Source organism: Elgaria multicarinata, chromosome 8 (genome assembly GCF_023053635.1).
Source record: "Elgaria multicarinata webbii isolate HBS135686 ecotype San Diego chromosome 8, rElgMul1.1.pri, whole genome shotgun sequence".
NCBI classification, from domain to species: domain Eukaryota; kingdom Metazoa; phylum Chordata; class Lepidosauria; order Squamata; family Anguidae; genus Elgaria; species Elgaria multicarinata.
Window position 1 is genome coordinate 68874183 of NC_086178.1, and position 72089 is coordinate 68946271.

The 72089-nt window shown below is 39.9% G+C and overlaps 1 protein-coding gene across 2 annotated transcripts; it reads right to left on the reverse strand.

Moving 5' to 3' along the window:
• Positions 1–12544: 12544 nt before the first annotated feature.
• Positions 12545–51753, reverse strand: RAB11FIP2 (RAB11 family interacting protein 2). 2 transcript variants are annotated; one of them, XM_063132712.1, is made up of 6 exons: positions 50740–51753; positions 41278–41518; positions 41085–41175; positions 37149–37617; positions 24037–24082; positions 12545–16868 (listed from the first exon to the last, which is right to left on the reverse strand). In XM_063132712.1, the coding sequence occupies exons 1-6, from the start codon at positions 51087–51089 to the stop codon at positions 16641–16643; spliced, it is 1425 nt and encodes a 474-aa protein (XP_062988782.1). In that variant the 5' UTR covers positions 51090–51753; the 3' UTR covers positions 12545–16640. The 2 variants fall into 2 exon arrangements, with proteins under 2 accessions (XP_062988782.1, XP_062988781.1); XM_063132711.1 differs by having other exon boundaries at positions 41085–41518.
• Positions 51754–72089: the final 20336 nt, after the last annotated feature.

Genomic DNA, 72089 nt, shown 5'->3' on the forward strand with positions numbered 1-72089 from the left:
CATGCCTATGGTATCTAGCATAATGAGGTTATGACACTGTCAAAACACCATTAGGATATCATAAATGTAAATCAGTGTGAGCCCTGCACCTTTGCAACTGCTTAATGGGGAAGAAATGGAGAATTATGTGTGTGTCTATAAGGGGAGGCAAGTAGGAATATGTGAATCAACAAACTGTCCTCAAACTCATTGGGACTCTCCAAATTCCACATTGAAGCTGCATTAGATTGCAAGCTTTTGTTTTTCCATGAAAATTCTTGCATGTTCTTGTGCATATTTCTTAAAATATACACATCAATTGTATGCATTTTTGAAATGTATGCCTTTTTCGCCTAATGATTAAAGAGTATTTGTGCACTCCCCTCCCCCCAAAAGTACCCCTTTTTGTTTTAACACATTTTTTGTTCCATGAATCGCAAGCTCGGAAATGTCTGGACACAGATAGTGTTTGGATTTGCACTTGGTTCTAGGAAGAGCAAACTGGGTAAGTTTTAGTCAAAAATGATCTGAAATTAATTTCTCATACATCCCAAGGTGTGGTGAAGGAGGATTAAAGAAGTGTCCAGGTTCATTCAGGTCCTCCCCTCCCGAGGACAAAGTCCTGCTCTTCTGCCACCAAAATAGTAGTCATAACTAGGGCAAGCGAGATTCACAAAAGGTAGGCTTTGCCTTGTAGAGGCTGAATTTTTATCTTCCTGGGGTGGGAACAAGATAAAGCCCTAGGTTAAATAGCTCCCTTTGTGAGGAGTACCTTTCATGTGCCCACCCCCCGCAGTCAGTTTTGAAGGGCTGGCCAGAAGATATATGGAGCCAGGTGCAGGTGTGATGTCCATCAAGAATGACATTGCTCAAAACCTTGATCTCTCAGCCACTCTGCCACAGTTTGCACAAACGGAAGAACGAAAAGCCACTTTCTGTGCAGTAGCAGGGCACTGTGGAACACAGCAGAACTATCACTGGTTTTACTTATATTTTTGTTTTGTAGCAGTTCTTATTTTTTGGTAAGCATTTTTATTTTATAATATCCATTATCTTTATCATTAAAAACTATAAAGAAAAGTTATAAATTAAAACGGTATCCAGCTGAACTCTTACAGCTTTATTTTATTATTATTTATATACTGCTTATGGAGTTTACAGTATTCGAAGTGCTAAGTGCTCGGTAACATTGCCTCCAAGTAAATCCGTGTTCCACTGCTTTTTTACCTAGCGCAAAAGACATCAAAGTGGAAACTGGAAAACCATTCTTTAAAGCTAATTGAAGGAAGATAATCATCAGACAACCTGTAGAACCTGGGGGGGGGGGGGAGAAAAGGTTACAGGCACTTGCTTTTCGCCATCCTAGCTCACTGCAGACAATAAGGTCCGAAAACACAGCCACTGAGCTCAACCTGGTGCCCTCCTCAGCTCAACTTGCTGCCCCTGCAGTTTGGCTTCCTGGACGATCGCCCAGCTCACTCAACCTTAAGTCCAGCCTCGGGTGGGAATCAACTCCCCATTCTCCTTTTCCCTGCTGCAGCTCTTGGGTACCTTCTGTGAACTTGCTATTGTAGCTTCCATTTCCTCCTCTCCTTTCGGCACCCTCCCTTACTCCATATGCTATTCTCATATGGGGATTCTTTCCACAGCAAAACTTAAAACCCTTTTCCTGGAGAGACCGTGGCTTCTCCATCCATGCCTACTACCGAAAGAACAGATTGACTATTGTGATGTGAATAGCAGTTGTTTCTCTGTATGTCGTAGGTGTTTTCCCAGGAAAAAGGATGAGTGTATTTGTATTGCCAAAGGATTTGAACCCATTTGGTGGACCAGGGTTGCTTATAGATGCAGTTGCTGCTGTCCGAATTAGGGGTGAGCTCTGCTCCATTACGGATCCCCGGATCCGAAGCGGAGTGGGCCGATCCAGATCTCCGAAGCCCAGTTCCGAAGTGGTTCGGGTGGGTGGGTCTGGATTGGCCCGAAGCGGTTAGGACCAGTCTGAAGCGATTCAGACCCATCTGAAGCTTTGGAGCCAGGTAAGTGGGGAGGGGAGCTTACCTGGTTCCCCCATCTGCCGCCATGCAGTGACGACGGAGGAGCCAGGTAAGTGGGGAGGGGGGCTTACCTGGGTCCGTTGCAGCCCAGGCGGTGGCTTCAACTGACACCGCGGCCTGTAGCTTTCATCATTCTCCTGATGGGCAGGTTTAAAACCATGCTTTAGATTTTTGTTTAAATTTTAAAATTGCAAGAATTTGTATGCTCTAATCCAATAGCAGCTGAAATGGCACAAATCCCCTTTAATTGAATAAATTTGCTGAAAAGCATCATTGATGTAATGGTTTTATAAGTCATTTAACTAGAGAAGATTTTGCTCTTTAAGCCAGCTGTAACTTGCCCTGAGCATTGTATGAATTCTTTTACAGAACGGATGCTTTTTTTATGTGGTTGAAAGTGGTGTTCACTAGTTTTGTTTATCAATTGAGGAAAACATGTTACAACACAGTTCAAGACTGTACTTTTGCCTGCATAAAAATCATCCTTCATGTTTACCTTAAGAAAAAAATTCAGATATATTGAAAGTTGTAAAACTGTAGTACTCTGACCCACATGCAACTGAACTTGCAATAGTTTTTGACACTGGTTATGATGGCTATTTATTATCTCCAGTACAAGAGGCAGTATCAGAGGCAGATAGGCCTTGCCATTTCTTGTGTTCCTATTTCCTAAATATGGAAGTTGCCAGGTTGCAGTGCAAAATTTCATTTGTGTATGTGTATAAGTGAGAGTATATAGCATCAAAGTCGTTGACATTTTAACTAATCCTTGGGTTTGTGATAGCCCAAAGTTGGGATATGACAATCTTGGTTTTCTTTCAGCCCAGCTACATGTTTCTAGAGTTTAACCAAGGCTCCAGGCAGAACCAAATGCAAAGTGAAACACTGAGCTGCCCCCAAAATGGATAGCCATTTATGTCAGTTTCTCCTCTTCTGACATGCCATAAGTAGTAAGACTTAGCACCTCACCCAGAGGGATATTCAAACCTACAGTCCTTACCTGTTGTGGGTACACAAGGATTGCCCTTCAGCTGCACATTTGTCAAGTGTGAGAAGGGCTCCTATCTCCATTGTTATGTGCATAGATCTACTTGCAAGGGGGATAGTGGGCCAATCAGGACTCCCATCCTCTGCATGGAATACTTGTCCATGTATAAATGGAGGGACCCTTTTCACATATGCCAAGTCCATACACTTCTCATACATGCTTTTAATGCATAGGGGTGTTCAGTTTTTGTGTACCATGTTTTTCGCACAGAGAAGAGGAAAAACATTACAGAGGAAGTGGTGAAGGGGATAAGTATGCATATCGATTGTCACATTGTGAGTTTTCCCCACAACCACTGTCAGCGAGTTTGGTTGAGGGAAAACAAAGCCAGACACACTCTTGTTCAATTATAACCTTATTTGGGCCTTCTCTCCCCTCCCCCCTGCTCGTGAAGGAGAAGGCAGGACCCCATTCTGCATTTCAACCAGCCCCACTGTCAACACATTGGAAAGGTAATGTATGTGGAGAGGAGTCTGCTAAACACCCCTCCTCCTCTTCCTGACAATATTTATATACTGCTCCCTAACCGAGGATTTCAGAGCAGTGAACAAATGGGATAAAAGAATAAAAACACATAAAAAACATCATTAAAATTACATTTTAAAAGAACAGGTACAGTTTGAACCATGGTCAGTCATTCCAGGAAGGCTTCTTGGAATAATGATGTTTTCAGGAGGTGCCAAAAACAATTTGTTGGTGCCTGCCTGACCTCCAACAGCAGGGAGTCCAATAAGAAGGCTCTTCTCCTAGTGGACTCCAATTGGGTCATAGGTCCATATGGAACAAGCAGGAACATGCCCTCAGATAACCTCAGGGGCTGGAGACTGGTGAGGGAGAAGGCGTTCTCTCATTTATCCTGGTCCCCATATGCTTCCCCTATGATGTGGAACCCTGTGTGATCGGGAGCGCACACATGTATATCAGTCTCCCATCTACAGAGACTCTCATGTGATTAAGCATTGTATGAGGGGGAAGGCGGGGCTACACCTGGTGGCCCCACCCCACCATCTACCTGTTGGGAGATAGTGGCTGTAGAAGTGACCCTGCTGTACGCGCATGGGCTCCTTCCAAATACACACAGGGCTCAGTGTCAATTATGTGAGGGTAACACCTGAATAGAGTTTGGGTGTCTCCATTGGACAAGGGCAAGAAAATTCTACACCAGGCTGCCATATATAGAAGAAACCCAACGTTTCTTGTAGTATGTACTCCTGCCTTCCAAACTCTATGAATTCTCATACCTGCTCCCTCTCTGGAGTACACATCAGCTATTTTCCAGCAACCTTTCCCAATGGATGTTAATATATGTCAGGGTGGATTGGTTTAAATCAAGGCAATTTATATCAGCAAGAAAAAAAGGTAATTTTAAATCACTGATTTAAATCAAGTTTCCCATTGAAACTTTTCCACCTATTTCCTGATCAATGGTGCAAATCTGACCCCCAAGCCATGTTAATTTACAACTAAATAGAGTATTATTTATAGAGTTTCATACTTATAAGCAGACTTTGCATCTTTGTCTCACTTTATATAGTTTGCATACCCCCCTTTTATGTACAGAGGGAATATCTTTAAAATATTCTCAGATAGGATCCTTGTTATGACCAAAGCTCATGACTGTTTGTGTTACCAGTGTAATCTTATACATATCTACTCAGAAATAAGTTCCACTGAGTTCAATGGGGCTTACTCCCTGGCAAGTGGTTGTAAGATTACAGCCTAAGTATGGGAATACTGGCAAATGAATATTGGACCATTTGTCTTTTTTCTTTCCATCGTTGTTCCTTACTGCTTCACTATGTCTCGGCCCAGACAAAAACCATGTAGGAGACAAAAATGAAATGCACATGACTGATCATTCAAAGCAAGATTTGATAGTTACTGGGCAGGCTAGAACAGTTTATTTTCATCAGGTAAAAAGTGAATGCCTCCCTAGGGGTCAAGTGAAAACATTCATATTCACATTTGAAAAATGATCAAATTGCTTCTTCATTTGGCTAGAAAAGCCTCCTTTAACTCAATCTATCTGGCATTGATTCAGTTTAGATATTATCTGCAAGCTTATAACATGCTTATATCCAGATTATTTTATGTTAGCCTAGTTACTATTTAAGTGAAACATAATATTGACATTTAAAAGAGTCTAAATTCCATTTTTTCTGATTATTTTTTTTAAAAATCAACCATGGTATAGTGGCCTTTCATGGCAAGCTGGGCTAACCACGGGTTATTTAACCCAAGATAGGCCACAATGTGTGTCAGGCGCCATTTTAGATATGAACCGCAATGGTGTTGTGGTGTGTCATGCAAACACAGTCATCAGATTGTGTGTCATATGAACTGGGCCACTCTCTTTCTGTCCTAACTAACTCCTCTGCTTTGCTTGGTCCCGGTATACCACAGAACAGCAATCCTATCTAGCCATGTCTTTGTATCTGTGCCTTTAGTCAGAGAAACAGAAGCCAAAAGCCTAGAACTTTCATGAAGCAAGATCTGGCAGTGAGGATGGACAGAGCCATTTCATCAGATGAAAACTAAAATGAAAGCCATATGTCGGACTGAATTTCCTATCAATGTGTGTGAATATGATAGAACCATTAATTCATTTTTCTGGGATTGTAAGTCTAGGTTTAGAATGTTTATGAGGAGACATAATTGTAAGTGTTATATTTTTTTAATGAGAGAGCAATTTAGTATTTTATTATTACAATTTTTTTAGAAAAACACCACAAAAGTCTGATTTCAATTCCCAATTTAAAAAATCATTTCAATTGGTTTTTATCCACTGTAGTGCACGTTAGCATATTCCAAATCTTAAGCAAGCATTAAAATAGTGTGATATCATAAGGACTGATCAGGAACTGGCACATACATGCAAACATAGCTATATATTTGGCACTTAATCTGCAGTAGAGAAAACAGAAGGAGTAAATTGGGATGGTGTTGCAGAAGCACTGCCACGTCATCCTGCTCCATCAGAAAATATTTTTAAATAGTTAACAACTATTTTAAGTAGTTAAAACAAAACAAAACCATCACATTACTTTGTTGGTTGCAGCAAAACTTTGGTTCAGCCTCCAGGTAGAATACCAGAAAGAATCTGCAATAGCTCTACCAGCAAGAGGATGTGTCTGTAAATTATTTCTCAGGTTGGGAGTAACTTTTCTCTCTAGTTAAATATTCCCCAAAGTTGGATAAAAGTATATACCATAAACTAAAGTATTTTAAAGTATTAACAGTACATGGTACACAAGGTTAGAGACAGTAAATCCATAGTACAGCTATTTTTGTTGCTGTTGACAAAAGAAGTCTAAAAGCCAAACTACATGCGGCATAGGAGATTTGCGATCTCTGTGCTTAAAACAAAAAAGCTGCCATGGGACACATTGATTTTGGACTGGATTTTGGACTGATTTTGGACTGAAAGTGTTAATCCTTTCCACACATGCATTTATTAATTTAAATCCACCATTACCCTGAAACTGTTATTAGCTACCCAAAGGGGGGCACATACAACACGGAAAATTTAAATAGGTGATACAACCAAGCGAAGAAAAGGGCTAAATCCTTCCTCAACCCAGCACCTCGGGAGCAGCAGCAGCAGAGACCTGTTAGGGATGGGGAGAAATTCGTTTGGCATGCATTTTAAGGCAAACAGACCTACTTTCACACTTTTGAACCAATACGTGAACCAAAACTCAATTATCCTTCTAAATTCACACCTTTCTCAATTTTGCAACACAAAACTCCAATCAAAAATATAACTACATTAGCGGAAAGTGTATACAAATCTGCATGTATTAGTTAAAAATAACATTCAATTTACTTTACTAGGAAAATTACTTGCACACAGTCAAATCTGCACACAAAAATGCATGTATTAAAAGAAATGTGCCCAAAAGTATGTATGAATTTTCAAGTGAACTTAAAAAAACAAATCAACAAAAAGATCAGTGTTCAGGACAAATGCAATTTAATACTGGAAAAAATCCAGTTTGAGATGAACTGAATTTAAGATTGGAAAAATGAGATATAGAGAAAAACCAAAATTGACAGATGCATCCATCCTTAAGGGCTGTAGCTTTCATGCCGCTTGTTGTCTTCTCCGGACATCTAGTTGGCAATTCTGGGGAACAGGACGCTGGTCTTGTTGGACCATTGGTCTGACCCAGCAAGAAGTTCTTCTTACATTATCCTAGACTGGTTTCCAAACTGCATACAAATATATGCTTCCACTGGTGAGGTTTTTTGTTTAGTTTAAGATCCTCAAGGATGTTTCCTGTTTTTTTGCTATGCTGTTCTACTAAAGAAAACAGCATTTAGAAAATTATTAAATTCTTGTATATCACTTTATACACACACGTGTGTGTGTGTCTGTCTGTATACAGAGATATCCTTGTTTGAGCAAAAAATCTAAAATAAGATTTAAGAAACATTAAGAATGAAATTATGCAAGATCTTGTCTGCAAACCACTTTGGAAATTATTCAGATTCTCTCTCTCTCTCTCTCAATGCAATAGCAGGGTATGTTTTTTTAGTGAATTCTATCCATTATCTGTTTTATTTCTTGTGGTATTTTAGTGGTATAAAGTTTCTTCTACGGAATGGCAGAACTACCGATAAACAATGAAGTCTACATCTGGCTCAAGAAAATTTCTGTTTTGTATTTAATATCTTGCTATAGAGCTAATACATTGACTCGACCAGAGCACAGAGAACACAGGTTTTTCTAATGCTATTGTTGGGAGTTCTTGTATAAATGGCATGATATTCATTAATGAGACCCTTTGAAGTTACCTCTAAAGGTGTCCTGGGGAGTCAATTTTCAGGGAATTCCTAATGGAAACTGCAGATATCTGAGAATGAGGCCCACATCACCTTAACAAGGCCTGCATGAATCATTTAGAGGAGGAGGTGACATGACACATTGCAGTGTTTTTCCTTGTTAAAGCTATTGGCACCATGCGACAGGCACCTACGTGGGGCAACAATAGAAGCAATCTGGTCTGTCACAGTTAGCCTGCAACACCAGATTTCTTAAGACATTCCCTGCTGATATTGGTTAGTTTAATCCCTAAAGATTTAGGAAAAAAGGTGTCCTAGAGACCCAGAAAATGGAGGTGACAGCAGGCTGAAGTAATACATTTGCCTGTGACATATGTCTTACAGGCATCCCCTTAGTTACTAACCCATCTGCTAAACTTCCTACCATTTGCTGTTGTCTTGCACTGGAAAGCAGAGAAGTTCAATACACAGATCTCCCCTGCCCCTCCTAAATAAGCAGAGCTACACTAAAGAACACACAGGTAAGCAAATGGAGTTAGAAAACGGTTTCAAAACCTACTTCCACTATATATAGCAATTCTTGTCTTTGCACAGCAAGAGATTGACTAAATCAGCCTTCCCCGACTGTGTTGTACAAACTCTCAGCATCCCCAACCAGCCGGGACAATCTAGAGGTACCAGGTTGGGGAGGGCTGGACTAAATGCACTGAAGAGCAGCACACCCTGTTCTCAAATTATATTACAAAAGTGATCAAACTGCAACTCTCTAGATGCTTGTGGTTCCAAAGCAGTTCAAGAATTCAACAGAATTAGGAGCCCCTTTGTGAGCATTTTCTAGAGATACATATTTGTTCCTTCCATTCTTTCCAGCACAAGAGGAAGTCAAAGTGGCTAAACAGATACAAGTAAAAGAGAAGCTGAAGCATAGTCTGCACAACCTAGGTAGATGGTGTCTAAATATTCCGGGACAATCGAAGGGAGAAAGAATTACATAGGTTTGGCTGGAACCATGGAGATTAGAAGAGAGGATGTTCTAAATAGAATGTAGCCAATTAGTTTACAGCATAATGTTATAAAAGCCTTCAAATTACATACTTATGGCAGCATCTTATACCTCTGTGCACTCTCTCCATTTATTTTGCGCCAGTGGGCCACACCACTAGAACTAAAGAAAGCACTTCCTAAAGAAACCCTGGAAATGAGTGGAAATGCTTGTTTCTATAATGGGAGAGGTCAGTCGATCCCCCTTCTGACCTGCCCCGTTCCGTAAATGAGCATTTCAGCACAGTTCCATTTAATTAAAGATCCACTAGCTTCCTGTTGCATGGATACTGGCCATAGGTTTCTGTATAATTTTTTTTACAAAATGCTGAATAAAATCTGCAGCCAGACAAAATACTGCCATTTTTAGATTCTATAAATGTGAACCAAAATGATATCAGGATGAACTGTTTGGGTGTTACCATGTCATATATAAAGCAGATTGTCAAATGTATAAAGGAGTAAGCAAGTTAATACTGCAATCCTATGCATTGCTACTCAGGAGTAAGCCCCACTGAGTTCAATGGAACTGGCTCCCAGGTTAGTGTATACAGGATTGCAGCCGTAATCCACATAACCCTGCCTGATCTGCATGCTCTTCTCTGGGTGCCCCCATTGTCAGAAACTAGTAGCAACTTCTAACAGGACCTTTTCAGAGGTAGTACCCTAATTGTTGAGTGCACCAAGTCTGAGTAGTTTTAGGCAGCAGGCTAAGGTTTTTTTTCCTTTACCCAGGCTGCTGTTCTATGATAGTTTTAGTAGTTCCATTCTATTCCATTTGCATCTATTCAGTTTTTGTGTTTTTACTGCTTTTCTTGATTTTAGGCTAACAATGTTTAAGTAAAATTAACAAACAGATTAACAGAAAATACGACAAAGAGTTGGTTACAATCCTATTCAAGATTAACCACACGCAAATTCTATTTAAATCATTACAAAAGGATTGTAATTTGATGTACTGGGTTAACTGGAATCATGTTGTATTGGCAGACAGGAATAAATCCAGGGCTGGAGTAGGCAGGAGTGGATAGGAGGTATAGTTGTGTGAAAAAGAAAGTACACCCTCTTGGAAATGTATGATTTTACATATCAGGACATAATAACAATCATCTGTTCCTTAGCAGTTCTAAAAATTAGGTAAATACAACCTCAGATGAACAACAACACATGACATATTACACCGTGTCATGTTTTATTTAACACAAATAAAGCCAAAATGGAGAAGCCATGTGTGAAAAAGTAAGTACACCCTTACTGCTTCCATAGGAATTAAGATGCTAAGTAGCAGACAGGTGCTGCTAATCAAATGCCCGTGATTAATTGCTCATCAGCAAGTATGACCACCTCTATAAAAGCCAAAGTTTTTTCAGTTTGCTGGTCTAGAGCATCTAGGTGTGTGCTAACACAATGCCAAGGAGGAAAGACATCAGCAATGATCTTAGAGAAGCAATTGCTGCTGCCCATCAATCTGGGAAGGGTTAGAAGGCCATTTCCAAACAATTTAAAGTCCATCATTGTACAGTGAGAAAGATGATTCAAAAGTGGAAAACATTCAAGACTGTTGCCAATCTTCCCAGGAGAGGGCGTCCCAGCAAAATCACCCCAAGGTCAGACCGTGCAATGCTCAGAGAAATTGCAAAAAACCCAAGAGTTACATCTCAGACTCTACAGGCCTCAGTGAGCATGTTAAATGTTAAAGTTCATGACAGTACAATTAGAAAACGACTGAACAAGTATGGTTTGTTTGGAAGGGTTGCCAGGAGAAAGCCTCTTCTCTCTAAAAAGAACGTGTCAGCATGGCTTAGGTTTGCAAAGTTGCATCTGAACAAACCACAAGACTTCTGGAACAATGTCCTTTGGACAGACGAGACCAAAGTGGAGATGTTTGGCCAAAATGCACAGCGCCACGTTTGGTGAAAACCAAACACAGCATATCAGCACAAACACCTCATACCAACTTGTCAAGCATGGTGGTGGAGGGATGATGATTTGGGCTTGTTTTGCAGCCATAGGACCTGGGAACCTTGCAGCCATTGAGTCGACCATGAACTCCTCTGTATACCAAAGTATTCTAGAGTCAAATGTGAGGCCATCTGTCCGACAGCTAAAGCTTGGACGAAATTGGGTCATGCAACAGGACAATGATCCCAAGCACACCAGCAAATCTACAACAGAATGGCTGAAAAAGAAAAGAATCAAGGTGTTGCAATGGCCCAGTCAAAGTCCAGACCTCAACCCGATTGAAATGCTGTGGCGGGACCTTAAGAGAGCTGTGCATAAACAAATGCCCTCAAACCTCAATGAACTGAAGCAACGTTGTAAAGAAGAGTGGGCCAAAATTCCTCCACAACAATGTGAGAGACTGATAAAGTCATACAGAAAACGATTACTTGAAGTTATTGCTGCTAAAGGTGGTTCTACAAGCTATTGAATCATAAGGTGTACTTACTTTTTCACACATGGGTTCTCCATTTTGGCTTTATTTCTGTTAAATAAATCATGACACGGTGTAATATGTCATGTGTTGTTGTTCATCTGAGGTTGTATTTACCTAATTTTTAGACCTGCTAAGGAACAGATGATTGTTATTATGTCCTGATATGTAAAATCATACAATTCCAAGAGGGTGTACTTTCTTTTTCACACAACTATATATTGGGATTTACTGGTAGATCCAAGTGATTGGTTTAGATGGGCAAGGATTTTTGACTCCATTTCTGTTAATGGTTTAACAATAGTGATAAGAAAAAAGCCTCCCTCACTTTCTGAATTTGATGGCTGAAATCAAGAAATTTTGTGTGTATAGGTTGGGAGATTAGATTGTGTTTGAAAAGATGTGTGTGCAAGCTTCAGTTCTTGTATTTGAAATAAAATTCTAGGCTTAGAATTCTTTAGTTTTAAGTCTTTAAATCGGTTGCACCTGACTGGATGATGGATCTCAAGGTTCTACTAAAAAAAGGTCTCACAACTCTAGCCCGGTGTAGGCTAGAGTTGGACTTGCAACATTCAACACATTATTACTGTAATCAAAACACGTTCTGCATTTCAGCACAGAGGAGCTACTGTTAGAAATAAAGTTAAGCCTCTCATGGGTTTGCCAAAGCCTATGTACAACCATGCAGAGGTTGTTCGATTATAGCGATAAACTCCAGTTCAGCACAGCTATGCAAATGTGGGCACTTCAACACAGAGAATTATCAGGACACAAAGATTTCTTATTCACTTCAGGAGCATCTTGGCACTCACATTCTACTGCGAAAGTGAGCTGTTCCTGAAACTGAAGTGAATGCTTTGGAGAACGAGATTTAAAAAAAAAAAATCGTAGAAAAAAACCTCTCATCTTTCAGGGCACACATTACAATAGAGACATTTGAAAATACATTCTGAATTTCTCTTGTAAGGGATCGGCATACTCCATGACTATTCTTTTCCCCCCTTGTCTTCCAAAATTATGGCTTATGCCCATTTTTCAAGTTTACAGTAAATACAAGTCCAGATATTATTTCTAGAAGTCCTGGACAATTTATGCCACCATGGCTATTGCAGATGACCATATGTTGATTTTTTATAGCATGCCCATTATATATGATAAACCTTGATTTGGATTTTAAAACCTTGCTGTTCCAAATATATTAGAATGGCTAGACAAGAGGTTGTAGTGCACAGTGGCATTTTATTTGTGTTTGACATGCAACAATCACTGGGAGAAAATCTAAAATTAAGATTACAATTTTGATTAAATAAAAAGTGTTCAAGGGTACCAATGCAACCAAAATGATAGTTCATGCATTTCATCATTCTACATACACAGGTGCCACACAAATTGTGACTTTCCATTTTTGAAAAAAAAAAAGTACAAATGATTAGTCATTGCACAAAAACAAATGAACCCTCTTTCGTCCAAGCCATGCTCATATCTTTTGTAAACTTGCTATACAACTCTATAACATAATAGTATTTTATAGTATCAAGTAAATATAATCTGGAATCATCTATGCTGAATTAAGTGGTTGTACCATTTGTAACAGAATGAATTGTAAATACTGCAGATTCCCTGAACACAGAATCTGAAGGATCAAGAGAGGGCCAACAATACTTCAGGAGCAGGTACCTTACTTAACAGAAATCATTCTGAAAACCTTTTTAAAAAACAATTAAAGTGCTATAGCTGTTGCATACTAAATACTGCTAGGAACTGTATCTAGATTTAGAGCCAATTTGGTCACATAGAAATAGGGATTTAGGAATGCAACTCTTGCTTCTTCACAATTTGCTTCTTATACTCAGTGTTTAGAATACCTAGAAGAGAATTGTTTAACAGAACCTACCACAGATCTTTTTTTATCTATCAGTGTTGTGATCCTTTGTCAGCTGCTTTGAAAGAGCAAAGAATCTGACATACATCAAACATATTTTGAAATACATACATTTTCAATTCTACTGCTACTACAATTCTTAAGGGATACATGGAGCTCAGCTTGTGGGGAAGCCCTTAGTCTACATTTCATTTTTCAAATATATAGTTGTAAATAATATTGCAGTGCAGCAGTAAATATATTTTAAGACATATGCATCATTTCTTTTGAGGAACTAATTGAGCAAAGGACTTGGGATGGGGGGGGGAGGAATAACTTATTAAAATGGTTAGTTGGGAATATGACTCCGGTCATAAAACTTTCAAATACAAGGCAATATTTTCATACCTGGAACATCACAACTAGAGCTTGATTTACAGCCAACAATAAAAGATGTGGCTAAGTATAATCTATGAATAATTTTACATTCATTAGTAAATGGTAATCAATTTCAACATAAAAATACAGCAGTTAAAAGTAATATACTATTAAGCATTATTTTTTGTTGACAATAACCTTTCACAAAAATGACCTTCATATATTTTATAAAAAGTACTAGCCATTCTGCTGGAAGGCAGTACTGTTTCAAAATGAATAAAGTATGATTCATAGTAAGTCCTACATGCTTTTTTTTTAACAAGAAAGATACACAAGAATGTGTGGAGTATGTGTATTCTCAATATTGCCCATCCATACAGTATGTGGCATTGGAGAATGGATTTTGAAGTTCCTAAATTTTAGGAACTAAAACAAACTATTTTAAGCTGGTATGAATATTGTATATACTTCAAAGAGAATCACAGAATCTGAGGACACACTAATACTGGAGTGAGATATCACCAAGGTTGTACTCAGAGCAGAGTTGCACTGTACATTGCTGAGGAGGTACAGGCACAACAAACCTGCCAGCATAGGCAGTCTCTCCTCATTTCTACTATGGCTGGGAGTTGGGAATTGTACAAGGCAGTCCTGAACATGCTCTCCTGTAGGCTCAGACAGCATGTAGCTAGACTGTGCCTAATACTCAGAGAATATAGACCAGCTTTTAAAATAATATTTAGTCAATGTATTTCAAGTCATCTTTTTTATACATTGTGATTACTTTTTTGTTTTTTGTAAACATTACATTGTGTCTATTTTAGTTACCACACAGGTCTTTTCTTCAGATATTTTGCCATTAAATACTGGAAATAAAAAGGTGCATGAATTCAATTACTGATCAGATAGAAAAACTGGACTATAAAGCATATGAAAACCCCTCATAACATTTTCAGCTAAAGTTCTTAAGAGCTCTGTCACATAGATCAAAAGTTCTATAGTCAAGCATTTTGATCTTTCACATGACGATTCTAATAAGACATAATTTGAAAGGTGGTAGAGATTAAAAGTTCAGAACATTATGAGCTTAGAATTCGGTGGTTCATGCTCTTCTGTTGTACTTAAGGAATATTCACTGAAGAGGCATGATGAAGTCGCATAAAATGGAAGTTCAAATTAAACATCAATGGCCCAGTCGTTTCCATTATCATGGGTGGAAGTCATTAACTATGGTACTGTGAAACATCTGCAAGCTTTAAATGAGCAATGGATTTTAAAATCCATTCTGGTATAAACAACGAAGGTAAACATCTACTTAAAACTGAGACGCTAACCTTAAAACACAAAAAATAGCTTAGAATGTATCCTTTGGCACATGAGTATGATAGAATAAAGTGAAACCATGTAGACTTGAAATACAGGGGGGAAACCCTGGGTGTTCTGAGACATAGTACCAGTACTCAATATATTATGATTTACTGATTAATTAGGAGCCACCAAACCACTATAGAGGAAACCACTGAAACAAGATGTCCATGGCATAGTATTCTGTTTAATATGGCTGAGGATACTTAAGAATTCCTGCCCCTCCATCTTCTGATGATAGCTCCTATACTATTCCAGTTACGTGGGTGTTTTGATTAAGAAAAAATGTTGGCATGTTAATGTGGGAAAAGAAAATGAAAAGCAATTTGAATTTGTATCATTTATAATAATAAAAAAGGAAAATATATTTTAGTCTTCGGTTTCTCCTCCTCAGAAAAGTCCTGCTTATGTCCATGTTTGAAAATGCTCATTAAACCAGCAAGAAAACACACACATGAAAATCTGAAAATAAAATGCCCTCTTCTCAACACCTCATGTATCTAATGTCTAAGCCTACTTTATATTTGACACTAGTAAACACTCTGCTTAAAGTCTTGTATAAAGCAAATTAAAATAACAAATTTTTGATTACTGGTATAGTAAACAATATTCTCTTCATGGCAGTGTTTTTCATTAGAAATTGCATTTTGCCACTTTGAAATAAGACACACAACACTAAACACAAAAGTTACCTAGTTAGAGACATGCTTAATCAAATACCTCTATCCTTCTTAAGTGAAGAATGGTTTTGACGCAGAATATAGTCTTGAAAAACAAGTCTATAAAAACAACAACCCTCCAACCTATTTTAGAGAGCTATCACCTAGATCAGTAATGACAAATATATATCATTTCCATTTCCTGTTTCAAATTTGGAAAGGCGAAGGAAATATGTATAATTTTTCAGAATGTTATGTCCCTGTCAGCCTTATCTAGACGAATTCATATAGACTTTAAGCAAACGAGGCATTAATTCATCACTCTCTTCGGTTTTACTTACTTAGTCTTAATGTATACTTGTATGTTTAAACAAGTGGTATGCGGTTTCCTTATATATCCAGCTTCAGTTACATCCATACAGATTTAATAAGTTGCTATTTGCCATTTCAAAAGCCCAAATTCCTTAAAGAACTAGAAATTTAACCATTTCAAATATATTTCATTCCAGAATCAAAAGTGTCAACATTTTTATGCAAAAACATTATATGACACTTCCTAATTATGAAGTATGTATTGGTGATTCCAAGGCATAAATTGCTAACAATGAAGTCATATATTATCACATTTTCCTTCATGTTTAGAGCTGCAAAACACATCCTGCTTGTGCGCATTCACTTTGACAGCATGCTGTAACATCAAAAAGATTGACTGAAGTGCAAAATAAATATTCAAGTATGTATATGGGATCATAGCTGTACAACTGTGTAGGAAGCAGTAATATTTAAAAGAAAATGCACCTGCAAGAAAATGCTTAAGTTAAAAGGAATTTTTTTTCAACAAATGGAACTAAAATTTACTTTTGTAAAATGTTATATAACTCATGTACAGATTGCCAGTTTGGGAAATATCAGTCAATATTTGGAGTCAAATTTTCTCAGAATGAAAAGAGTGGATAATTGAAATTAAGATATAAAAAACACACTGCAATAAGCAGTCCATCATATTAAAGAAACACCATGAAGTGTTGGTATTGGCTTAGCTTTTGGAAAATTTGCCAGCTCGTCGAGAAGGTTCATATGGCACTCGAAGAATACTGGGAGTTTCTTCCATTACTCGTACAAGAAGATTGTCAATATAATCCTCAAGTTCACGAATATGGGTGTCCTTCTTCTTCAGTTGTTCTTTATGTTTCACTAACTCCTGTAAGACTTCTTCATATGTAAGGTTACGGTATCCTGCAGCAACATCAAAAGGATTTCCATCCTAGAATAAGGAGGTTTTATAAAAAAAAGTTACAGAACGAAGCATTACATTTAATACCAATACAGTACTAAGAAGAGAGGTGTGAATCAGAAATCTCAAATTTCCCCTGCTCCACCAGGTTCATTCATCATAACAACATATTTAAATAAAAAGAAACAAAGAGAAACACTTTCAGTACTGACCTTGGAGAAGCTGCTTATGTGGTTCAGATAATTTGCAGCTGGATGACTCACTGGGTTGAACATATTGTAAATGCATTTTTAGTGTTGAAGATTCATTGTTGTCTTAAAGGTATAATGTGCCAAATTCTTTAAAACTGGTAAAATTTAGCAAAAAGCTAGTCTAACCTAACTTCCTCATCCCATTCATAGAATACCAGACGGTAATACATCAAGCACAGCTCTTGTCCAACTCTCACATTAATAGAGCTTGAGGGCAACTGCCTTATATACCTTAAATGTAAATATTTGCAAAGTTGTTTATATTATGCGTAAAGTTCCAGAAAGTTAGTAGGCCTCAATGTACTTACAGTTTGTATTTACAGGTTGGGTAAGTATGGAATAGAAGAAGGGGGAGTGAATACCTGAGTACTGATTGGATGGTGGAGGGGGACTGCTTGGATTGGCTGGCAGTGTGAGAGTGTGAGGAGCTGGAGAAATGTGTTCAGTGTATATATAATCTGGGCCAACAGGAGTTGGGAATAGTAGTACATGAATATAGGGGGAGTAAAAGGATATATGACGGGGTAGGAGAACGGAGACAGAGTGTTGGATTGTAGAGTGTGAAGAGATTGAGAGGCAGATACTGGATAAGAAGGACTGGTGTGAGATGTTGTGTTGAGAATGGAAACTAATCAAAAATTTTGCCCAGTATAAACACGTACAGTTAGAATGGAATAGACCACGCTATGCAGGACAACAACTGATTAAACACTTTTCCCTGGGCCATTTAGCCGTTGCATATGAACTCCTGGATTGAACCATGGCTAATATTTCACCTTTTTACAACTGCAATTTTGCTATATAACAAATTCAACTTTCAACAAGATAGTTTATTTTTGAGCATTTATTTATACGCAGTCCAATTGGTCCATAGTCAAAGGGAGAGTTCCTCTTGGAATTTGAGAGCAAAAGGGAAGCACAGTCTGACTTCTGCAATCAGCCAGGGGAAGTAGGGCCACTGTAAAGCTGCCTCCCTGGAATAGTATCAAACCAAAGGAGAGTCGTATCTGGCCACATCTATTGACCAGGGAGGGAAGGAAGTTCTGCAGGGAACTTGTTTCACTCTCCCTGCCAGAAAGAATACTTGGCTGCAACTGCCTATAGCCCTGGGTATGCAGAAGTAAGGAGAAAGAGCACTCCAGCCCCATCCATTGGCAAAAGAAACAAGAGAAACCAACTGCTGTTCAAACAAGAACACCAACAAGGGAAGATCAGTCTAACTCAAAATGGATATAAACACCTGCTTATAGCTCAACACTTTGTTATGGCCTTGGAGAACTGTTCTCCCTCCTCTACCTTTTCTCTCCACTCTCCTTCCCTTATGTGTCTTGTCTTTTTAGTTTGTAAGACTGATAGCGGGCATGACTGTGTTTTTGTGCTGATGTGAGCCGCTTTGGAAGACAATTATTGTCTGAAAAGCATGATAAAAATACAGCAAATAAATGAAAGCAATCATGATCCCAGGAGAAAACTGCAACCAATAGAACAATTTTGCTGATTAATTCTGGCAGCACTTCAGTAAGAAAGGAAAGAGAAGTTGCAGCAAAATATAAATACTGAGGAATTTACTGTACACCAACTTTCCAAGCTCTCACTGTTGGTTTGTAGCAAAAGCAGGAGCAGATTGTAATTGAGATCTAAGGGAAACAGGCCTCCATCTGGGACCCACAGTGCAGTGTTATTAAGTGAACATTTCTCTGGAATACTTCCCACTTTCCTGGCAAAAGATGCTGCAAGGGAACCAGTCTACATTTGAAAAGAATCCAAAACGATTAAAATGGATAATAGATGTGGTTCAAAAACATTTCTTGGTTGCTTCCCAACAGTGAGATAATTCTTATGCACTCTTGCTTTTTAACGAATTCAAGCTCTATTTTAAGATTTGTCTGTATCTATCACATTCTATATTTAAATAGCAAGTTAGGGCTAATTCACATACACACATATCAGTGATTACTCCATAACCAGCAGCTGAATGAGGGAACTGCCTCTTTTGAAAAGTATTATATTTGAGGTGAAGTCTGATGAAGTGAAAGCTCTTCTTGCTGATTGATGTGTAATGACCATTTCACACATGCGGGTCATCAACTGATGAATATGTATGAATATACACTTCTGCCCTTTGCAATCAGTCATGCAAATAATAAGAATATATACAAAGTACGGCATTTTAAAAAAGAAATTGAAATATCTAGATTTATCAGGCAATGTCTAACAAACAGAAAAGGACAGTGGTCCCATAAACATTTGCTAGATTCCACAGTTACATGCCAAATACTTTGGCTGCTGAATGATCAATGAAGAATTGAGGACTGAAAAATCCCTGTGCAGTGTGAAAGCTTGCAGTCCTTTCTGAGCCACACCTTCCCCCCTCATCACAATATTCTTCTCTGTTTTATTTATCTTTCTAAATCTGACCCCCTCCCCTAATCCATAAATCGGGGGGGGGGGGGGAGAGAGAGAGGGAGAGGGAGAGAGGGAGAGGGAGAGGGAGAGAGATGGGAGAGAGAGAGAGAGAGAGAGAGAGAGAGAGAGAGAAATCTTCTTTGCACCATTTTTGGTGGTTCGTTGCTACCACTTTATATGCCAAGCTTTGTCTACCATGGGAATGTGGAGAACAGAATTGTGTAATCAAGGCATATCCAAAAACTACTGTTTGAACTGCCTCTCTTTTACAATTCAACCTTTAGGAAGGCAGCCAAGGATTTATGTAGCTTCTTAAGCCTTGTTTGTCTAATTACCCATTCTAGTCCTCCCGTGGCTGTGATACAAAAATCAGAGCACTTGGATTTAAGCAGATTTCAATGGGACTAAGTAGTCTATGGATCAGGATGTTTATGTTCTTTTTCCAGACTGCTTAATGTGCATTGCAACATCTACATTTTAAACACAGCAAGAAATAGTCTACAATTGTAACACAGCATTTAGCAGGAAATAAGGACTTATTAAAATTGACCTACAGAGCTGCTGATGTCACATACAGCATTTTAAGCTCGTTTAGAAAATTAGATTTAAACAAACAGTCCTTTCTAATGAGTCACTGAACACTGATGGGATAATTTAGTTGATTTACAGTCCAATCCTATATATGCCTATTTAGCACCACTGAGCTCAATAGGATTTACTCTCAGGTAAGTATGGCTCGGGTCCAGGTTATCTGAAAGACCGTATTCTCCCTTATGAGCCTGCCTGTGCTTTGAGATCTTCTGGAGAAGCCCTTCTTTCAGTCACACCATCTTCACAGGTGCACTTGGTGGGAACATGGGAGAGGGCCTTCTCGGTGGCTGCTCCGGTGCTTTCGAATTCTCTTCCTGGGGAATCTAGACTGGCTCCCTCCTTGATGGGCTTTTGGAAGCAGGCGAAAACTTGTTTGTTCCAGCAGGCCTTTGGAGAATAATCTGGTCCTCCATCTATGTTAAGGACTTGTACATTATTATTATTATTATTATTATTATTATTATTATTATTATTGTACATTTCTTTTCTTAGGTTTAAAATGTATATGTTTTAAATTTTGTAAGGCTGCCTTGAGGTCCAGTATTGGGCAAAAGGCGGGATACAAATAAATATAATAATAATAATAATAATAATAATAATAATAATGTATAGAATTTTAGTCTTAAAAAGAATCTTGCTGCTTAAGACACTGGATAAAAGCTTAGGATGGAAACAAAATGTTGTAAATAATATAAAATCAGGTGTGCAAAATGTAATTATTGTTGCTATGTGTGAATAATAATCAGTTTTATCTCACGTGGCAACTAAACACAAACAAGTGTCAAACAGGTCCACTGGCAGAAAGAAAGACTAAGATCTTGAAAGAGTTAAGACATGAAATATTTGACTAATTATAATTTCAGCCTTTAAGTCAAACTTTAAACTTGGGTAAGGTGACAAAATGGATGCTTTCTGTTTACATCTGAAGCCTATCATTAAGGAAGATAAACACTGATGATTTAGGAAGCATACCACATGCAATATGCAAGAATTCAGCTTCACTCCCTTTCACTTCAGCTATCTCTATCTATTCTTTGGCACCTATCACATCATTAAAATATGCAGGTGGCAAAGTTGGAATAAGGCTAATTAGAAAGGGTGAGCTAGCAACCCAGTATAAATGCTGCAAGTTACGTAGTCATTCGACTTTAATTTTTTGAGTTCTTCACACTAATTGAAAGCAGAAGTATTTTTGTCTGGTTTACATTTCAGTTAACCTGCTTTTATCAATCACTTCAACTAAAAAATGCCCATGTCTTCATAGATGTATCTGATTGGGAGAAATTTACAGTATGATAGCTTTCTGTCTATAAGAATAGAATTCAAAGCTAATTCTATCTTACGTCCATTCATATATACTTATTTCTTCCTAGCATTACAAAAGAAAGGATTTCAATAATCATAAATGCTTGATGTGTTCATATATACAAACACAAACTCTAAAAAAATCTGTTTGTATCTAAGGATAATTAAAAAAACAAAACACCACCTGGTTTCTAATCTATAAAAGAAGAGCTGGCACAAGCCATAGCATTTTTAATTATATACTATATCCCATATCACTGTGTGTGCTATATCTTTAAGATGTTCATTTATGATCAGACCTTATACAAAATTTCAAGTAAAACAGGTATGCATATGCAAATGCTGGTATTATTGAAAACAGTACAAATAAAATAAAATAGAAACATGTTCAATAATTTAGTCTAACTGTAAAAGAAATATTCTACAGCCATTTCCCAATAATATAGCTACTATGTCCAAAATTCAGGAAAGGGAAAGGAACAAGGTAAAGATTCAAATATGTAAACAAGTAGAGAAAGCCTTGATAACTTAATATTATTTGGGTACAAACTGATAGTCACAACTACTGGAAAAGGGAGAGATAAAATGACAACCTGGCATTCTTTGATCATCTGTTTACTGTTCTAATGAGGAACTTTGCTTTGGGAATTTCAACTAAACCACTTTCACATCTCTTGTCCTGCTTGCTTCATCTCCCTTTCAGTTCTTAATTAGGCTTTAAAGAGCTCTTGCTGCCCTTTCAACTGGCTACTGCTCCTGTTTAAACACTGTTCATTCAGAGACAGGTGTTGGCACTACCAGAACTCAACCCATATACACTTAATTACCAAACACTACTTCCAAGGGAAGAAAAGAAATAATTCATTGGAGGAGCATCATTTAAATTACTTCAAACTACTTATAATCTTGAAACATTTGAATTTTTACAGTACTTGTGTTGCAAAATTTCTACATAAAAAAGTGTCTTCCCTCTCTACTTGCATTTGGCATAAAACGGACTTCAAAACTCCAAGTAACATATAAGTTATTTATCCCAAGAGAAGAACAAAGTTAAATAATGTTTATTTTATTTAAGTAAAACTAATCTTTAAACAATTAATACATTATTATTATTATTATTATTATTATTATTATTATTATTATTTATATAGCACCATCAATGTACATGGTGCTGTACAGATAACACAGTAAATAAGCATAGAAGCCAATTAAAACGTTTCAGACAAATTGCTCAACCTAGTGAAAATCATAAGACACCAAGATCCTGCGTACTTTTACAATTATTTTGGCTGCAATCCTGCAGTAAAGCTACTTAAGGGTGCAATCTTATGCATGTTTACACAGAAAGAAGTCCTACAACTCCCAGCATCCTCCAGCTAGCCATGCTGGGAGTTGTAGGATATTTTTCTGTCAAGGCATGCATTCAATTGTGCTCTAAATCTCAAAGTCAATGGGATGTACTACATGATCTTATTTATGCATGTTTACACAAAGTTAGCCCTGTCAAGTCCAACAAGATTAACCTGTAAGTAAAAGCCCTATTTCGGAGTTAAGAACATAAGAAGTGCCTTGATGCTGGATCAGACCAAGGGTCCATCTAGTCCAGCACTCTGTTCACACAGTGGCCAACCAGCCATCGACCAGGGATGAACAAGCAGGACATGGCGCAACAACATCCTCCCACCCATGTTCCCCACCAACTGGTGCACACGGGCTTACTGCCTCGGATACTGGAGATAGCACCCAACTATCAGGGCTAGTAGCCATTGATAGCCTTCGCCTCCAGGAATTTATCTAACCCCCTTTTAAAGTCATCCAAATTGGTGGCCAGCACTACATCTTGTGGTAGTGAGTTCCATAATTTAATTATGCGCAGTATGAAGAAGTACTTCCTCTTATTTGTCCTGGATCTCCCACCAATCAATTTCATGGGATGACCCCCGGGTTCTAGTATTTTTAGAGAGGGAGAAAATGTCTCCCTCCCTATCCACATTCTCCATACCATGCATCATTTTGTACACCTCTATCGTGTCTCTCCTTAGCCTCCTTTTTTCCAAGCTAAACCATCCCAGTTGATGTAACTTCCTTCATAGGGCAGATGCTCCAGCCCCTTAACCATTTTAGTTGCCCTTTTCTGCATTTTTCCAGCTCCATAATATCCATAATTAGGTGTGGTGAACAGAACTGTACACAGTATTCTAAGTGTGGTTGCACCATAGCTTTTTATAAAGGCAGTATGATACTGGCCGTTTTATTCTCAATTCCTTTTCTTATAATGCCTAACATGGAGTTTGCCTTCTTTTCAGTGGCCACACACTAGGTGGACATTTTCATCGAGCCTATATATTCAGAGGCAGTGGTTCTCCAAACACCAGATGCTGGGGACAAACAACAAGGAAAAACTATTGCGCTTATGAGCTTCTCAGAGGTATCTAGCTAGCTACAGTTAGATACAAAATGGTGGACTATAGATGACCTTTGGTTTAATCCAGCAAAGTAATTATGTTCATGACTGTGTATAACCAAATAAATATTTCTAACACTCTTAAATAAGATTGTGTCAGTCATCTAAAAGCTACAAAGCTTTTAAAAAGGAAGAAACTGTCTCAGATAGCAAATGAAATATATATTAAGTAGTTACTTACCATTGTTTTCCGGAGGTCTTCAATGTTTCCAGTATTCACATTAAGACTACGGAAGCAACCAAAAATTATATTATACAATAAATATATGTCAGTATATAATATTTCAAAACACTGCATGCTCTCTTACTTTTGTTCATATATAGGTAGAACAGTGACAGACGACCATCCAGTTCAAAAATTGCAAACAGTAATAATTCTTATCCCAAACAGATGAATATTTGTAAATATGAACATATACCCAGGCAATAGTCTTCTGGATTTGTATATCTAGATAGGGGTGCATGGAAGAATGGATATGAAAACTAAAGATATTGTCAGACCATGTTCAAACAGCATTCCCCCCACCACAACCCCATAAAATAACCATGTATAATGTTACAGTAAGATTTTTCCCATCCTTGCTATGAGGAAATTACTCTTAAGTATTAAAAAAAAATTGGATGACAATTAGCATAGCATCAGGAAGGCAGAAGTATGTTAGATGGTAAATATACTGGTAAAAATCACAGCTATTCAGCAATAGCATTTTTAATTGCTATTAACTTGGTATGGATGTAAGGGGTATGGAGGAGCTAGGAAGGGGTTAGAAAGTTGTTGGCTTTCTTTCTGGTCCTCCCTCCAACTGGCCATGTTTATGAGCCATTCAGCCCTATAAGACCACAATAAAACATCAAATTGTGGCTTATAATACCAAGGTTTGAGTGGGAGTAGTGTATCTTTTGTAGTGGGGCCCAACTGCGTTCTTGGTGCAGCACCAACATAAGCTCAAAGGTAAGGTGGAGGAGCTACTCTGGTTTATAAAGTTTCTAACGTGCTGCAGCAAGGGGAGAAGGGAAGCTGGGCCATCATCAGCTCTGTTGAAAAAACAGCAACTTTCTGCTCTTCCTCTCCTTGAACTATTCCAGCTGATCATTGTAATAACTTTGTAACTAGTGCCTGTTTGTACTTGGTGTAGGCAGTCAAAATAGACTGATTGGTTGGTGTGCTGCACTACACAACTCTGCCTGAGCTGAGAGAGGTGGTCTGAGGTTTGGCGTCGAGGACCCCCAGTATGCTGGTTATGAAAGACTTCAACATCCTTGCTGAAGCATTGTCAGTGCAGTTCAGCACCTCATGGCTGTCATAACAACCATGGGCTTCCCAATGTGTCATATTCTTGAGCTGGTATTCCAATCTGGGTGAGAGAATGGTGATTCAGAAGTGGAGAGTTTTCTTTGATTCCACTATCATGGATGGATGACAAAGAATTGAAGGGTTAGGCTTGCCACAGCATTTCTCATAAGGGTCAACCTTATCACAGAATCTATCCCTAAAGAAGAGGGAGGCCCAATTAGAATGGGCCACCTCTAGAGACGATGGATCCAGAGAAATACACCAAGTTAACAGTGTTTTGTATGGTTAGGGCTCAAGTCTATGCCAGTGCTAGTCTGTGGAGGTGCCCAAGCCAGTGGCCACAACCTTAAGAAAAATTCACTGTGATTTTTTTTCTGCCACTGTTCATAGTATCCTCCAATGGAGTTCATTTCATTTATTTCATTTCTATACTGCCCAACAGTCAAAGTTCTCTGGGCGGTTTACAAAACTAGTTCTGGGTGGGCCTTCTCCCTCAGGATATGAGAGAACCCTTGGCTGCCCATTGAGTACTTTGAGGATAAAATCACCTGTATTAATGGAGTCTTGACTAGTTTTGCAAGCCTACTGGTATGTCCAGCTATTTGTGTGTCCTTTGCAGTGTGCCTTCTGGTCAAATTTTATTAGATGAGTTTCAGTTGCTGGAACCTAAGCATTTGGACTACTTAACCTATAAAGCACTAACATTAGAGTAGCAAAAGAACTACCTTCTCATGAATTTGAGCAGCAATTAAAATTAACTTTAGAGGCCCTGCTCCATGACCTCCCATCAAATCAAGTAAGGTGGGAGGTGAGCCATTTCAGTTGTAATACCCATTTATGGAAATCCCTCTTTATTTTCAACCCCGGGTGATTATAGTTTCATTTGCTTAAGTCTTTTAATGCTGCATTTTCTCTTATGTCAGATTTCAAAAACCTTTTAGATCTTGGCTTAAATGCTGGTTTCTATTATGATTAGGTGTTCTGCTTTTATTATTTTTATTGTTATTGTTTCATGTCAGTTTTATATAAGTCACAGTAGGAGCCCTCTCAGTTGAAGAGCAGAGTAAAAGTATCTATGATAATAAAATAAAAATAATTTTCCATCATTAGTTTCCATTATAGGCAAAAGAACTACCTTTGTCAAGAAACAAAAAACTCAAATTATTTGATCAAAGTAGACACAATTGTTTTGATCCCTTGTCTGCCTTGGTGCCCCCTCCTAAAATGCTAGGTGTTTAGGGACTGTGGATGGACCTATCTTCTTTATAGTCAGGAAAAAGCAGACAAAGCCCTGTAAAGAATTTCCACGGAGCTCAATGCTTTACTCTTCTCATCTGAGGAGTCTAAACACTGGGCATCCTGAAGTTCATTTTTTGACCCAGCCATTCTCTCCTCTCATAAGACCCCCTTCTGCCTGCATGTTACCTTGTTCCTGTATGGGGTGGGGAGTGCTGGGGAGTGCTGATTCCTCCTCTGTCCCTCTGTGCTGCCTGAAGGGAGGAGGATGAGTCACCTGTCAGATGAGTAGCCATTTGATAGTTTTGCCCAATTCTGTTTCTCCTCCCCAGCCCAAAGGAGAAGGCAGAATGGCCTTGAAAGAGAGAAAGAGGCCAAGCTGTAGCCACTCTTCTTCGTAGTTCTATGAAGTAGCTTCTGCCTCTGCATGGGTCTGTTTGACACCCAAAAGAGAGCAAGCTAATCCAACCCTGGTGGCCCAACCCTGGTGGCCCAATCCTGGTGAGAATGCTCAGCAGAAATTGAATGAGGTCCCTGGAGCAGTTTTTCTCTGATGGCATAGGCATCTGAACAGGTGGTGCTACTCTCAAAAATGGTCCCTTGTTCTCCAGCCCCTTATGGCCCACCTGATGCCAAAGGGGCAGTTATGGTGGGGATGACAGCCCCTAATTGTGCTGCCCTGACTTAGCCCATGAAAGGCCATTGCTAGGATATGTCCATTAGGGAGGTAGGATGACAAATTTTTTAGCAAGCCTTAAAGTGGAATGTAGAGTTCAAACATGAACCTGCTTCCCTGGCACAAGGCTAGTCTGGTCTATGCCTTTTGCCATTCGTCCTTCAAAGTACGCAATTAGCAAGGTTGCCCTTTGTGCTACTATGTAGGAGAGATAATCCTAAAGGACAAAAGAATGCCTGTCTGCCTCTACCAGGGGAGAAATCAGCAGCAGCAGCACAGAGTCCATAAAGGGTTGACATTTCTAATTTCCTTGAATTCAAGGCATCATCCATTCTAAATTGCAAGATACAATTTCTTAAGTTAGCAAAACTCCCTCTCTCAGAATGACTATGGGAAAATTCACAGGGACAACTCTAAATATAAAAGCCTTAAGATATGTTTTGGCACTTCAGATACACTCCTTGGTATAATTACCACTATCTCAGTACTGCAATTAATTGTGCAACTGCAATAATTACAAGATAGTTTAAATGCCTTTTTGAATCGCAAAAATGAAGATGTCCTTGTAGAAAATAATTTTCTATATCAGTTTATACATGAAGCAAAAAAAATTAAATACAAGGTTCCTAATTGTACAATTTTGTAGTAGTAGGTACTAGATCAAAATATAACTAAATTTTATCATCACAGACTATTGAAGATTACTACAGTTTGGATTGCATTAGGAAATCCATTTCAGCATTAGCCTTTCAAAGATCTATATAATTTGTGATCATGACATCTGTTTACTACATTACATTTGAATCTTCATTCTGAAAACGAAGACTGATTCTTTAAGGGTTCTTAAAACCAATCCATTTTAGTCCTTTTACAAGAAGGAATGGGGACCTTCTCAATACTTGTCTAATTTTATTAAGTGAAGTGTAGCCTCACCCTATGTCTACTAATTAATCATTTTCCACTAAAATTAATGTACACTGAATAGTAATTAACTTGAATGTATAACATTCCCTCCCCAATTTTATGCTGCATTTCCAGTCCACTTCCTACATATGCGACATTCAGCACAGGGAAAAAAAAAAGGAAAGGAAAAACAGTGAAAAAGAGTTTGCAGAAAGTTGGAAGAACCATGCTTTGCAAACGTGGAAAAACAAATAACGCCCAAGAGAGAAAACAATGCAAATATTAACGTTGTTTGAAACTTTACAAATACCTGCGTTGGTGTCAACAGGTATTCCCCAGTTAATGCCTGAGACCCTAAAAGAAGTCAGGCCTGAACATTAAATCTCATCAGTGTGCAGAAGCATGGAAATTCAGAGATGAGGCAAATAATGTTGCAGCTGAAACTGCCAGACAACAAGAAAGCAGAAAGATAAACAAAACAGATGGAGATTACTTAAATCATTATTTTTTTCCTTAAGCTGTGATTTCTAAAATGTTTGAAGCAGCAAACGAACATTTCAAAACATAAGCTGCCAATATAGATTACAAGATACAAGTCAAACCTGCTTTGCTTCTATTTGCCATGGTTCAGTATATTTTAAAATATTTCAATATACTAAAAATTACCTATTTTGATATTTTCATTGTTGGGAAAAACATCTGATATCTTCAGGATTAACACTAGTTTTGCCTCCATCTAGTTCCTTCTTAAGATTTAGCCGGTCTTTAGATTAATTACAGTCTTTCTTAGAATAAGGCAACTAATTATGAAACAAAAACTGAATACAACCGGTTTCTAATAAGGTATTGATCTTCCAAGATACGTTAAAAATAAAGAAAACTTACAATAGGGAGGATATATGCTCCATTAGTTCCTTTCAAATTAGCAGGTTTATCAAACACTACTATGTTATTCTAAGAACTATTTACACTACTGCAGCAAGAAGTTACACACAGCAATTTATGAAGGTTTTTTTCCGCCCATCAATGCATGTATAATTTTAGTTCAAAAGCCTTTCACTAAAGGCTATCTTTCTGACAAAGATATACATATGTTTATTTGTGACCTTACGACATAATTATCTCAGCTTTCTGCTCCATTGCTACCAATATGTAACACTCTCCAGATGTGTTCTGGGGCTATTCAATCCCATTTTACCTGATATATCCCAGCAGTACCATCTTTAATAATTTGTATCAATGCCCTGATAAGCAATTGCAAGTGGACTACTGCAATGTATTGTATACGGGGCTGCCTTTGACAATTTCCCAGAAAGAAACAAAATACAGCTGCCAGGTTACTAACTGGGACTGCCTACTGGGAACACATCTTGCCAGTGCTTAACTGGTTGTGTTTCCATACATAGTTCAACATGCTTTGTTGTAACATATAAAGCCCTAAACCAGGGGTGGAGAACCTCAGACCTAGATCTGTCCCTCCTGAATCCTTCGGATGACCCTGCCCTCTTCCCCATACTTGTCATTGATCATTTGATGATTCCCTGGCTTTTGTGCAGGTTTTTCCCCATTCAAAAATGTTGAAATGCCCTTCCAAAGGCTTAGTTGGAAACAAGAACTTTAACCTACAATTCGCTGGATGATTTTTTTTGCCCATACCCCATTTGCCTTTAACCCCACCTTCTACTGTAATGCAGCCCCAAGAACCTCCCTGAACAAATTCAGCCCTTGGGCTGAAAGAGCATCCCCCATCCTTACACTAAACAGCTTGAGACCTAACTACTTAGAGGACCATCTTCTTCCACATGAACCTGCCCAAATCTTTTATTCTTCATGAGGTCCTCCTCCATTTGAAGTTTGGCAGATATTGACTGGAGGGCCTTAACTGTTGTATGATGCCTTGGATATGGGAAGTCCTCTCCAGAGAAGCTTGCCTGACACCACCTTTGATTTCTTTTTGACAGCATACAAAAACTGTTATTTGTTCCAACATTCTGGTATGCTTTATAGCAGGTTCCAATGTTATTTGATAGCTTTGCTGGAATTTAGTAGATTTTGCTGTGGCTTTTGTGATTTTATTTATTATTCAATATTTTATTGTATTTGTTTTTAAATTGTATGCTGCCATAAGGGATTGTTTTACTGAAAGTTGGCTTCTAAATGCACTAAAACAAACAAAGAAGATAAACAGGAGCAGGAAGGAGCTGGTGAAGATGTATGCAACTGAAAGCACTGACTTTTCTGGAAGTGTACAGGAAGGTGGCATATGTAAAAGACAAAAGCTTACAACTGGTTGCTTCCAGTAGAGGCAGAGATTAGTGGAATGGAAGCCAAATACATGATAAATTACATGCTGACGTAACTAGTGGTACATTATGCCACTAGTTTTTAAGCATCAAGTTTAATACAGATTAATACAGATTTTAAACTAGATATCATGCTGAAAACTCAGTGCACAAATTACAGATGGACAGGTACTGGAGCTTTTGTGATAGGAGCCATCAAAATTGGTTTTGGGATGGGAAGGAAACAAAGGATTCATTCTCACCATCCCCAGTGATTGTATTGATAATCACTGGCATAGATCAGTTGTTTGACAGCATTGGAGGTGAAGCGACAAGAGGGGATGCTTCAGGCAGGACACTGCATACATGTTGAAAAGGAAAAATCCCAAATGGTAGTTTACCCTTAGAGTAAAAGCTATGTGAAGAGATAGTAGACCATTTTTCTAATGACATTTGTAAATGAACTTATGAAGGAACACTCCATAATTGTCTTGTGGTTGATTCTGCAAGTGAAGACATTTTTAGGCCATGGACAATTTTTTGTAGATTTTTTGGGAGATAGGCATCCATTTCTTCCTGGCTGTTTCAGATATAAGAAGTTCTGCAGCTCTGTCCTCTACAGCTGAGCCAACACTTTCTCCCTGGATGACCAATACAGGGAGGGCATCACTATCCTGCTGAAGGAGGTGTGGGGCAACAGCTAGTAGTATGAGACTATGAGCTCCATCAGGTGCTTGAATCCAACCAGGCTGAATGGTTGGTTGTCAAACACCAATAAGTCACCAGTGCAGTTGGTAGTCTGTGGTCATGTTGGAAACCACCATCTCGTAGTCCCACACTCTACTACCCCATGTTCTCCAAAATGACCTGACTAAACTGTTCCTTAGAAGGGGAGTTGGCTCCTCATGCTCTGTTTGGCCTGCTTTCCCCTCTCCCCTTAACACCTGACTTCTCTGACTCTAGCAGGACAGAATAGTGTTGCCTTCTCAAATGCAGGAGCAGACTAGTAGTGGTATAATGCCCAGTGTTCTTCCCTCTGCTTAGTTCTTTCCTGCAGTGAAAGGTATATCTTGCCATCTCAAAGGGATCCAATGCCACTCTTTTATGGCAACCCCGAATCACTGCCTAAATTTTGTGTCCACAGGAATAACTCTGGAGAAGACCCAGCACTCCCTAGCACTCACCACAGAAGCCCTGCTGCCTTTTCCAGGTAGTGCTGTAAAAATATCCTCCTTCTGTGCCATCAGGGAGCATATCAAGGATGTCAGTGTCTGGCAAGATTCCCTCACTTTCTTCTTCCACTGGAGTGGCCACCAGCAGTTCAGTGCTGCTGCTGGCTGCTCCCTCTACAAAAAAGAGCCTTCCTTGCAGTGGGAATGGGTTGGCTCATACTGGCAGCAGCCTTTGAGTTAGGGTAAAGCTTCTGTGTCAGCTCCAATTTGTTCCTGCCTACAGAGACTGGACATTAATGTGTCGGGGCTGGGGGTGGGTGGGAGAGACTCAGCTGAGCATGGGCTGTGACAACAGCATCTCTGTTGCTACCTCTGCCTAGGGGCACCATGTGCTGTACCACCACCAACTGCTTTCAAAGTGTACAAATGTGTTATAAACATTTTAATAAACATTTTATGTTTATTTATTAAACATTTTATGTTTAATAAAAGTGAGTGCTTGTCTGCATACAAGGTCACAGCAGCAACTTTTACACACAACACACACAAATTAAGAGACCAACACAAACACACACTACAAAGAATACACTGAGACAGGACAGTAAGGTACAATAATATATAATACTGACACTCTATAACAGTAAAAGAGAGAACACAAAACTTGATTCAAAACCTAACCTGAGGGTAGTATCCCATGTTAGTCCTATGTAGAGCAGACTGAAGTGAATTATGATGTCAGTGATGACTAACTTAAGTCTACATAGGACTAACATTGGATACTACCATACAGAACTAAGGCTAGTCTTGGGAGAGGGGAAGAAAAGATAGAAAGCAAGTAATAATGCCTCTACAACTAAGTTCTAACCAGACAGGCTAGGGCTCAAACTAAATGGTCGTTAAAGCATACATAGAAGAGCTATACTTTTAGCTTTTTCTACTCTCCTGTAAACATACATGGCCTGATTTAGATTGGAAACATGGCACTCTCGGAGAGGCGGATTTCAGCTTCTCCCACCCACAATTTTTGGGGGGCATGTGTGTGTGGAATTCCATACACAAACACCCGGAGGGGGGTATTAAAAAAGAAAGCTGTATTGGTAGCAATGGAGAGGGTTCCCCCCCCTCCATTTTATAACCCTCCCCCACAGGAAATTTCAGCCAAAAATGGTTGGGGAAGCATAAATCCTCTGCCAGATATTTTGAACTATAATTCCCAGCATTCTTAATTATTGGCTATGCTAACTGGGGGTTATGGGAGCTGAAGTAATTTTCCATCCTCTGTTAACAAATGATTGAAACTGCAGATAAAAACAGGACGGTGAATGTCTTCCTGCTTTCACTCTCTATTTCCTATCCTTTGATTTTCAGATGTGTCATCAGGTAAGGAGAAATCCCCACATATTGTAAGACATGCTACAGATCTATATTCTGGGGTGGGTGGGGTGTCAAGGATGTACAAGATTTCACACTGAATTTCCCTAGATTCTACATTGGGCAGTAAGAAAAAGTAAAAGAAAATACAAGATGTTTGTTTTACTTAAGAGCCTCGTGTGGCGCAGACCGGTAAAGCACCAGTTTCTGCAGCTGAAACTCTCCCCACGGCCTGTTCGATCCCAGCGGAAGCTGGTTTCAGGCAGCCAGCTCGGGTCGACTCAGCCTTCCATCCTCCCGAGGTTGGTAAAATGAGTACCCAGTTAGCTGGGGGAAAGGTAATAATGGCCGGGGAAGGCAACGGCAAACCACCCCGCTATAAGGCCTGCCAAGAAAACGTCAGCGAAAGCTGGCGTCCCTCCAAGACTCATTAATGACTCAGTGCTTGCATGAGAGGTTCCTTTCCTTTCTTTGTTTTACTTACAGCTAAACAGGAACTGATTGTATTCTCTCTACTAGACATTCAGCATATTATATTTTGAATATATCTCCAATTATTACCTATGGGAAAATGCCTAAATCCTACATTCATTTATATGCACATAAATCCCATTTATTTCAATGAAACTACATAATCCCAGCTGAACCCAGCTCCCACCTCCAATTAAGGACAACTTCCTTGAGCAGACGTGGGCAACATTTTTTACTCTAGAGGACTGCATGTAAAGGCAGGCAGTGGGTCAGAGACTGCATACTGGCTTTGGATGTGACCATAGACAGTGGTGGGCAGATCCAAACTGGCAGTGGGCCCTCCTTCCCCCCGCCCTCCTCTCTCTCTCTCACACACACACAGCCTTCCTTCCATTCACTATGTCTCTCTCTCATGCACACACTCACTATCTCTCCCTCTCTTATATACACATACATCTCCCCCGTCCTATATTAACAAAGAGACTACCACCCCCACTTCACTTTCCATTACCCTTTTACAGGTTAAGCCAACTGTATCTCCCTTCCCTAGAGAGAGACAACCTGCCTCTCTCTGAAAGAAGAGGAAGCTGCTCTAGCCTGCTTTTCTTTGTGGTTCCTTGAGTGAGAAGTTACAGAGCGTACTCACCCACTGTATTCCATGTTTTCACTATCACGTTGTGAAAGAAAGCATAGAGTGCAGTGTGTTAGAACACTAAAAGATGGTCTAGCCCTCTGTATTGCAGTTTCTCAAAGATTTGTTTTAGAGTGTCACCACACAGGGGAAAATCGCATTTTCTTACCGTTGCTTCTCCACCCGCACTTTTGTCCCCCATAAACAACGTGCACACGGCCCATTCATTGGGCTGTTTTGATCACACTGCTTCTCCTCCACACAGCAGAAGATAGCAGGAAGTTCCGTTTCAAAAATAATTCGGTTTTACTGGGTTTTTTTTGTAGTGAGGCTAGAAGGGGCAGGAGGTGCATGGGTCCAGACAACACTGTGAATAGGACCAGCGAAAATCCATGAGTGCCCAGTAACAAGTGTGCAATAAAACACTCATCTAATGATGCCCAGAGAAACTACAGAGTACCATGGGCTAGTTTGTTCTTTGTATTCTATTTTGGTCACTGAGCAGGAAAGGAGCAGGAAAAAAAGTCATTGTCATCAGCGGTGGCTGGGAAGGAAGAGAGGAGTTTGGGGAAGGCACTATGAGGCTGCAGGGCCTTGAGGGCCAGTCAAGGGATGCCCACATGAGACTTTCAGGGAAATTACGTCCTTGAGTCCTGCCCTCATTTCAGCTAATTCCAGTATCAAAGGGCCTTTAGTATTACTCAAGGCAGGAAAACAAATCAGGGAAGTAACCTTTTAGGTATCCCAAGAACAGCTCAGAATATGCTTTTACACATCCCCATCCTGCAGTGGAAGAGAAAGGCACCTAAGTTCTGGAGTGTGATCTTTTCACCTACATTAAAGTTACATCTACTCAAACGTTTGGCACACTTAGCTCATTATGTTATCCAAGAGTGAATTATGTATGCATCTCTCATCCAAACATAATTCGCCTCATTATAATGCTATTTTCCTTATATGTCATTTTCATATTTTTTCTCCCTAATAACCTTTGTAAAGGGCACTACACTTACTGCCAATTTTTTAAATGAAAATTCAATCTTAGAAGGTATCTCATGGGTGTGTATGTTGCTATTACTATGACTGTTATATCACAGAAACGTAATCTAAAGAATTTATATGTAATAAAAAAAATACTAATTAGACACCTCACTGAGACACCTATCTATTCACATTCTCAAATCTGGCATATGATCATGCTAGTAACAACCTGTCGCCTTTAACTACTGGACTATTTGTTACCCTGTGTCCAGTGCCTAAGAGCTTGTTAATTACCCAAACTCTCTTTCTGTAGGTCTTGTTAATTACCCGTCTCCTGTCTCAGAGGACCTTGTTAATAACTTGCACAATCCCTCTAAAGAGGGCCTAACAACACATTAAAATTAAAGATGCTTTTCTTTTAGCACCTGTCAAGTGCTGTAAATTGAGAAATTTTCACATCAGTGTATTAGCCTACTGTAGTGTAGCTTAAAAAACAAACATTTTTAATAGAAATGTTGCACACAGAACTAGTTATTTTATGGAGTACTTTTATATTTAAGTTGACATTTGTCCTTAGGTATATTCAGTATACAGGACTGCCATGCCAGATAGCTACATATTAGCCTCTCGAAAGCCACTATAATGAATGGGTGCAATTAAACTAATGAAGGCTATCAAATAGCTTGCAAGAGAAAACTTTCAAACATATGGATTAGGATTAAAAGACACAACATAACCCTATTATCACAAAAGGACAACTGCCTTGTCATTCACAGAGAGCTTGATCACAACTGGTAACTAAAAATTGCCCACAGTCCCAAGCAGCATATGAAAAAACTCCACTGAACATGAATTACCTTGGGGCAATTTTTAGTCATTGATGATGACCAGGTTCTGGATTAGCCTGTGTTAGACCATGGTAGCAGCACGACCTTTTGTAGTAATAGGGTAATTTTTCAAAGTCTATATTCGTGCAGTACCTTTATTAGGCAAACTGTCCCCAAAATGTGCAAGCTTTCAAGATCTCCAGATCTCTTCATCAGGCAAGATGTTACAAAAAAGTAGGGGTGGAGTGAGGTAGGAGGAACAAATGCTGATGATGTTGGAGTCATGATGTGTGCATAGTCAGTCATAAGATAATGTGGTGGTGGAGGGTTTGCAGGCATTCAAATTGGGATGTATCAAGTGATGTGAGGTCTCAGATTTCAGTGCCCCTGGGCCCATGGGGAATAACAAGGCAGCAGTAGAACCTCCATTTTTGAAAAAAATAAAATCCAGCTATTAATTAAGAATTGTCTTCATCTTGGGCAAACCAGACAACTTCCTTGGTTGGTAGAAAACTGAAGTAGAGATAAACTAGGCAGTCTTATTAGTGATAATTAGTTCATGCTATACTAAATAAAAAAAGTAAATAGAAGCCAAATTGCATACCTTTATCTACTACTTGAAAGAGATGAACTCCCAGCTTCAGGAAGTATATAATCCTCTCCCTCTAATGTAGGGTCCGACTGCTGAATGGCTAAATTCTGTCTTCTTCAAGTTATTAAAAAAAAAAAAGCAAAAGGCTTGGCCAAAATAAAATCTCCAAAGGTCATTTTATTCTGTACTGGGTTTTTTCTTTGGTTTAATACTTGTACTACACATTTCTAATGTATTGTATATCACACAGAGAACTCCAGTTATTTGGTGGTTTAAAAGTACAGCAAATAAATAAAGAAAGAAAGAAATTAAAATGGAGGTCCTAACTTTTAGATTTTCTTATGGCCATCATGGCTATGGTATTTTTTAGGGTTATGTTGTGTCTTTTAATCCTAATCTTCAAGAAAGGTGTGAACTGAATTCTAATGAGCTATTTGCATTTGTAGAGACTGTGGCTGCCAGAAGTTTGTTTTTGAAGTTTGATATCAAACTTCAAAAACATCAAACATCATAATGAAAAATGTCCTCTATCTCACAGACACTGTTCTAAACTTTTCATAATAGGGGCACACAAAACTCTCTTGCTGATTTTAAAACAGAAGGGGGTACACATGGGACATGTTCCTTTGTTGCTCACAGTATTCTGTAAGTTATAGGTGCAATTAGTTCTTGTATGGAAGGCATACAACTGAGCTTTATTTATCTACGTTTAAATGATACTTTTGAGAATATTAGAAACAATAAAAAAAACATAGTACTGGTGAAATAAAGCAAGAAAAAATGTTCAAATGCTCTTGATTTCATTTTTTATTAAAAAGAACAGATCCCAAAACATCATATATAAATACATAACTTACCTAGAAGATGGCAGCACACTTGTCGGCTTGAAGCTGGATGTAAAGGGATTACTTGAATCAAAATCAAAACTGTGCTGATGATTTTCTCCAAAAGCACTGGGTGATTTCAAGTCAGTGGAGCCATCTGATCCTCCATTGCTAAGTCTATCTGACCGTTTACTATCTTTTTTCCCAGTCACTCTCTCAAAAAGACTAACTTTTTCCTTTCTCTCTTTCTTAACATCTTTTTTTACTTCAACAGGTTTTGAAAACAGACCTATGTTTTGGTCCCATGATACAGGACTTTCTTCAAATGGATTCTTCTGCCTTGGCAATGTGGCAAACTTCTGAGGCAATGAAGCACTCACATTTGTAAAAGGGTCATTTTGTGCTCCAAAAGCTGAGTCACTATCATCAACTGTGCTGTCGAGTTGGTTCACTTTAGTTGTATCTGCACTTAATGTCCGTCTGTGTGGAGATTTTAGATTTCCTGCAAACAATTTTGTCATTAGTAGACAATCAGAGAGATGATATCACAATTGGTGATACACACAAACAGTTTGCATGAGTAACCTGCACTTATTACAATAGATACTAGTTCATTCAAATAGTTGTTAAATTGTTTTTAAAATATGGGACATGATCCAGTGAATGCTAGGTACTTTCAAGTTTTATTGATAGGAAGAATCTGAGCCCATGCTTAACTCTCCCAACCAAATACCATGCTTATGTTTTCTTGTACATCTATATGTGTTGCAAAGGGCTCTGGAATCTTGCCACAAGTAATTTAAGAAAGTGACACTAACTACTGCACTACATTCATCAGTGTTTATAGGATCTGCTTTGAAACTACAGAAAGATAAGGTCATAAAAGGATATATATATATATATATATATATATGATCAGAAGAGAGCCCAGACGACAATTAGTAGATAAAATTTCAATAGGCCCTCAGGTGTATGCCAACCATGCTCCAATAATAATGGAATGGACAGCTCAGGGATAAGGATCTGCCAACTACAGTATTTCTCAGACCTGGCTATTGCTTAGGAAAAAGTTAAGTACTGAACTTTCCCTAAGCAATTTATCACAATGAGGAGTTTGACCCAAAGGGATCAAGGATGGGGAGATAGGCAGTTTTGGAAGCAGCAGTATACAATTCAACTTCAGTGTGCTATTTATCAGGGAAGGATAAGACCTTATGGTGATTTGGTAAGAACAATGGGACAACTGTTTCATCTTCAGTATTTACAAATAAAAGGTCTGGGTTTTAAAAATAGTGTCATGAAATGTGTCTTTTAAATGGTATTTGACACATTAAAGTCTCAGCAGATGCCAGAGATGCCAGCAGATGCCAGAGATGTGGCTCTAATAGGTTAGACATCATTTGTATTTTGGGGGGTTGTCCCAAGATTGAGAAATCCTGATGATCAATCTTGGTGGAGAGAACATTATGGGTTATGAGCTAACTTGGAGCCAATTAATAGTTTTGTTTGGTTATGTAAAGGAGGTGGTAAATTCAAACGACTATGAAATGTTGATTCATTTATTAACCACAGCAAGTCTGCTTATAAATAAAAAGTGGACTAAGATACCTTCGCCCCACACGCATCAGTTATGAATAGTATTTGAAAGTTTGGGAAATTGTCTATATTATTATTATTATTTATTGCATTTTTATACCGCCCAATAGCCAAAGCTCCCTGGGCGGTTCACAAAAACTAAAACAATTCAAAGTGTAAAACAAACAGTATAAAAACATGATATAAAATACACATTAAAACGAATTAAAACATACCATACATGATTAAAACATCCTGAAAACATTCTAAAATTTCACTGGATAGGCCTGCCGGAAAAGATAAGTCTTTATTGCTTTTTTAAATTCGAAAAGACTGTCAAGTTGACAAATCTCCTCCGGCAGGCCATTCCAGTCTGGGAGCAGCAGAAGAGAAGGTCCTCTGGGTAACAGTTGTTAATCTAGTTTTTGCTAGCTGAAGTGGATTCTTCCCAGAGGACCTGAGTGTGCGGGGCGGATTGTACGGGAGAAGGCGATCCCACAGGTAGCCTGGACCCAAACCATGTAGGGCTTTAAAGGTAATAACCAACACTTTGTACTTCGCCCGGAAACTTAATCGGCAGTCAGTGAAGAGATTTTAAAACTGGTTTAATGTGGACACCCCTAGGTGTACCAGTGACCAGCCTGGCTGCGATATTTTCGACTAATTGAAGTTTCCAGACTAGGCACAGAGGTAGCCCCATGTAGAGCGCATTACAGAAGTCGAGCCTCGAAGTTACCAGCGCGTGCATGACTGTCTTTAGGTCTTCCAACTCTAGGAAGGGGCGCAGCTGGCGTATCAGCTGAAGCTGATAGTAGGCACTCCTAGCCGTCGCATCTATCTGGGCTGTCATTTGGAGCGACGGATCCAGAAGCACCCTCAAGCTGCGAACACAGTCTTTCAGGGGGAGTGTAACCCCATCCAGAACCAGTTGACACACCTCCGAACCTAGGTTATGGCCTTTGACAGCGAGCACCTCCGTCTTGTCTGGATTCAGCTTCAGTTTGTTTTTCCTCATCCAGCCCATTACCGCCTCCAAGCATTCATTCAGAGGAGACACACTATCCTTAGCTGACGCTGTTGTCGAAGGCGTAGAGAAATATATTTGGGTGTCATCAGCATACTGATAGTACCCCGCCCCATGCCTCCGGATGATCTCTCCCAGCGGTTTCATGTAAATATTAAATAGCATTGGGGAAAGGATGGCACCTTGCGGTACGCCGCACAGCAGCTCCGTTTTTGAGGAGCAGCTATCCCCAAGCATCACCATCTGGAACCTGCCCGAGAGGTAGGACTGGAACCACCGAAGGACAGTGCCCCCGATTCCCAATCCCCTCAGGCGATCCAAGAGGATACCATGGTCAATGGTATCGAAAGCCGCTGAGAGGTCCAAGAGTACCAGCAGGGACACACTCCCTCTGTCAATACAATATTATAAATACAATATTTATATGGTTAAACTCACTTATTAAGTGAGGGTTAGGGAGGGACAGCAACAAACAGATTAGTCAATTGAAATATACTGGAATGGTAAGGTTCAAGATGTGCTCTATATATTGTTAGGATTAAGGATGGGCAAATGTACCCCAAGCAAATTCATTACTTACTTGGAAATTTGGATGTCTACGTGAATTTGGATGAGAGATCCCCTTTAATATGAGATCTCTTTCTGTGTATATGAGCTTTTGCAGGAGCATACTATCAAAGTGCATCTGGGGAGCTGTAGTTTGGAAACATGTTGTGCAACATGACCTTATGTGGAACCACATTATATGCTCCCTTCCTAATTTGTTGTTTTTGTGTCCTGAATGGGGGGAAATGGCTAGCATACAGTTATAATCCACTGTGCTACACACAAACCCATATCGCATCAGCAGAATGGAACAAGTCATGATCACATCATTGGAAACAGCCAACATTAACAGATTAACAATTTAAAGACACACAGTTCTAAAACATTTTGGTTTTATAAGGCCTTTTAACAATAAAATTATTTTATCTCTGCTAGTTACTTTAAATCGTTTGATGCTGCCATTAATTATTTTATTATTGTTTTTATTGTATTTTATTGATGTGAACCACTTTGAAAAAATCTAATTGAAGGACAGTACATATATCTTTTAAAATTAAATAAATAAACGTGAAGCAAAGTTGGTCATAGACATCATATGGCATGAGAGTTAAACTAATTGAAATGGAATTGCTGCTGACATACAGTACTGAACTGCTCCATTTGGCTTGCATAGTAGCTATATCAGTGTACATTGCTCGGTGAGCTTTTGTAACCACACATTCCTTTAGAGTAAAGCGTGCAAAAATATCAGGTTGGGCACAACAAGCAGGTATTTGCTAAAGTTTCTCACATCAAACTCCAACAATTAAGAAAACTCTACTTACCACTTTCATCCATAGAACCAACAGACTCAAGCTGACGTCTGAAGAGGAATGTGTTGCCAACTGTGCCGGATTTAATTTTTTCTGAAGTCACCTGAGGCCCAATTAAATCAGACATTGAATGAGCTGAAGACAGTCGCTGAGGTCCCAAAAGAAAAGGCTTTTTTGGTTTCGATTTTTCAATGAAAGAACTTACAGTGTTCATTTCTGGCATATGAGTACTTGGTATGATTGCAGAGGATGTATCCAAAAATGTCCCATCAGTCTTGCGACCCTTCATTTTGTCCTTTAGTTTAGCAAAAGGAGATTTAGTTCTGTCCTTCATTGAGAGGTCAAACATACTTGCTGTCATGTTGTTTCTCATAAACTGAATATTGACTTTTATTTCTCCTCTGTCTTTAGTTCTTTTCCCTTGTTTGGACTCTAGACTAAACCACCTTAAAAAGAAAATATAGCACACTATAAATTATGAAGCATTTTATAAAAAATCCTAGCAATTTAATCTATATCTTAGTTTATCAGCATTTAATCCTACTAGAAAAAATGTAAAACTATTGAGAGTGTATCAGTCAAGGAAGATAATAATCTACATATCAATGATTTGGGATATTGTCTTCAATAGATGTATCATAACATAATATCACTGTTTTGGACAGGTGGATAGAGCAGAAATTTGGCGCTATCAGTTTTTTTTGGCTTTCATTTCTATTATAACTTCTCAATTTTCTTTTTTATTGGGACCCCCCACCCCCAGAACTCAGTTCCTGGACTGTGTATTTTCTACTTTTGGTCTCCATTATCATTGTTGTACTGATGAAATCTGGGTCTATCTTTCTGTTCCCTCCCCCTGCCCCTATGTTTTTATCATTGTTTCCAGTTGTCTTATAGCTATTATGTTTAAATACCATATTAACTAAAATTTAATATGGAGAAAACATAACTTGTTGTATTCACACTAAACCTTCAGTTACCTTCTCTCTCTTTCTTCCCCCTATTCTCTATAAGTAGCACCACTCATGGAGCATAGATCTATCGATGTTTATTAGCCATGATATCGAATAGAACTTCCAGGTTCAGAGGCAACAACTGGAAAATAAGTGGCAATGGCTATTGGTTTGATCTTACAGGAAGCATCTTGCTGACCATCTGTGGCAGACAGGAGGCTCAACAAAATGCATCTATGGGTTGATGCAGATCAGCAGGGTTTTTCTTAATCATTCATTCTTCAATTTTATCAAGTAAATAGTTTGGGCATTATCCTTGTTCATTCTCTCCTCTTGCCCCCAAGTTCTCATTATTTTTCTAGCTAAGGTTTGCTGGTTATCTCTCCACAATATTTCTGGTATTTGTTCTTAATCTAATACTGAAAGATTTCTACTAAAATCCTCATTATATTTTGTTTATTATGTTTTGATTATTTGTCTTCCTATTACAGCTTAAACCTGTTATCCCTGTTCTCAATTCTTTTGCTTGCTGCATTTTTCTTTCTCAATGCTCTAAACCAGTGGTTCCCAATTGGTGGTCTGCGTAACCCACCCAGGGTGTCCGTGGCACCATTCACATATTAGCTCTGCAAGGTCCGCATTTTAATAAAAGGCCTCATTTCACATAAATGTCCGGGGTGGGGGCAGCAAAAAAAAAAGTTGCCTAATGAGTGACAGACCCTCCAAAGTGCTGTTTGGGCCCCGGTGGAGAGGATGGCACTACGGCACGGGCAAAATCACTCAGCAAGAGCAGCAGAGGTTTCTGCCGCTCCTGCCAAGTGGTTCATTTGCTGATGCCTGCAACCCATGATGGGTTGGCAGTGCAAGATTCAGACAACAAACCAACCCAATGTGGGTATGACAATCCCTAAAACAAGACATGGTTTGTTAAGAGTGGTTTGTTGCCCACAAACAAACCACAAATTTGAGGGTATCAGTCTAGGTTTGCACGATACAACAATCCACCATGGTTTGTCACCCACAATGGATTGGTGTGTTGTGCGAACCCAGTCAATGTAATCCTTACTTTACAAGGGAATCTAGATTATTCTTATTTTATGTTTTAGTAAGTTACTTTGTAAAGAAATAGCTATTAACTATGGCAGCCCCAAATTATATATAGCCAGTACAAGATTATAGCAGCAACCTTGCAGGTAAGTGTTAACATATGCAGATGTAATGAATTTTCCACACACTATTGTAGGATGTGAAATAAAATCAATGCTTAGGAACTTTTTCAAAGTGGTATATAGATTTTTCTAATATGAGTAAGAACAAACATAAACTTCTTGAACTACTGAATATGAACAATGAGAATGGAGACAATGAATGTTTTTTTAGACAGAAATGTTCTTAGCGAACTGGCAAAGGGCAGGAAAACAACAATGCACATAGCTTTAGCCTTGAAGTATTACATACCATCAATCTTAGTTCCATGTTCTATATTACAATTTAATAGAACCACAGAAATAAACAAACAGCTTTGAACCTCTACGAAACGCATCAGAAAAGAGAAAAGCTGCTTTATACCAAGGGCTTGTCTATGTGGCTTCTTTACCCCGACCTAAATGCGCATATTCATGTTTTAGATTACATGACGCAGCCATCCATTCGGCTCAGCGCTGAGTTTTAACTGCAATAATGCATATTTCCATTCACGATTTACCGCGACTTTTAGATCAGGTCCAAGTTTGCACTGCATTATGGCTGTGTGTCTTTGGGGGAGTTATGTCGGATTTCGACATGTGGGCAGAGCTTTGAGGGTAGGATAACGTGATTAGCCCATTCCCCGATTTTGCACCAATCCACTGCCTCCTTCGTTCATGCCGATTTTAGTTTGAAGTCTCTATCCAGAGATCCAGAGAGAAAGCTTGTTAATACAAATTCATTTCCTTTCCCTCTGTAGCCTCATTCCCCCACCCTGCTCCAGGTTCATGGAGGCTGTTTCTTAGAATTTCCTTACAAGGAGCAATGGGAACAAAGTGGGAAACAGGCAGCCAGCCTCCTTCCTTTCCCTCTGTAGCCTCATCGTCATCCCCGCTCCCACTCGGTTTGTGTGTTATATTAGATAAGATTTAGAGCTTCGTTGGCTTCTACTCTTCATCACTGTATATGGGATAATGCGCTTGTGCACATTAAGAACTCACTATAAAAAATAATAATTCAGGAAATAAATCGCTGTTGCTGCTGAACTGTGATGTTCTTTACCTACATTCGAATCAATGAAAAAAATGGGTTTTTATTTAATGAGCTATCCCACTGTCATATAGACGGGGGCCAAGTCAGAGTATCTGTCTTAACTGAAGATGCCAGGGACTGAACCTGAAATCTTCTGTATGACAATTTAAAAAATGGCCACATCCACACAAAAACAATGAGACAGAATTCTGGAGAATCCTATCTTATCATTCATGAGCCTGAGTCAAAAGCTTACCATTGCATCCAAACAGGGACTCCTGGTTTGTTGCTCCCCTAACAAGCCATAGTTTGAAATAAGGGTTTGAAGTCACCTTACGACACCTTAGTCAGGAGTTGTGGTTGGATGCAAAACTAAGATTTTTCTTGCTGTTTGCCTGTTCCTGGTTATTGAAGCTGCTCCTGCTGGCAGGAGAAGATAGGTTGGAGTGAACTGACAGTGCGCAGCAGCATGCTTGTGAACGATTAGCCAGGATTCTGCAGACTTCTGGCTTATCATTTTGTGTGAACGAGGCATTGCCAGTGCACAGAAATACAGAAAAGATGTATTCACATGTCTACAATCTTCCATATAAAAAGTTACATACCAGTAATGTTAGACTCCTAAAACAAAAATCCTATAAAATTTAATGAAATCTTCATTTATGAATAAAAGCTTCAAATTCTTAAAAGTAGGTGTGCGCACACATATCTATACAGCAGTGGCTGAAGAAACCATATTTAGCAAAAACACTTAAGAAAATTTCATACTATATTTATAATAAGAAAAATAGGAGTGCTGAAATATTTCTATGATGGTTCCTTTATGCAGCGTGTGTGTGTGTGTGTGTGTGTGTGTGTGTGTGTGTGTATGAATGATAACATCCATGTTCTTGGTTGCTTATTGAAATTTGGGGATGTTCCAAATATGGACAATGTCAACCAGCCTGTACCGCTTTATTTGAATACAGTATCTCTCAGACCACTGTTAAAAAACCTCCATTATTTCTGAGAACAGTTCTAATGCGTTATCTCCTTGATCACCCAAATAAACATGTAATAATCTGGTTCATTTATAATTCTATCTGTGCTGAGAAAAAGAGTGAGAAGAATGAGTCCTTCAAAGGCTTATAGCAGATTAAGGGCTAAATCCAATGTTATGCAAGTGGACATCTGCCTTCATAAGAGTCATTTCCCTTCCCCTTTTCTTTGCTGCAGCCCCCTGCACAAACCCCAAATATGCTCTGGAGGATTTTCCCCAACCCTCTGGAACATTCCCCCAACTCTCTGGAACAGAACTGGGAAACTGCAGGGAGAGGGGAAATTTAATCTACCAGAAGTAACCATTCTGCTGGCGGAAGGACACCATTGTATTCTTTCCCCGGAAGAGACTAGTGAACCAGCCTTATGCCATCAAATGCTGATACCCTCAACAATATCTAATCAAGAAAAAGGCAGTATGAATGTTTGGGTGTTCCTAGTGCAACAACACAATGATGGTAAATGAAGCCTTGAAGACCATCACCTGCTCCAAATCTGAACTAGCAATTTCAATAACCCTTTCTTCTTTCTTTCAACAGCTAATGATTTTTCACACTCATGAAAGGGGAAAAGATTCTGGAATAAAAATATTTATGTGCCAAGCTATATTAGCCATTGTTTTCGTTTCTTAAATCTTGTGCCAAAATGAAGATATTAAAATATACGCTAAGAGAGGCCCTCTAATAATACCTCTGCTTCAAGAAACTTCACCACTCAGGTTATTTTTAAAGGCATGTGCTGTTTTAAGGTGCAACCAACATCAACTTTAAAAGTGTTAACGTTCAAGAGGCTATTAGCCTGTGGCCTAAATACATCATTAAAGCCACAATGGACTGGCAAACACATTTCTCCCAGATAAAAGCCCGCATGTTGCATGCTCTGAAGCCTTCCTAGGAATTCTAGATCAGCTGGTATCCTTCATTTTTCTTACAAGAAAAAACACACACACGGGAATTGCCGACAAGGTTCAGCATTGTGCAGAATATTAAATATCTTTTTTGCAATACTCTAGTGACTCTGAAGTCTGTCTCTTAGAGAACCATATGTACAGCTGTTTTGGAAGGAGGAAACTATTAAATATATTAAAAACTAGAAATATTACCAATAAAGACACTTCATCAAATATTTGGATCTCATTTATCCCTAAACTAAGCAAAGTTAAGGTTATATCAATGTTAGAAAGTCACTTTGGCTTTAATGCACTAGGTCTGCTAAATGCATCTAAAAGCAAGAAAACATATTTAATGAAATATATATATTTATTAGCAGCTTTGAAAGAAATCAAGATTATATTGTTAGGTATCAAATTTTGTTTTAGAACTATGGGCTCATAGCTCAAAATAGCTGTGTGTCCATAATTTCCATTTAAATAGTAGAATCTGGAAGGCGTATTTTCAAAAATGTTATGCTTGTTCACAAGCACCAGATATACAATGCAGCCAGATATCATTTATATCTGAAAAACCAATATGCTACCTGCCTCCACCTGTCCCGTCAAATTTCTAAATAGCACAGTTATTAAGTTTCTCTCATTCTTGCATCCCTAAAGGAAGTACAACTTCCATCTCTGCAATGCACTTGTGGTACTTAATATGACCACACAACTGTCATGTCTACAAAGGTCACAATTATAACAGCACAATCTAACATGCAAATAGCAGGTGATGTTGGACAAAGCCAACACAATCCAAATCCCTTTGTACATTCCAAATGTCTTCACAGGGATAATATCTTATCCCAATACAAGAAACAGGATAGGTAGCTTGGTGAAAAGGTGACAAAATTCTTCTTTTCCATTTCTCTTTCTTTTTGTCTCTTTTGATTTATGTTATGAATGCTCCAGCGCTAGAGAGAAGTGCAGAGCCAAGAATGAAATTGTTTTTTTTAAAAAATGCACAAAAAGGTTGGCATTGCATGTGAAGGGAATACATAGCCTTGATTATGATGATGATAATCATCATCATAATCAATATACCTCCCTTTTTAACAAGAGGTCACCAAGGTGGAGCGTTTTCCAACAAAAGATATTGCCTTAGGGGGTTGTTTGTTTCTTTTTTAGAAAATGCCATTTCTGATTGATAGATGTGCTACTTGGAGTAAAAGTGGTAGAGGTCTCTAAGTCTGTTATCAAAGAGGTTAACAAAAAAGACATGTATAAACAGTATGTTAGCTTTAAATACATGGTTCAAGCATAATGCTAATCTCTAGTAAATTATGTCAAAACATGAAAATATTGCACATCATAATGGTAACAAATTTCTGATGAAGAGAACACAATTGTAGCAATGGGGAATTCTTTCCACAAAGATTTCTTGTTGAGGAATTCCTGCACATCTGCCACAGAGCCCCATGTTGTACAGAGCAGACTCATGCAGGACACCAGGAAGACCTGATGAGTTTTGTCACTAGCCCATGTAAACCGCCAAGAGAGCCTCGGCTATGGAGCAGTATACAAATGTAATAAATATTAATATTAATAATAATGTCAATCCAATATTATTTTGTGGATGCACACTGCAGGGGAAGATTGGTAATGATGGGAAAGCTCTCTTTCTGAAAATTTTCTCCATTTTTATTATTAATACCTACTTTTTATATTAATATATCCTGCTTTTTTCCTCCAAAGAAACCAAGGTTTCTTTGGAGGTTTCTTACACGATTCTCTTCTCCATTTTATCTTCACAACAACCCTGTGAGATAGATTAGGCTAAGAGTCAGTTACTGCCCCAAAGTCACCCAGTGAGCGTTATGGCCATGTGGAGACTAGAAACCAGATCTCCAGGGTATCAGTCCAGCACTCTAAGCACTACACCACATTGGCTCTCAGTGAACACAAACCATGTTCCCAGGCAACTCTAGTAATCCCCAGAACACCATTTGAAACTCACAGATATGGCTGACTTATTGAGCTTATGAGCCAAGATAAACCTGTGCACACAGACCCATTGCAGGAGCCACAATTAAACCAGGAGATCTCTAACTGAACATAGTTTCCTGTTTCATACAAACCGGAAAACTATGGTTATCAGCTTCAGAACAAGTCTGAATCTAATCCACAGTCTGAAGTTGGTTGAGGATTCTGGGTTGTTCCAAAACTGCTAACAACAGTTTTCAGATTGGACAAAATGGAAACTATGGTTAACCAGAGACTTCTGCACTGTATTCAAGCACGTCGTGGAAGAAGAAAAGGATCCCTACATGCAGGCAAAAGGTTTGATCATATCTTTACTTATTAAACTAAGATATGTTTGCCCAAACAGGGTTGTTATCTCCCTTAAATATTGAGATATTTTCAGTGAAGGTCAGTACTTGTGTTCAAAATACAATTCTGTTTGAATTTCAAACACCGTTATGACCTCCTCAGCCATTATCAAGAGGACCAAAAACATGCAATATAATCCCTTTTGAGAATGAAGATGTCAAAATGAAGCTCAGTAGATGCAGGTATGGTGTAATTCTTGATTTGTCATTCCATGACTAGTTTGATCTCACTCCTAGTTTCAAGTAGTGTGTGTGTGTGTGTGTGTGTGTGTGTGTGTGTGTGTGTGAGAGAGAGAGAGAGAGAGAGAGAGAGAGAGAGAGAGAGAGAGAGAGTGAGGTCTCTGAAATATACTTTAACACGTTTATAAAGTTGGTCTGGAGATGTTTTAATCTCACTTTACAAAAAGTGAATCACTTCTTTCTAAAAAAAAAGTAGCTTGGTTTTCATCCTTATTCTACTTTTACATATTATATAATACATTTTACGCTTTCTTAAATATTTCATTTCATTATTGTTCCATAAACTATTTTGTGCAGTAGTCTCTGCATGAGAAACTCCATGACTGAACAGACTGAACAGTGTGATAGAGCACATGCTTTGCATGCAGGAGGTCCCAAGTTCAATCCCCAGCTTCCCAGGTAAGGCAAGGAAAAGAATCCCGCCTGAAACCCTGGAGAACTGCTGCCAGACAGCATCGGCAATACTAGCCTAAATGAACCAATGGCTTGACTTAGTTTAAGGCACCTTCCTATGTTCTTGCTTACCTTATAGCTGCTCTTCCCAAACTAATTACCTTATAGCAGCCTTTCCCAAACTGGTTCCCTCCTGATCTGTTGGACTACAATTCCCATCATCAGTCAGCGTGGTGGGCACCAGGTTGGGGAAGACTGCCTTACAGAATACCACCAGAGCAATCCAGGCTGACCTGCTTTGCACAACACACTATGACTCACCATGAGTTATTTAAGCCACGGTGAGCCATAATGTATGCCAGGCACAATTTGAATATGCAACCCACAATTAGGCCAGGTTCAGATGACAAAGCAAATCCCTGATTGGGGGTTGCCTACTCAAAATGGTGACTGGCATATACTGTGACTCATCGGGGTTAAATAACCCACAATCAGCTGTCATGTCATGCAAACAAGCCCACTGTCAGTTTAAGATGTACTCCACTTTAGAAGTTTGAGATTTCTGAGCACTGAATAATAAATAACATTTCTGTTTATGACAAAATTCCTGAAACCTCTATGCTTCTCTCCCAAAAAATTAGTTCACATTTTCAAGGCATATAACTTTATCTGGAAAAAGAAGTATTGTGGCTAACAGGGAAATTCTTTAGATTTGGAATGCTCTGATGTGGGAGTCTCTAAAGATCCCTATCCCTGCCAGTCTCGTGCCAGCAGGCCTGGGGCTAGGGGAGATGACCCATTTTCCTCCCACTAGAAGCTCTTTCTCCACCATTTGAAGGGGAGATTCAATATATCCTAAGGCCCTAGGTACCATACCTTATATTGTGCCTGCTACTGTGAATTACAATTCCAAGCTCTTGATGCATAAATGGTAATGAAATGGATGGATTTCCTAAGGGATCATATACTGATGAATGTAACTATTCAAACATTCATGTGTTATGGAATAACAAGATCAGAAAACTTGTGATTGGAAAAGCATAGGTATAGAGAGCCTGCACACCAGAAAAGTAGGTTTTAATTACTATATTTTAAGTTAGTTTCTTTAAAACTGCTATTTTCAGAAAGATGAACTTTATAGTACAGAGACACAATGGTGGAAATTTCTTTGTACTGCATTTAAGTCTTACATATTGGTTCCAAAACTCCTATACAGCTTGCTCTGTATTATCCAAATACCTTCCATTGACAGACTAGTAATTCCATCCCACAATTCACTGGTGGCCCCCTACCTACTATTTGCAAATAATTGCAATGCATGAACACACATCATCAATGAGTTGTGTCTGGATGTGCAAACTTTCAAAATCCTAAACAGCTACGAGCCCATGGAAAAGAACAAAATGAAATACACTCATACACCTGTGAATTTTGTCCAGCTTATAAATAAGGGATTGTAGGGAATTCATAAAGTTTATGAAGATGAAAGGGGTAAAACTTTTAAGGCAAAAAAGGTACTTTTTAACATTTCCAATATATATATATATATAAAAGAAAACACTTACTCCGTTTTCCTTCTGAGCTTGTCCTCAAAGATATCATTCAAATTTATTGCCACTTGTCCCAGAAACTTATCAAGCCCGACAAGGGACCTGTGCATGACTATCAGGTGGAGGATGTATTTCTCAGAATTCCCTTCCATCAGCAATCCAGGCAATTCAAATGAGGCCTCTTCTTTCCATATGGGATCCAGGGTCTTCTCCGCCACTGAGGTGGAGTATTTCTCCTTTCCCAATTGTATAATAGTGTATGTATCATTAGTGCCACTTTTGCCCTTTGGCTTCAGATCTTTGGCCTGAAGGACTGTGACCTGTACGTGAGTCGGGAACCACTTCTGGGCTTGCTCTGCCAACATAGTACCGGACAGGGGTGTTCAAACAGCAACAAAGGTAAGCCACTGCAGCAGTAGGCACACTTAAGAGTGGGGAGGCTCGCCAAAGCCCTACAGAGCTTTGATACATATATGGTCAAAAGCCTCAAACTATTCCTTGGCCAGCTGACTAACAACAGTTGGCCCAGATGTCTTAACCTGGCTTTATTCCTTCAAGATCACTGATTTTTCCTTCCCGTCACAGCCCTGTGGTCTTCTACACCTTTCATATTTATTTATTACATTTCTACACCGCCTATTAGCAGAAGCACTCTGGGCGGCTCACAAAACAAACTTGAATCCTTAACACGCAACGTAACATATAAACCTAGTTTAAAACAGGAGTGTTTTATTTCAACCCCACTCCTCTCTGTGCAGACGACTTCCATTCCCCCACTCAGCCTTTTTGAAAGCCGGGGTGAGGAGACTGGGAGGGCTACAACCTTTAAACAACCAGACAAACCACCTAGAGAGGGACGTCGCACTCTCCCTGACTAACAAATACCCGCTGGGCTTCCCCACATCCTCTGAGGTAACCACGCACTGAATACTTTATATTTCATTTCTACTGCGGGCAGGAGTAACAGCGAGTGGCGTAAAATATTTCCGGTTTACAGAAGGTAGGAAAGGGGAGTCCTTGCTGAGGTAAACCGGCTCCGCCCCACCCAAGCCCACCCCCACCTCTCCAGCGGTTCTCCGCCGGGCCTCCCCTCACTCTTACAGTTCTCTGGTCGCCTCACTACAGCGGCTGAGGGGAGAAAAGAGGGAGAGGCCCAGCCGCCGTTTCCAGCCCACTGCGGCGTTAGGAGAAACCCCAGCGCGGTCTCCTACCGCGGAGCCTGGCTGCAGAGCACTCCGCAAGCGGGGACTCAGCGCTGCCCAGCTGCCTGCCCTAGCCCTAAGCAGAGACTCCAGAGCCACCGGCCCGAAGGCGCCACTTCCGCCTTCCCCATGTTACCGAAGCCGGCGCTGCTGAGTGGGAGCGAACGAGTGGTGGCGCCGCCTCTTTCCTTGGCGGTCAAAGGGCGGAGGGCAGGGTTCAAGCGGGCGGGCCGGCGGGCCTCCTCTTCTCCTCCTCCTCCTCCTCCTTCTTGCCCAGCCGCTACCGGAGCCGCCGTGCTTTGCCTTGCCTCTCGAGGGACACCGACGAAGAAAGGCTGCCAGGAAAACCGAGCAGTCCTGGAAAGTCGTGGCCGCGCCAGCAATATTTGTGGCGAAGCAGCATCCGTGCCGCATGCAGACGTTACTGCATGGGTGGTGTAGTGCTCAACTGAAGGGAGGACCCTCTGTGTCTACTCGGGGGCAAAACAGGCATTACTTTCAATGTGTGTCTAGCAGCGATGTCGTCTTTTCATTTGCTATATAAATAAATAAATAAATAATAATAATAGGCGCAGGAGCCCGATCCAGATCTTAAAAGTTCCCTAACGCTACTCTAGGGTCCCAATCTGCGCCTAGTCTAGAGTAAAACCCGAAAAACCATCAAAAGAGGTAGCTGCTAGATAAACATTTAAAATAATATTTGTTTTGGCCCTCGAATGTTGCTTTTTTTAATTCACATCTTCGATGACTAAAAGGCAGTTTCTGGGTTGGGTCCTGCTCAGCTTTAACTAGAATTAAAATATCTCTGCTAATTATAGTCTATGGATTTGTTTTTAAGACTTCTGTTAGTTATTGATTGATTGATTCAGTACATATATATATATATATATTCCGCCTTTCTACCTCACTAGAGTTTAAGCACCAAAGGCGCTAGATCTCAATAGCCTACAAACAAAAAATATGGATGGGTCAAGAGAAACTACACTTTAGAGTGGAAGCTGCAGTGACTATAGTGAAACAGCTAAAATAACAGTGAAATAAAAGAATAAAGGTGCAAGCCTATGCATATTTAGCCAGAAAAGAAGTCCTACAATACCCAGCATTCTCCTAAAGTTTGCACACAGTGCAAACCGAAATGATGATACTCAGAATACAAAGAACATGATTTCTGGAACAAGTGTATGGTTCCCAAGCAGAATCAAAGTGGTACAATAATCCCGTAACTGGAGTAACAGTTTGAAAATTAAGTGGATTATAATTCTCTAAACTGAAATATGACCACAGTATGGAAGTCCATGGGTTTTATTGATAGCAGTATTTATACAATAACAATGCTAAAGTTACAATATGGAATCTTTTTTCTCATTCAGTTTCTGAAAAACTAGGAAACGAAAGTTGAGTTGCAAAGACTTTTAGCAATTGTTCTTGTCTTTTACAGGGATTATTTTGGAATAAATGTGCCACTAAGAGTGAGAGATTGGTGGTATAATATTAAAGATAGGCATAGAAGTAGAATTACATTTTCTGGAACAGTGACTGTTCATAATGCAAAATAAAGGATATAAAAGTGTGTCAATGTAGAGTAGCCTTCCTCAACCTGGTGCCCTCCAGATGTGTTGGACTTCAACTCCCATTATCTCCAACCACTGGCCATGTTGATGGAATGATGGGAGCTATCATCCAACACATCAGGAAGGTGCCAGGTTGGGGAAGGCTGGTGTAGAGGCATAACATGGTACAAAGAATGGGATTGTCACCTGATTATGTTGATTTGTAAGCAGCAGCATTCAGCTGGAAGGTAACAATTTTTCAGATTTTGTTTTTTTTGCCTGGAGCTCATTATGATTTTCAAAGGAGCTCCAGTTTGTATGAGAGGGTAATTCCTGGCACATAATCAGCAAGAGTTGATCCAGCTGTCATCAAAACCTATCCACTGGAGATATCCAATAACTTCAATGTGAATTGGTTCCTCCCTTCACCACGGGCGTAATCAAAAGTCAGAAATATATTCAAGCCATCTGTTAATCTCTTAAAGGCAGCAAGGGATCCATGTAGTTTACAATACATAAGAGCACTGCTGGATCAGCCCAAAGACCTATCTAGTCCAACGTTCTGTTCACACAGTAGCTATCCAGATATTTATAAGAAACCCACAAGTAGGACATCACTGCAACAGCACCCTCCACTCATGTCCCCCAGCAACTAGTACACAGACGCATACTGCCTCTCTGATACTGGAAGTACTATACAGCCATCATGACTAGTAGCCATTGATAGCCTTGTCATCCATTAATTTGTCTAATCTTTTATCTTTTCCAAGCTGGTAGCCATCAACTTTATATAGATTTTCTTAAATGCTACAACATCAATTTACAATTTTTATTTATGCATTTTAGTAAGATCAGCTTTCTGTTAAGGCTAATGTTTCTGCAATTCTCAAACCACAGTGAAAACTTTCATTGACTTCTATAAAACTAATCTTGAGTTTATGGCTTGAGAATTGCTGATTTATTCTTAAGAGTTAAAGAGGCAAAATGTGTGCAAGTACAACCACACATGCATCTTTCTAATAATTACTCTGTGCACAATGAGCAAAAGTGATGGGATTTAGCCATCCAAATTGTGTGCAGAACCATAGCCTTAGTTTGCAGAACTGGAAAGAAAGTTATTATCAGCATCAAACCCTTTTATGGAGCAATTCTATGCCCCCTAGATAGGGTTGGGGTGGGTGGGCATAGTATTGTTCACTTTACTAGCTCCATGATCAGAGCCAGTAAATCATTATTTATTTTATTTATTACATTTATATTCTGACTTTTTCCTCCAAGGAACACAAGGCAGCATACATAATCCTCCTCTCCATTTTATCCTCACAACAACAACAACCCTGCGAGGTAGGTGGGGCTGAGAGTCTTTGACTGGCCCAAAGTCGTCCAGTGGGTTTCCATGGCCCAGTGGGGACTAGAACCTGGATCTCTCGACTCCCAGTCCAACACGTTAGCCACTACAGCACACTGGCTCATGCTCCCCACTCCCTCCTTACTCCTGTACCTGGCAGGGAAAGAACACTGAAGGCTCCCTTTCCATGCTTGGAAACTTGAGTGCAGAAATGGGAAAGGGGGCAGTCCCGGAAATGGGGAGGGGAGGATATCAGGGAAGCTGCCTTCTGCAGCTTCTTATACTCTTCCCAGCCTCCTTTCCTCCTGTTCAGAACCTCCATGGCAATATAGGGGAAATTGCCTGTCTAGCAAAACTGCAGGGCAGTCACAGCACAGAGGTGAGGATCAGCTCTCTGCTCCGGCTGTCCTGCATTAGGATCCTTGGAAACCTCTGACTTCAGAGGCTGCTTACTATAAGGAATCCACCTTAAACTATACCTGACAAATGGCTGTTCAGCTGCATCTTGAAAGCCTCTAGTGTGGGAGAGCCCTCTACCTCCCTAGGTAATTGGTACGACAGTGGAATTCCCAGCCTGGTGGGAATGTGGGAGAGAGCCTTCTTCATGGCTGCTCCAGTGTTCTGGAACTCCCTTCCCAGGGAAGCAACACTGGCTCCCTCCTTGATGTGTTTTCGGAGGCAGGCAAAAATGTTTTTATTCCGGCACGCCTTTGGTGAATAATCTGGACCTCTGTCTATGCCTGGGACTTTTAAAATTTATGTATTTAAAATATTTTAAATGTTTTAATACTGAAACCTATTTAATTATATTTTAACTTTTGTATATTTCTATTTATAGCTTTTAAAAGTATATATTTTACTTTTGTAAAGCCACCTTGAGGCCCAGCACTGGGCAAAAGGCAGGATACAAATAAAGATGACGATAATAACAATAATAATAGCAAGAGTGTACTGCCTTTCCTTCCATCCCAGGACCCCACATTAGTGCCTATCCAGATAGCAAATGGTACTAAATATGCTTTTAGTTCTATAATAACTAGATCCACTGTGAGATTAAAAGTTCTGCTCATCATTCTTAATTTTTTTAAAAAATGAAATCAAACCTTTCGAGAGTCAAAACTCAGGTAAAAAAATTAAAATGAACAAGTCTAACTCTAAAATAGCCTGTTCTGCACTTGCTTTTGAAGTGTGCTGGAACTGTTAGTAAAACATTGCCTTCATAAACAAGTAAAAGAGAAACTTGCACAGAAGCAAACACAACATACAGCAGATGAAGGTCCTTCAACAGTGTGTAATAGTGTGCATGGGCAAGTGCATTATAACAGAAGTCTTGGCTTTGAGAACAGGGATGATGGTAAAAGTCCGGTTTTTCAGCTATGATGTAAGAACATAAGAAGTGCCATTCAGGGTCAGACCAAGGGTCCATCTAGTCCAGCACTCAGTTCACACAGTGGCCAACCAGCCATCGGCCAGGGATGAACAAGCAGGACATGGTGCAACAGCACCCTCCCACCCATGTTCCCCAGCAACTGGTGCACACAGGCTTACTGTCTCGAACACTGGAGAGAGCACACAACCATCAGGGCTAGTAGCCATTGATAGCCTTCGCCTCCAGGAATTTATCCAACCCCCTTTTAAAGCCATCCAAATTGATGTTCATCACTACATCTTGTGGTAGTGAGTTCCATAATTTAACTATGTGCTATGCGAAGAAGTACTTCCTTTTATTTGTCCTGGATCTCTCATCAATCAGCTTCATGGGATATCCCCTGGTTCTAGTATTTTGAGAGAGGGAGAAAAATGTCTCCCTATCCACATTCTCCATACCATGCATCATTTTGTACACCTCTATCATGTCTCCCCTTAGCCTCCTTTTTTCCAAGCTAAAGAATCCCAGTTAATGTAACCTTCCCTCATAGGAGAGATGCTCCAACCCCTTAATCATTTTAGTTGCCCTTTTCTGCACTTTTTCCAGCTTGCCTGATATGTAATAAAGGTGTGAAAATGTAGCATAATAATGAAACCAAAGACAGTGGCCCAGTTTGCACATAATGACAATCCAGAAGGTGTTTCCCCCCCTTTTTTAATGTGCTAGTTCAGACTACTCAATCACTCCTACTGCGAGTGGAAATTGAGTTCCTGGTTTACACACCATGGCAAACAACCCAGGGACAGAGCAGGACCACTCAGGTAGCAAGCACCACTATGCTCACTTGTTAACAATAACCCCTTTTTTAAAAAAAAAAAAAAATCTGGGTTATTGAGATGTGCAAACTATGCCAATGTCACAGATTCTTATTGAATTCAAGGGGAGGCAATTCAAACATTTATTTATTTACAATATTTATATACCACTCCCCATTCAAAATTTTGGAGCAGTGTACAAGATAAAATACAATAAAAACAGAATAAAACATTTTAAAATAGATTTTTAAAAGCAAAATGAAAGCTGAACTGTGAACCGTGGCTAGTCATTAAAGAAAGGCTTCCTGAAACAATGACGTTTTCAGGAGGCACTGAAAGGAATACAAAGTTGGCGCCTGCCTGACCTCCAGTGGCAGGGAATTCCATAGGAGGGGGGGGGCACCATACTGAAGACTTTTCCCCTGGTGGACTCCAATCGGAGGATGGGTCTATGTGGAACCACCAGGAGCAATCAAAGATGACCGTTTTGGACCTCAGTGTGATTTCAGTTCCACTCCATACACCTAACATTTGGAATAGGAAAATTCCACTGTAATAAGTGTAGAAGAAATGTTTCTGGAATTTGTAAATAAAAAGGCAAGCATCGTCCAGTTCCATCCAAGTAATATCCCGCTGTTTGTCTGGATAAGAATGATTCAGCACTTCACTCATTCCAGCTGGATTACTGATCATCTTTCTGACCCCTGATCAAAAAAGAGTGTAAGGGCCATGGGAATTGTCTGGATTGACTTTGGCACTCACAAATGTTACAAGAATATTGGAAACTAGTCTTGGATATGTTCTCATTGTATGAATATAAATTAACTCTAGGCAGATTAGTTGGAGATTGAATTGGGAAACTCTAATTGAGGACTTAGGCCAATGAATTGTTACATGAGGGCCAAATCCTCTTGTCATTCATGTTATCATAAATCTTGCAGCCTTCCATTGATTTGGGCCAGGGATTTGGGCCAGGGAGACGAAGAGAAAAATCTGGCCTTTCATTTGTCTGTGTAGTTTTAAAGAGCATAATTTAATATTAGACATCCATTAATCCTTATTAGCTTAGTTCAGGACATACTAATAAGACTAGGTCCAATTCATACATTATTGGCATGGTTCCCTGGTATGACTAAGATCAGACTAAATGAAATTGGTATTGCTTCACACAGATAGGAGAGGTTGCACTGGTTCAGGTTCGTAGTGGCAACCTGAATTTAGGGCCATTTAATATATTGGAACCAAAGAAGAAGTGGCCTCAGGACTGCAACCATAGCAACAGAGGCTGCAGAGCTACACATATGGATTTATTTATTTATAAAACATGTACAAATCACTTTTCAGTATAACATGGGCTCCAAGGTAATATACAACTTTTTTAAAAAACCAATCCCATAGAAAAGCAATCAAATTAAGAACAGCACAAATCATCTCTATTGAAACTGTTTTTAACTGTATAAATTGACAAAATTGTTTTAAATTTTGGATATGTAAATTTTTACACTGTATTTTTAATGCTGTATTTTATTGTCTTATGTAGGGTGACCATATGACCGGATCTACCCGGATTTTTGTTGGCAAATCCGGGAAGGGGGAGGGGAGATCCGGTTTTCCCCCAAAGAGCAGCTCTAATGGGAATTAACAAAAATGCTTATAACTCCGTCATTTTTTAAGATAAAGACATGAAACTTGGCACAATGGTAGCTCTTAGGAAGGGCTTTAGTCATACCAAATTTGAAACAGATCCGTCCATCCATTGATTTTTTAGGAATTTTTTTAAAAATTGAGGTTTTAAAATTATTATTTTTAAAATCGTCATTTTTAAAGATAAAGATATGAAACTTTGCACAATGAAAGGGTTTAGGTAGAGCTTTATCCACACCAAATTTGAAACAGATCCGTTCATCCATTGATTTTTTAGGATTTTTTTAAAAATTGAGGTTTTCAAATTATTATTTTTAAATTGTCATTTTTAAAGTTAAAGAGATGAAACTTTGTACCATGATAGGATTTAGGTAGAGCTTTAGCCACACCAAATTTGAAACAGATACGTTCATCCATTGATTTTTTAGGAATTTTTTTTAAAATGAGGTTTTAAAATTATTAATTTTTAAACTGTCATTTTTAAAGATAAAGAGCTGAAAGTTGGCACCATGATAGCTTTTAGGTAGAGCTTTAGCCATACCAAATTTGAAACAGATCTGGGGCCAGTAGCAAACCCTGTTAACAACAACAGCAGCTTGCAATGAGTGAAGATACAGTCAGAAAAGATATTTGAGGGAAGGGGAGAATGTAACACAGAGAGTATAGCAAAAGCTTCAAAGTACAGCAAAACCTACAAAAGTAGGAGTGAGTGAAGTTAATTTCAGATACATTGAATCTCTCACTTGTTCTTTATTTCAGTGATTTTAACATTAAGATGTTATGTAGAATAGATTTGTCTTAAATGTGTGCTGTAAAATCAGACATGTGACCAAGGCTATGTTTGGGTGGGCACGCCCCCTTGGTACTGGACATGCCCCCTTGGGGGCGACCATGTTGTCCTCCCCTTTGGTTTCCAAAATATGGTCACCCTAGTCATGAATTGTTGTAAACTGCCCAGAGAGTTTCACCTATCCTGTGACCCCACCAATCTAACCTCTCTTGATGATGGGGCTTATAACAATTTGAAAAAGATATAAGATTCCAGGGAGGAGGAGGCCTTTTGGATATTTTCACCTCAAACTATTAGAGATTTTATAGGTAGGAACCAGCACTTTGAACTGAGCTTGCAAACAAATTGGGAACCAGTGTAGTTGGTACAAGACTAGTGTTACAGAATATGGTCTACAAAATGCAAACCAGAAAGCAACCTAGCGGCCCTATTTTGCACTAGCATAATCTCACTGAGATCAAGCCCTGTTGAATCAGTAGGAGTTTCTTCTGACTAGATACATATAGGATCAGAATGAAGCACCTGTCCTCTGTCTACAGACAGCTTACCTGTGAATGGATATAAGTGATTCCCCTGTGTGTGGGAGACACTAATGTGTTGCAGGGGGAGTGTTAGAGCAGTACAGCTCAGACAAGACACAGTATATAGGACAAAGGAAATGTGGGGAGACATAGAGCCTTGCTAGATGACGGGTTAGCCCAGTGCGAGCCCTGGGCCTGCCCCTGTGCATCCAGATGACGCACAGGGGATCCTGGGCTCATGCAGGGGTAACCCTCCCTTGGCCCGGGTTAACCGGCACCGCTTGTGGCCCGATATTTCCCGTGGTCTCGGGCTGATCCCAAGACCACGGGAGTGTAGACAGGTCCGCAGCTTTTCCCGGCTACTGCAACTACTCGCGAGTAGCAGGGAAAAGCAGTGGATGGGGCACAGGGAGAGATTGGGGGTGGGGAGATTGCGGGGGGAAAGCGGAGTTCGTGGGGGGGGAAAGCAGAGGTCGCGGAGGGGGAAAGCGGAGGCAGGGGGAGCGGGGAACCCTTTTTTAAAAAAAAGCCAACACCTTACATTGGTCATTGGTGCACTTCTGCGAACCCAGCCATTTAAGCAGTAAAACAAAATGGCGGATGTGACGGGGCTTTCCTGCAGCCCGTCACGTTTGACGTGTGGATAGGAGCGATAGCCCACGCTACTTGTAGCACGGGCTGGCCCCTCCACACGCCTGGATTTTCAGGTAGGTCTAGCAAGGCCCATAGCAGCTATATTTTGTAGCAGGGTTGTACCGCCTCTTCTAATTACCAGTGTGAGTGCTCTGTCTTAGCTCCTCCCAGTTGGGAGGGGCCATAGCTCAGTGTGATAGAGCACATGCTTTGCATGCAGAAGGTCCCAGGTTCGATCCCCGGCTTCCCCAGGTAGGGCAAGGAAAAGAGTACCACCTGAAACCCTGAAGAGCCGCTGTCAGTCCATGTCGACAATACTAGCTAATGTACCAATGGTCTGACTCAGGCAGCTTCCTGTGATCCTATATTGGAGTGGGGTTTGTTGTTGGATGTTTGAAACTGAACTTGCAAAGTGAGGTACCTGTTCTTCTAGCAGCATTGTACTCAACTTCCTATGAGTGTTCTGATGACAAGCTGTTTGTGCAAAGTGCTCTGTCTCCTTTGTTCCTCCTTGTGGTTTTTCTGTGTGAGCTTGATATATTGTTGGTGGCATGCTATGAATGGGGGGTGTTATACCATATCCTATGTTATGTCCTGGAAATGTGCAAGTGGAGGCCGTTGTTGGCATGAAGAGGAGGCTTGCTTTTTGTTTTTGTATTCATTTTCGTTGCCAAATCCTGGGCTGGCATTTTCTTTGCACCAGGTCCAGGGCTGGTGTAAAGTTCAGCTGTCAACAAAGACGTGGCCGTGACCTGGGGGAGTATAGGATATGGCGAATGTGTGCTGCTTCCCCATGCTGCCCCCATCCCACCTAAACCCTCTTCTCTCATGTCAGCTGTTCCATTCATGTATCTGAGGTGTTCCGCTCGTGCTTCTTTCATGCTGGCAGTGTATCTTGGGTTCCACTGATGTAGCAGGGGCTTTACCAAATCCTGTAGCCCTCAGCTGGAGTGATTCAAGTATAGGATTGCTCTGATGGATTGGTAAGGACAGCAAAGAAGCAGAAGTGAAAGCAGTAATAATCTGGCTGCCACCAAAGACTGGCAAAGCAGAAGGGCAAAATGGTAGAAATAGAAGCAGTGGTTTTTGCATGTGAATTGTGGTGTGTGTGTGTGTATGTTTGTGGGTGTGAGAGAGAGATTGAGACTGAGACTGTGAACTGAGTTGTCCCAGGAACTTGAGAACTGCTATTCTAAATATTTCCCACAAACCCTGGTTACACTCCACCAGCAACTGCCTTCTTACAGAGACACCAATGTATCTGGTCTACTTCTGTAACACATTTTGTCAGATTCTTCCCTCTGACATCTAACTTGACTTTTGTGAATATGTGAGGTGTCTGCAAAATTAAGAGAAATAATAATTTTGTTATAACTATTACAATTAGAAGATGCAAACACTAGTCTGAATGAGGGATATAATCTAAATGTTCCGTGTGGCTGCCTGCCATTGATGACATTCCAGTTATTAAAGCATTCCTTAATTAAATAACTATACTTAGACTATCTTATAACTAGAAACTAATTTTGGTTGGGTGTAATGGTACATCTCAGACACTTTGTAAGTGTCTGAGATGTACCCTTACAGCCAACCAAATTTAATTTTGTGTTTATCCAAATGAAATAGTCCAGAGGAATTGTATGAAAAGTGTTAAGAAGAAAAACAAATGTCAGAAGAAATGAAGCATTTTTTTATTTTTTTTTGCTGGAAGTGCACACTGATGACCCTTTGTTCAGCACAGCCCATAAAATTCATTTGGAACATTAATTGCTTGTCTTGGGAAAACTTCTCCAAGGCTGCAATCCTGTACATATTTGTGAGTCAATCCCAAATGGGAAACCAGTGGGATTTGCTTGTGAATGAACATGGATAGTACTGGGCAGTAAACTATTTCAGCAAAGAGAAATAGCCAGAAACCGTCAGTGCCAATGCCATGATCACTTATATATGCATTAATCCTGTTCCGATGACACACTAAGCTACGGTGGTTAAGCATTTTGAGCTAAAGATCATGGCGTAGCGTGACATGTGAACCATTCCTAACCATGTTGGTTACATAACCACGGGTGAAACATGCTCACTAGTAGGGGTATGCACGGACCCCCCACTCCGCTTCACTTTAAGATCCGTCATTTTCGGATCGGCCCACTCCGCCCCGCCCCCACTCCGCCTGTGCCCACTCCGCTCCGCTCGGAGCTCCGGATCCGGATCGGAGCTCCGGTCCCCCCCATAGGGGGGGTTACCGGGCCCTGCCGCCATCGCCGCCCAGGCGGCGATGGCGGCAGAGCCCAGTAAGGAGGAGGGGGGCCTTACCTGCCTCCGTCCGTGGTCCGTCGCCGTCTTCAATTGAGCCCGTGGTTCCACCAGGAAGTCTGGGCCCATGCGGCAACGGCGGCAGAGCCCGGTAAGGGACCAAGGGGGAGGGGGGCCTTACCTGCCTCCGTCCGCGGTCCGTCACCGTCTTCAATTGAGCCCGTGGTTCCACCAGGACTTCCTGCTGGAACCACGGGCTCAATTGGAGACGCTGACAGACCGCGGACGGAGGCAGGTAAGGGAGAGGAGGGCGGGGGGCGTTACCGGGCCCTGCTGCCGTCGCCGCATGGGCGACAGCGACAGCGGCAGGGCCCGGTAAACCCCACTTACCTTTCCGGCGGAGCTCCGGATTGAGGCGAAGGATCCGCCTTCACCTCGATCCTCTTTGCCACGCTCCGCCGGCCCCCCAATCCTCTTCGCCTCCGCCTTAAGGGCAGGCGAAGCCCCCCGCTCCGCTACTGCTTCTCCGGTCCGATTAGAAGCGGAGCACATCCCTACTCACTAGCCATTTGCTTCAAAAGAGTTAGTGGCCTAACTATGGCTTAGCATGTTGTCTGAATAGGCTCATTGTCTTGTAACAGTATAGAACTATTTCATGACCCTCATAATGTATAAACTCGAAAGAAGCAGCAGAACAGATAGGGTGCAATCCTGTACATGTTAACATATGCTGGCTAGAGAATGTTGGGAGTTGCAGGACTTTCCCCCCTGTCTCAACATGCATGGGATTGCACCCTTAATGCATCATTCAGGATATACATTCCTCTGATAGGTTCATTATTCCTCGGCATATTTCCTGCCCACCTGCCACCACCCCTGTTGTCTAGCCATTCCAGAAATAGAATGTCATAAACTGTGAAACCAAATGTTTCTTAGAGTTACTTGTAGACATTTGCATACAACCACCTAGAAAAAACAATATGTTCTTCCTTCAGATTAAGCGTTAGCACTTCTAAAAGCGAACTCAGCTGGTGACTGCTGACAGAAATGAAGCCAAAAACAAGGCCACTGAGAAACAAGAGGGAGTATCAACACTCAAAGGAAAATCCCAAGGTATTACCAGCCCAGGATATTTTGCTGCCTGAAGCAAAATGGAACCCCCATTTCCCAAGCTAAAGTGCATAGTACCCAAGGCCAACCAAATTATTTTGGCACCTGAGGCAGAAAATCCCGCAAGTAGCTCTCCCCATTCCCTGGTGGTAAAAACACAGGAATAATAAATTAAATAACTAACCATTTCCTGTCATTTTAAGACATTCAAAGTGATTTTATTAAATGTATAATTTGCACCATTTGCTTACCAGGCACCCAGGGCAATCTACAATTGAAAAAAAAATCATTAAAATTGATCATAAAACCAAATAGTGCAACCATATAATAACGTTAGAGAATGGCATTAAAATTGAAGTTGAGAAGTAATGAAACGTTATACAGCTTGAAAAGTGTGATGTTACAAACCCGAATCTACTACCTGTCTAAAGCACAATAAAGGAGGCAAATTCACCACCCTCAGAAGTGAGTTCCACAACAGGGAACAAAAAAAAACTCTCTTGAAAACCACCAGCCTAGCTCCCTAGGGGTGTCACATTGCCTGAGCCATCTGCCTCACTGTCTAATGGTAGGGCTCATTCTTTGGGGGCAACCCCCCACTGAAACCAAAAAACAACAACCATTGAAGACTGGCAACATTCAGTAGCCACAGAATGTTGAGTACTTGGGCTCCATCACACCTACTTTTTAAATCCGATTTTTTTCATCCACAGTTTCCCCTTCCGTTTCCTTAGCAATTCATGTCTGCATTGTTGCACTCTTTCAGCTCATGTATCTTTTCACCTGGAGCGCTACTATGCTGGTGAAATCTCCCATCCCGCACCCTACAACCTCCTTTTCCCTACAGTTAATTTTTTATTTTTAAAAAATATTTTTTTTATTTCTGTGCCAATAAAATAGTATGGCAGCCTTAAACTGCGCAATTGTGGTAAAACAACACACTATACGTTCCCATAAGATCATATTAAACAAACTCCAGGGAGAGAAGGGAGGGAGGCCATTTTTAGAAAGCAGGAGGGAACACATGGGCTGAGACTGCTGCTGCTGCTTGGCTTGGGGAAGGTTTACAGGGGAGGAGGAGTGAATGGGCACTGCAGCTGGGGTACTGGGTGTGCCGGTGCCTCACTCCATTTCTAAAAAAAAATGTCTTAACTGTGAAGCTACACAGTTCTAGGGAGGCACGGGGGTGAACCACCACCACCCTTGCCCTGGTGCATTTTCCGCATTTCTTTTAAGGTGAAAATATACTCCTGGTCATGCCTACTCTCTCCCTTCCCCTTCACAGTTGGGCGGAGAACCATCCCATCCTCATCTTTTGTCAGTGAGACCGCCCTTAGATGCACACCGCCCTTAGATGTGGTCTGACAGAACGCAAGGACAGCAATACACAGGAGGGAGGAGCACAAAATGAAATGAAAAATGGAGACGAAGAGGCGAAATGAGCACATGACAGGGACGACGTCATGTGAGTACCGCACTGCAAAACCACATACCAGGCATGGCGAATGTGTGATAAATGACTGGTGTGATGGAGTTGGAAAAGGAGTACGGGATGGTGGTGGGATGCCCTGCTTGAGTTTCTTACAGCCTATACTAGCCTGTAGGAAAGCATGGCTGACTAGCTGGTAGGAATCCTGAACACGAGCACCCCTTGTATGACATAAGGATACCCTGCGGCATTTCCAAATTAAAACACTCACACATACACACAGGTTTAAAGGGGTTTTGACTTCTCAATGGATACTTTTCTTTAGATACAATATTTGCCAAATTTTCTCTACAATATGCTATTTCAGAGGATTTTAACCCATCTGAAGAAACAAATAAAAGTCTGAGGCCATGGCTAGACCAGGCCTATATCCTGGGATTGTCCCAGGATCATCCCTGTGCATCCAAATGACACACAGGGGACCCCAGGAGCAGGCAGGGATGACCCCTCCATTTGCCTGAGATAATCCTTACATCTAGCTAAGGTCTGAGTTAGATTAGTGGCTTTTTGTTTTGTTTTGTTTTTAAAAATTAGGATTAGTAGGAATTCTGTGTAACCTTCCAGAGATAAGAGTATGGAGTAAATGCATGGAGGAGGGGAGGTTAACCCAATTATGTGCATTTTTACATGGTGTAGCACGGGGGAGAACCCAATTTGCCAACAAAGGTCTCCATTTCCTGCCCCATTAAAAAATGTTGTTTGAAGAAACACCTTGGAAATGTTAGGGCAGTGTTCTTCCTCTCCCTTTCTGGTTCTTTCACTTTCTCTATCCCTTTGCCTTGCTGATTCCCCCTCCGTCCCAGCCTCTAGCTTCCCCCCCCCTCTCCACACACCCCTTTTCGCTCACCTTTAACTTTCCAGGCCCTCATATAAGCCATTATAAACCAAGGAGCTGTTGTATGGTGTACCACAAGGTGCCATCCTATCCCCAATGCTGTTTAACATCTACATGAAACCGCTGGGAGAGATAATCCAGAGGCATGGGGCGGGGTGCTATCAGTATGCTGATGACACCCAAATATATTTCTCTATTTATTTATTTATTACATTTTTATACCGCCCAATAGCCGAAGCTCTCTGGGCGGTTCACAAAACCTTCAATAACAGCATCAGCTAAGAATAGTGTGTCTCCTCTGAATGAATGCTTAGAGGCGGTAATGGGCTGGATGATGATGATGATGATTATTATTATTATTATTATTATTATTATTATTATTATGTGATTAGCAACATCCTCCATGAAAGTCATTTTGTGCTGGTGCCCACAGCAGTTTCTCAAATTCCCAAATGTGCCCACAGGTCCAAAAAGGTTGAGGAACTCTGGTATAGCTCTCTCCAGCTATACTGGAGTTTGCCTAGAGATCATCCAAGAGAAGGAGAACAGTGGCAGTGTTTTCATCCACTCTTGCCAAGCGACTCTGTAGGTGATCCCTGTATCCCACGCTGGCGGAACAGATTACATGCTAACCCACCATAGGTAAAATAACCCTTACTGCAGACCATGGGTTCCCAGGGTGGCTTATTTGGGGAAAATAACCCACCATGGTTGGGAAAAGAGCTCACAGATGACATGCTAAGCCATCACGGGTTAAATAAACCATTGTGGTTTATTTAACCCATTATGGGTTAATGTGTTGTCTAAACCCAGTGCCTGAAACATCTGAATCCTCCTTGAAGCCAAGAGAAGCAGGAAATGCTAGAAGAAGAGGAAGACTGGTGTACTGCATCTGTTCCTGTTTGTGAGGAACTAGTTGGAGAGGATTTAGGGAAATCTGGTCTGAAGGAAAAAATATTGAGAGCTTATTTATTTGGGGATGATGCTATTAGGAATGGTAACCAAGCATATTTAATTCAATAACTTTTAAGCACTCTCAAACTGTTATTTGAAGAGTGGCATTTTATTCCTATTTGAAAATAATTCCTCTTAATAAAAATCTTAATTTTTGTTCAGCTAGTGTAAGGCTTATTATGCAAGATCTACCAGACTGATTTTGCTCATTTTTGTTTAAAATCGAAGCTTGAGCAGTATAGACATGCAGAAAATTTCAAAAGTTAAAAGATGTTCAAAGCTCGAGCTTTAATAGCAATTAATTTTCTCCCGGCCAAACAGGCAGGGCAGCCCCTTGTCCAGCAGGATGACAGACAGCCCTGCTTGGCCTACTATTATGGTGCTAAGGTGGTCCCTGGGCATAATTCCACAGTTAGTTTGTCGCCACCAGTGGGGAGGAGGAAGGGAATTGGGGGGGGGAAGGGGACAGAGGCAGCCAATTAGAGCATGCAAGGGAGCCATGCCACATGCAAATTTTGGATGGGGATTCGCAACGCATGAGCATCACTAAATGTCTACAAGTAAAAGAGACAGTAGATCAATAATTTTAACAAGGAATGGAATAAATAACTATGCTGGGAATATTTACAGAGAGGATTATAAAGGCATTCCCCCACCCATGCCTTCAGTTTTTCAGAAATTTCCAGAAATGTTGCATCTCTAGTCTTACATGAAAGTCTTTCAATCAGAATTGGAAGACTTTCATGTGAGTCTTAGAGATGTAACATTTTACATCTCTAGTCTTTAGAGTTTTTAGAAATCATGTAGGAGGTACTAAAGGCAATACAAGGATCCCTTGTCTTAAACCTTTCATTCACGATTCTAAAACAATTTTTTCCCATTACCATTAATTTTTCAAAATGAATAAATAAAATTATGGGATAGGAAGGCTCTTGAGTAAACACGGGGAGAGCACTCACATCTCTAACCATGACCTGTGAATACACCCTCAACGAGGCAAAAGTAAATCCTCAGAACCATTCTGATGTATATACTTATATTTCCTGCCTCTCATTAGACTAGTTGGAATTTTATCCAGCAGTGCAGCTAAACTCTGAAAATATTCTTTTAATACTTAACAATCCACCTTCTTAACTTAATACCTATTAACACATACACATGCACACCCCCACAAATGAATTTGATTTGGAATTTGCTGGGTCCTTATGTTTGTCATGCAAATTCTCAGTTCTGTTCTTTTTATGATAATGTAAAATAAAGTAGTGTCTTAAGTAACATTGTAAATCATTTGCTTTCTATTACACACAGCTGGTTTTGTTACAGTAATGATTTTGTGTGGGTGCACACTTGCCATGCATTTTAAAGGCATTCTTTTCACATGGCGCGCATGCAATTGATGTTTGCTCAAATATAAGGAGATAAAGGCAGAAGAGTAATTTATTCTAATATATTAGCATGTTTTCCCCCAAACGCACCTACCATATAAAAACACTTACTTCTATTTTTTAAAAAATGACTTCTCTCTTCTTTACCAACCTCTGTAGACACTGTCTAGAGTTTTCAGTTTAGTAAAGATCCAGAAAGAAAATTAAAACCAGCTGGTGCTGTTATATGGGTTAACATACTCAAAAGAACACAAGATGAACGGTAAGAATTAAAAAAACCACAAATTATTTTGGACTGTCTGGTTTATATTACAAGTAAACTTTTCACTGCTGTTGTTGTTTCAAAACTATCGCCTAGATTTTTGATACTCTTCCTTGTGTTCTAATACAAATGATGACCCACTAGTTTAATCCATTGTTAGTCCAGGATTAAATATTTTTTTATTATAGTCATATGCCCTGAAAAATTTCTCAATCGGTTTTCTTGGCTTTGTGCCAAAGAGCAGTACTGTTTCAAGTGGAATGAAAATGCAATATTAAAAGAAATATTTCCCTTTGTTGTTGGCACGTACCAATTTCACACCTTGAAAAGAATCTAACCACATCAAAATGGGCTTTGTCTGCTTCCATTACTCCGATGAGGCAGAATGTTAAAAAAGGAAGTAGAGACTTAAAAAACAGACACACGCACAATATCACCACTGTATCAACTTATTATTTTTGCATGATTAGTAATTTCAAAAAAATGGAAAATATTTAAATAGAGGACAGGGCTGCAGGGGAAAAAAAAATGTTGACCACTTTGCATGTGGACAGCCGATCCTACATACCCACTGTGATATGTAGGATTTATCCTGTGTTAATTCATGTTTAGGCTGGTTTGTAATGCTATGGCAAAACCCAGGTTCAAAATGTATCAACAGGGCTCTCAAAACTGACTTGCTAGGGAGACTTGCAGAATATGATCTTTGCCCCTGCCCTTTAAAAAAAAATACAATGACAAACAAATAAGCAAATGCATTGCATTTAAATTTAATTGTTGACAGTGGGTAGTACATTTATCATTTCCCCCTTTACAGTAGAAGGCAGAATCCATTGGGTGTTTAGAAGCTTTCATTCTAATAAGATATATTTAGTCTCTTTTCCACAATCTGAGGAAAAGCTTTGACAAATATTTCTGTGTACGTACCTCATTTGTACATACAACAAAACCATGCCATATAAAAAGAAGGTATTTTGACTTTCCCATTAGTTAATTTCAGTTGGCATGTCAATTTTTCTGCCATGAGTATTTGCCACAGTTCCGTATACCAAGGCTTCAATGTTAGAAGTTCTGCAGTTTTCTCGCGTTTAGCTGTAACTCTGTAAGCATGAACACAATTAATTCCTTAGATGTTACTTTGATGATGTGTAATATTTGCCCTCTGTGAAATATTTGCCATTTCTGAGAATATCATGTTCTGAAATTGTAACACGACAGTACATGACTACCACATATGAATGTATAAAGCTTCCTGATTACAGTTTCTCCAACATTTTGTAATGTTTGTGTCTGCTACTGATGCCAGATGCACTGGAAATGAATCTAGTCTTCATGAAATCCAATTTGAACTGTGCTCATCTACACCTCTTGGACTAATGTGCAAGATTAGAGTTTAGTTATCCACCAGCTTTTGCACTTCCCAGATGTTCTGACACAGTTCTTATCTCACAAAACACTTCAAAATTCATTTTAAGATGTGTATTTTGAGACAGAATAACATATTTAAAAATACTTACTTTAAAGTTCATTTTCCTACAGATTTCTTTTCTTGGGGGAAAAGAAGAGCCCCTCACTGGTGCAAACACATATATCATAAATAAAATAAATAAGGTGAAATCACTTCATAGGTCTAATGTGGATCAGTGATAGAAAACTGCCAGAGGTCTACCAGGTGTTGGCTGGTGCTGGGAGGAAGACAGTATGACACAGACTGTACTCCCACTTGCCTCCTCCCCTTCTTTTCAGGTAACCTGCAGTACTACTTTCAGGACTGGAGTGAACATCTGGCATCCTTGGGTAAATACATCCCAGCAGAGCCCATGCCTGCCTTGGTCCCCGCAATTTTTTTTTTTAAATACAGCCTGGTATTCTTAGCAGCACTGGCCACTAGGGCCCCTGGGAGGGCCATAGAATATTTCACACCTCCATGAGGCCTGTTGCAGAGATCCTCCCTTGACTGGTGGCAGGAAGCTCCTACACTGTTACAGCTACTACACTGTTAAGTACATAAAAAAAGCCATGCTGGATCAGACCAAGGGTCAATCTAGTCTGTCATGCTGTACTCACAGTGGCCAACCTGCTGCCTGTGGGAAACCACAAGTAGGATATGTGTGCAATAGCACCCTGCTATCCATGTATAGAGGCTTATTGCCTTGGATATCAGAGATAGCACAGAGCCATCAGAACTAGTAGCCATTGATAGCCTTCTCTTTCAGGAATTTGTCTAACCCCCTCTTAAAGCCACATGGGTGGTGCTTTATGAGCAGTTATCGCAAAAAGGGGGCATTTGGGGGGCATGCCAGGGTGGAACAGGGGAGGCTTTGGATCTGCTGGATCCCTTGTTCCCCATTCATGTTCCAGAATGATGGGGAAAGTGCTCCAGTGTAATTAGTTTCTCTTCCACTGGAACCTATGGGAGAAGAAATAATCATAGAAAAGTCAGGAAAAATCAGTGAGAGAGAAAAAAGAGGGAAGGTATTAGCCAGCCCCCCCTCCACCCGACACACCTTCTTCTTTGGCCAGTATAAGCCTAGCAGGGCTTAGGAAGCAGCAGTTCCTTCCTGGCTTGCTTGGCCTCCCTAGGATTGTTCTGCTTTTGAAACAAATTAGTGGCACCTCCCTTAACTAGTATTGATTTTAGACTTAAGTGTGGTTAGGGATGTATGAGAAATCTGTTTCAGATCATTTTTGATCAGGAGTTACCCTGTTCACACCTTCCAGACAGAACAAAGGCTCAGTTACAATCTGTGGTCAAAGTCTGTATATTTCTGAGTCTTCAATGTCATCCACAGACCCCCTCCCCTCCAAAAATGCATTCGACATTGTGCAAACTTTTGAAAAATGCACGCAAATATGCTTTAATCAATGCAAGAAGAATGGGTACATTTCAAAGATGCATGCAACAGATTCGTACATTTGAAAAAAATACACTGAAAAATATGCACAGATTTTTGTGTGGAATAACACACACACCAAATCACACAATCTCATATGGGCTCAAGTTAGAAAGAGCTTCAAGATGGAAATCTGAGAACTTATGTCAGTTCAAGTTTTGCTGATTTGTGCATCCCTGGAATTGGATTTAGCCCAATATCTTTGAAATAGTTTCATGTATTTTATATTTACTGTTGTTCCCTGTCTCAATCAAAATGGAGAGGCAGGTAAGAAATAAATGTTGTTGTTGTTGTTGTTGTTGTTAAATATG

What these genes read in the sequence shown, in the direction of transcription:
- RAB11FIP2 (XM_063132711.1), bottom strand. Translation starts at nt 51,089, where the DNA reads ATGTTGGCAGAGCAAGCCCAGAAGTGGTTCCCGACTCACGTACAGGTC. An exon ending in AAGCTCAGAAGGAAAACGGA is followed by an intron (nt 41,519 to 50,739) that starts GTAAGTGTTTTC and finishes TTTCTTTTTAAG; the next exon opens with GTGGTTTAGTCTAGAGTCCA. An exon ending in TGGTTCTATGGATGAAAGTG is followed by an intron (nt 37,618 to 41,084) that starts GTAAGTAGAGTT and finishes AATTGTTTGCAG; the next exon opens with GAAATCTAAAATCTCCACAC.